We start from the raw sequence: 60,948 nt of genomic DNA, 5'->3' as shown, positions 1-60,948 counted from the left end.
TTTTTTTCTCTCTGTGACACAAGAACGATGTTGCATTACTGCCATCTTCTCGTTTCACTCTCCATCTTTATCCATGAAAGGCTGATACTGCAGCATGTCCCTAGATCCATCTGTCCAGTCCATCATTCTTTGACAACGGGAAATCCATTTCCTCCCCTGCTCATTGTCACCACGCTCTAATATATTTCTAATGTTGTCCTCCACCTGCCCTATTGTCCATCACTGTGTCATCATAACTCGTCTCTCGTGTGTAAATTTCCTGCATGACATGAAAATATGTTCTACAGTCTCAGCCTCATGACACTGATCGCAAAGGCCTGTTGGATTTTTTTCCCATGATGAAAGTGTGCTGTTAAGGTTGCTTTTGGCCAACTCTCAGTCTGCTTAGTGTGACTTGTTCCTTCCTCTTGTGTACTTCTTGTTATACTCACTCTGTTTTGTATTGCATGTAGATGTCTCCCTTTTGCTGCATTGTCTTGTTCTCTTGTTGAATCCTACTTTGTAACTGGGCACAGCAACCGCAGACCATGTTGCGTTTGTTTGAGGATCCTTTGATCCATCTGTAAAAATCTGAACCCATAATTTATATTTCTGGTCTGTGTAACTATAATATTCAACAATGAAATCGGATTACTGTGCTGAATCCTGAGCATTTCTAAGTCAACACAAGGGTTTTCTAATATCCAGACAGGTCTGACTGGCCACACAACAGTATCGTCAATCTTCTGATCATACACTCCTCCATCTCTTTTGACTTGATTTCCCATCTGGCTGAAACTTTCCTTGTATGTTGTGTCCTTCTCCAAACATATCTGCAGCATCCGTTTTGTAGGATGGCTCTCTCCATGTCCTCTCCCTCTGTCTCCCGTCCTGATTCTTGATTTCCATTGTGCTAAGGTGTGTTGCCCTCACTTGTCTCCATCCCTGCTCTGTCAGTCTGCATCCTTGGAAAGGATTAGATCTACAGTCGTCTGAATTACTCCTCGTCAAATCCTCCTCAAGCTTGGAAATTCATTGACTCAATCAGTTTGCTTCTGTTCTCAGTCACAATGAAAGACTTTAAACCTTTCTGATCTCATGATGGAAATATAAATGATACTGATGTATGTGGAAAATGAACATAGTGGGTTTTTGGTTGTAACAATGATTGTATTATAGTTTTTGAAATGGGGAAAAATGTATGAGTGTGAATGTGTAGTTTGTGCTTGGTGAGGTTACTGTCAGCTCTGTGTTCAGTGGTCTGTGTCAGAGTCTCTTCCTCTTCAGCAGCTGCAGTCGGTTCCTGCTGTAACAGCTCAGTGTCTCTGCAGTCTGACTGAGGGAGGTTTTTGTACAGCTACAAATCACTGTGTGAACACTCCACCACTGTGGTAACTCTGACAGTAATAAACTGCTGCATCTTCAGTCTGAAATCCACTGATGGTCAAAGTGAAGTCGGAGCTGCTTCCACTGCCACTAAACCGAGCTGGTGTTCCTGATTCTCGTGTGCTTGCAAATTTTATTAGGAGCTTTGGAGGCTGTCCAGATTTCTGTTGATACCAGTGCAAATAGTCTCCATAACTGCTGCTGCTAAAAACAGGTTTGCTGGTTTTACAGGTGACAGTGACAGTGGATCCTGCAGTCGATGTCACTACTGGAGGCTGAGTCACAGTCACCTGACCGCTGCATCCTGCAGACAAAAACAAATCATTCATTGATCAGCAGAAAGAAACGAGAGAAAAGGCAGCACATCATGTTTGAAATGTTGCTGAGAGAATGAACCTGTGAAACAGCAGCAGGCCAGCGTCCAGATGAGGATGGTGATGAGAGTCATGGTGCTCATGCTTTCTGCTGTGTTGACTGACAGATGTGAGTCCTGCAGTGTTGAACTCACAGGACTATAAACCTTCTCAGTTCACTGGAGGATCAGCTGACCATGCAAAGCCTCCTCTCTATGGAAATCATCTCTCTGCTCTCAACACACTCAAGGCAATGTGGATTTGAATTATTTGAATGGAGGTGTAAAAGCAGATTTTTATGCTACTTAATTTAAAACTGTTAGTATTGATACTGTTGAATGTTTGTGGAAATGAGTGATTATTTTCTAACAACTATTTTGTTGTTGAAATTTAATTATGCACATTCAACTTAAAGCAGCATCTTAGAAACTATCTGTATTTGTTTCAGTTTTATTTAGATTCATTGTGGTTCTGCTTGATGACTCTTGTGTTCACTGGACCAGTTATCCTCATCATCAGTCTCTTCATCAACCCTCTGCACCTGCAGCAGGCCGTTTTCACTTCACTCAAACTGAAGGAGGTTTTTGTACGGCTCTGAATCACTGTGTGAACGCTCCACCACCATGGTCGCCAAGACAGTAGTAATCTCCAGCATCTTCAGCCTGAACACCACTGATGGTCAGAGTGTAGTGAGAACCAGATCTACTGCCACTGAATCGAGACGGAGTTCCTGAGAAGCGAGTTGAGGTTGAGTATATAAGAAGTTTGGGAGTCTGTCCAGGTTTCTGAAGGTACCAACTGAGATCACCACCAATATTTGAACTCCCTGTGGCGCTGATGGTCACAGTCCCTCCAAGACTAACAGACTTGAATTTGTCAGTCTGAGTCAGAAACTTGTTTGCAGAAGACTCTGAAATGAGGAAAGAAAAACATGTTTAAAGTCATCTGAAGCAGCAGCTCAGGTTTTAAAAGAAGACAACAACAAACATGTTCAAAGCAAAAGTGAAGACAAGAGAAGCGACTGAATTTACTCTGAACATGTTGAAAATCTCTCACCCTGACTCAGAAAACCCAACATGACAATCAGAGTTATTGGCAACATCATCCTGATGCAGTTTTCAGTCTGAGTGCATGAAAACAGTTCAGACTCTCTGTGACACAAGAACTTAAAGTGTGAGGAGCAGTGATGCATCAAAGTCATGCAAATATAGTGAAGAAGGCAAACACACACCTGTTCATGTGAAACAGAAAGAGCAGAGTTGAGGTGGAGCCACACTTCATCATCTTGACCATCATTCAGCCTTTTATCCAGACAAGATCACCCCTAAAGTTTGGAATTCAGGACTTTTTAAGTTGTTTCTCTTCAGTGTTCCTGTTTTACATTTGTCCCACATGACTTTGGGTTCATTAACAGACGAATGGCGTCCCCTGCTGGCAAACTGCATCAGTTCATCATCTTGACCATCACTCAGACATTAAAGGTCTTGTCTCTTGCCTGTCTGTCCCTTGTCAGTCAAGTCTGCGTCTGTGTTGCTGCAGGGCGTGGCCGGCAGGTTGGGCTCGGCCTCTTGAACACACCTGTACACAATCATCAATCAAGACCCACCTGTTCACTCAGTATATAAGCACCTGGGTTCCAATCACTACTCTTCGTACCATCTGTCTTGCTGTGTGGTATCGATCGGACCTGATCATCATGTTCTGTACTCTTGTCAGTGTTTTGTCTTGCCTTCCTGACTGTTTGTTTCCTGTTTGTGCTCAGGTGCCTGGCCCTCACCTGTTACCACCCTTGGACCTGTTCACACTCAAGCTCAGGACAACAGACTCTGCCTCATCTGAACTCATTCATTGACCTGAGGTGTTAACAGAAATGCAAATATGCTCATTTTGAGCTCAGCAGTCTGATGACCTGGGGGGAAAAAGCTGTTGCAGAACCTGGTGGTCCTGCACTGAATACTGCAGAACAGACCATGGTGGGGGTGTTGGGAGTCACTGATGATGTTTCTGGCACGGGACATGCAGCATTTAGGTGTGATGTCCTGAATGTAGGGGAGAGAAGACCCAATGATTGTTTCATTCCACTGCTATGCCGATGACACACAGCTCTATGTAAATGCCACAGCTGCAACCCCACCTTCACAGTCATCCCCATCAAAACTCACCACCTGTCTGGAGGAGATAAAGGTATGGATGGAGCACAACTTCCTCCAACTCAACAGCTCCAAAGCCGAAGCCATTCTTGTTGGTACCCCTCACCAGACCACATCATCATCCATAACCAGCATCTTTCTGGATCCAACATCCCCCTCTCATCAACAGTCACAAATCTTGGTGTAAAAATGGACTCCCAACTCACCTTTGAAGCTCATATAAATCACCTCTGCAAGACCTCCTTCTACCATCTCCGCAACATTTCCAAACTCCGCCCCATTCTCTCCCTCTCAGACGCTGAAAAGCTGGTTCATGCCTTTTTCTCCTCCAGGCCGGACTACCGTAACGCACTTCTCATTGGGATCCCTACCAAGAGTCTCCAGAGGCTTCAGTATATGCAAAACTCTGCAGCTAGGATCCTGATGAGAGTGCAGAAACATGAGCACATTACCCCCATTCTCCACTCACTCCACTGGCTTTCCGACTCCACTAGGATTGAGTACAAGGTCTCCCTCCTCACGCACCAATGCATCCATGGACTTGCCCCCCCCACCCCCCCACCTCAAAGAACTTATCATCCCACAAAACACAAAACACTCCCTCCGCTCCACTCACTCAAACCTCCTCCACATACCCAGAACCAGACTCAAGACCATGGGGGATAGAGCCTTCTGTGCTGCTGCTCCACATCTGTGGAATGCCCTCCCTGACACCTTGAGGCACCACAACCCACTGACTGTTTTAAAAAAGGTCTGAAGACATATCTTTTTAGCAAAGCTTTTCGCCCCTTTAAGAAGTTTTTTTTTGTTTTTTAAGCAGCTCATCTTTTTTTCTTTTGTTTTTAATCTGTAGCACTTTGAGATCGATGATGAAAAGGGCATTACAAATAAAATGTATTATTATTATTATTATTATTGTCCCTGATGTTTCTTCCATGTTATATCCATTAAAGTGGAATGGGCTGACTTAGGACCCCAGACCATGCTGAGGAATCAGGTCATTTTTCAGTACAGCTTTGGCCTGTAGAGTTACCAGTCGATGAAGTATTAAGTGGAACAAGATTATTTCTATCATTACAATATTTTGGTGTTGTGCGTATGTACATGACAGTGTTTGGATACATTTGTGATTATCATAGATATTTTGTTTGTGAAACGATGAAATATAAAGAGCTTCAGAGCTGTTGTTGTGCTTATATTTTTACCTCTAGACAGGGTAGTTGTTTACCTCTGCTTCCAGTCCAAGAAGCCTGAATGCTAGGCTAAGCTAATGCCAAGCTAAGCTAACAGGCCACTGGCTGTAGCTTCATATTTAACAGACTGTGGTGATCCACAGTTTCCCCTCCTTTTCCCCTTACGTGTCTTGTGTTTGTCCTCTCCCTCTGTCTCCTGTCTGTCTGTCTGTCTGGTGTGAGTGTGTTTCCCTGCAGGGTGTGGCTGACAGGTTGGGCTCGGCCTCCTCCTCCCCTGAACGCAGCTGCACTCAATCATTCAATCAAGACTCACCTGCAGCCACAGTGAATAAACACCAGCTCTCCACTTATTGAATTGTCTGTTAATCCATGTGGTAATGACTGAGACTCCTGAAGAAATGCCAAAGTATATTTCAGCTTTCTTCCCTCGCTTGCTTATCTGCCATCCTGAATCTTGATTTTCCTATGTGCTCAGGTGCGTTGCCCTCACTTGTCTCTGTAATGGAAATGCAAGTGATACTGATGTACATGGGAAATGAACATCATGGGTTGGTGGTATATAACGATGACAGTTTCACAGTTTTTGACATCGGAAAAATATATGAGTGTGAATGTGTAGTTTGTGCTTGGTGAGGTTACTGTCAGCTCTGTGTTCAGTGGTCTGTGTCAGAGTCTCTTCCTCTTCAGCAGCTGCAGTCGGTTCCTGCTGTAACAGCTCAGTGTCTCTGCAGTCTGACTGAGGGAGGTTTTTGTACAGCTACAAATCACTGTGTGAACACTGGGCCACTGTGGAAACTCTGACAGTAATAAACTGCTGCATCTTCAGTCTGAACTCCACTGATGGTCAAAGTGAAGTCGGAGCTGCTTCCACTGCCACTAAACCGAGCTGGTGTTCCTGAAACTTGTGTGCTTGCAAATTTTATTAGGAGCTTTGGAGGCTGTCCAGATTTCTGTTGATACCAGTGCAAATAGTCTCCATAACTGCTGATGCTATAAACAGGTTTGCTGGTTTTACAGGTGACAGTGACAGTGGATCCTGCAGTCGATGTCACTACTGGAGGCTGAGTCACAGTCACCTGACCGCTGCATCCTGCAGACAAAAACAAATCATTCATTGATCAGCGGAAAGAAATGAGAGAAAAGGCAGCACATCATGTTTGAAATGTTGCTGAGAGAATGAACCTGTGAAACAGCAGCAGGCCAGCGTCCAGATGAGGATGGTGATGAGAGTCATGGTGCTCGTGCTTTCTGCTGTGTCGACTGACAGATGTGAGTCCTGCAGTGTTGAACTCACAGGACTATAAACCTTCTCAGTTCACTGGAGGATCAGCTGACCATGCAAAGCCTCCTCTCTATGGAAATCATCTCTCTGCTCTCAACACACTCAAGGCAACGTCGATTTGAATTATTTGAATATAGATGTAGAAGCAGGTTTTTATGCTTCGTAAAATAAAACTTTTAGTGTCAATACTGTTGAATGTTTGTGGCAATGAGTGATTATTTTTTAACAACTATTTTGTTGTTTAATTCTACGTATTCAACTTAAAGCAGCATTTTTGAAACTGTCTGTGAGTTTGTTTCAGTTTTATTAAGATTCATTGTGGTTCTGCTTGATGACTCTTGTGTTCACTGGACCAGTTATCCTCATCATCAGTCTCTTCATCAACCCTCTGCACCTCCAGCAGGCCGATTTCACTTCAGTCAAACTGAAGGAGGTTTTTGTACGGCTCTGAATCACTGTGTGAACGTTTCATCAGCATGATAGCAAAGACAGTAGTAATCTCCAGCATCTTCAGCCTGAACACCACTGATGGTCAGAGTGTAGTGAGAACCAGATTTACTGCCACTGAATCGAGACGGAGTCCCTGAGAAGCGAGTTGAGGCTTTGTATATAAGAAGTTTGGGAGTCTGTCCAGGTTTCTGAAGGTACCAACTGAGATCAGCACCAATATCTGAACTCCCTGTGGTGCTGATGGTCACAGTCCCTCCAAGACTAACAGAGTCTCCTGTATTCCCCTTCATCCTCCCCTTTCACACATGCCACAACTGCTGTATCATCAGAATATTTCTGAATGTGACACGATGCAGACTTGTAGGCAAAGTCAGCCCTGTGCAGGGCAAAGAGGAACGGGGATAACACCATTCCCTGCGGGGCCCCATTGTTGCTCACCAAAGTCCTGAAGACTCTATCACCCAGTCTAACATACTGTGGTCGCTCTGTCAAATAGTTGTGAATCCAGGTGATGAGAATAGGATCCACTCCCATCTTCTCAAGCTTGCCCCTCAGGATCAGAGGTTGGATGGTATGAAAAGTGCTTGAGAAGTCAAAAAACATCAGCCTCACATACCCACCAGGCCCATCCAAAAATGAAAGAGTCTGATGTAGCATGTGCAGGACTGCATCATCCACTCCCATGTTCTCCTGATAGGCGAACTGCAATGGGTCAAGTACCTGCTGTAACTGTGGTCTAAGCAGCTGGAGTAACAGCCTCTCAAAGGCCTTCATAATGACGGATGTGAGGGCCACTGGTCTGTAGTCCTTAACCCCTGCTGGCCTCCCTACTGTAGGAACTGGCACAAGGCAAGATGTTTTCCACCGGACAGGAACCTGCCCAGTTTGAAGACTCCAGTTAAAAATGTTACGCAGAGGCACAGCCAACTCAGATGCACACTCTTTGAGAAGCTTATATGTGAAATTCCATCAGGACCCACTGACTTAGCAGGACGCAGCCTCCTCAGCTCAGCACGCACCTCGTGCTGATTTTCTAACCTCTGGACAGAGCCAGACTAGTTGTTTACCTCTGCTTCCAGTCTTAAGACATTTTTAAATTAACATAATGGGTTGTTGGTAATAACAATGATTGTATCACAGGTCTTGAAATTGGAAAAATGTATGAGTGTGAATATGTGTAGTTTGTGCTTGGTGAGGTTACTGTCAGCTCTGTGTTCAGTGGTCTGTGTCAGAGTCTCTTCCTCTTCAGCAGCGGCAGTCGGTTCCTGCTGTAACAGCTCAGTGTCTCTGCAGTCTGACTGAGGGAGGTTTTTGTACAGCTACAAATCACTGTGTGAACACTCCACCACTGTGGTAACTCTGACAGTGATAAACTGCTGCATCTTCAGTCTGAACTCCACTGATGGTCAAAGTGAAGTCGGAGCTGCTTCCACTGCCACTAAACCGAGCTGGTGTTCCTGATTCTGGTGTGCTTACATATTTTATTAGGAGCTTTGGAGGCTGTCCAGATTTATGTTGATACCAGAACATACCCTCCTCTCCACCACTGTATCTATAAACTGGTTTGCTGGTTTTACAGGTGACAGTGACAGTGGATCCTGCAGTCGATGTCACTACTGGAGGCTGAGTCACAGTCACCTGACCGCTGCATCCTGCAGACAAAAACAAATCATTGATTGATCAGCGGAAAGAAATGAGAGAAAAGGCAGCACATCATGTTTGAAATGTTGCTGAGAGAATGAACCTGTGAAACAGCAGCAGGCCAGCGTCCAGACGAGGATGGTGATGAGAGTCATGGTGCTCGTGCTTTCTGCTGTGTTGACTGACAGATGTGAGTCCTGCAGTGTTGAACTCACAGGACTATAAACCTTCTCAGTTCACTGGAGGATCAGCTGACCATGCAAAGCCTCCTCTCTATGGAAATCATCTCTCTGCTCTCAGCACACTCAAGGCAACGTGGATTTGAATTATTTGAATGTAGGTGTAAAAGCAGATTTTATCCTCTTAATATAAAACTGTTAGTGTTAATACTGTTGAATGTTTGTGGCAATCAGTGATTACTTTCTTTTGTTGTTTAAATTTAATTCTACATTTTAACTTGAAGCTGCATCTGAGAAACTGTCTGTGAGTTTGTTTCATTTTATTTAGATTGATTGTGGTTCTGCTTGATACAAGAACTTAAAGTGTGAGGAGCAGTGATGCATCAAAGTCATGCAAATACAGTGAAGGAGGCAAACACACACCTGTTCATGTGAAACAGAGAGAGCAGAGGTGAGGTGGAGCCATACTTTATCATCTTGACCATCATTCAGACATTAAAGGTCTTGTCTCTTGTCTGTCTGTCCCTTGTCGGTCAAGTCTGTGTCTGGTCGTTTCTCAATACCAAGTACACCAAGTTCGGACTTACGAACTTGGCAGTTCGGACTTAGCAAGTTCGACCTGGGAGTACAGTCTCTCCAGGACAGGAGGACGCAGGATGGTCATTCTGCAATAGGGACGGCAGCGTACTTGATGACGTCACCATCGCAGCTCGTCTGCCGGTTATCTCCGAAAACTTTGGAGCAAATTTTAAACTACGCGCTATCGTGATGAATCGACCACAGATTTTAAGTTTTAACATCCACTTTCTCACATAAAATAATCTTAAAACCACATTCCGTACTACTAAAACAGTAGTATTTCGAAACTTGTAACTTTACAGTTGTGAGTCCTCTCCTCCGCAATCGTTGCTACGAAATGCATTCTGGGATACGTGGCTGCCCCAAGTCCACACAAGTCACCACCCGATGCATCCTCGATAAAATGGGAGGGGCAAGAACACATCCGGGTATTTGACTGTACTTGGTGAGATGCAGACTTTTTAATTGGAACAGTACTTGGGCTCAGACTGATGACGTTTCTCAAGTACACAAGAACGCAAGTACAGAGAAGAACGCATATTGAGAAAGGCCTTCTGTGTTGCTGCAGGGCGTGGCCAGCAGGTTGGGCTCGGCCTCCTGAACACACCTGTACGCAATCATCAATCAAGACCCACCTGCTCACTCAGTATATAAGCACCCGGGTTCCAATCACTAATCATCGTATCATCTGTCTTGCTGCGTGGTATCGACCAGACCTGAACATTGTGTTCTGTACTCTTGTCACTGTTCTTTCTTGCCTTCCTGACTGTTTGTTGTCTGTTTGTGCTCAGGTGCTTGGCCCTCATCTGTTACCACTCTTGGACCTGTCGGCACTCAAGCTCAGGACAACAGACTCTGCCTCGTCTGAACTCATTCTTTGCTCAAGTTGTTTACCTCTGCTTCTAGTCTTAAGGCCTTTTCAAGCACCAAGAAGCTTGAATGCTAAGCTAAGCTAATGCAAAGCTAAGCTAACAGGCCACAGGCTGTTGCTTCATGTTTAACAGACTGTGGTGATCCACAATTTTCCCTCCTTTTTCCCTTTTGTGTCTTGTGTTTGTCCTCTCCCTCTGTCTCCTGTCTGTCTGTCTGGTGTGAGTGTGTTTCCCTGCAGGGTGTGGCTGACAGGTTGGGCTCGGCCTCCTCCTCTCCTGAACGCAGCTGCACTCAAGCATTCAATCAAGACTCACCTGCAGCCACAGTGAATAAGCACCAGCTCTCCGCTTGCTGAATTGTCACAGTTTTTGCACACTGCTTGAACACTACTGACACATGCTTTGACCAAACAAACAAAACTTGAAGTTTTTCTTACTTTACTTTAAACACAGTGTGGCCATACCTTCAACAGAAGTGCCGCTTTGCACTTTAGTTGCAATTCTGCAACACACTTGTTCCTGCACACTACACACTATTTCATACAACAGACACTTCGTTCATCAATGAAATCTCAGGGAACCATTGGGAAAACACATCCATTCAAAATACAAAACACATTGGTTAATTGGAAATACTGTGACACACACCTGAATATACTTACTTACAAAACTGAACACCTATCAGCCACAAATAGGCCTCAGCTGAAGAATAGTTGGCTAACGCTCCATTTGCTACAAAAATTTTATATTTCTGTGAAATTTAGAGTACAGTATTGTACATAATACTGTACCATAGAGAAGTTACAGTACTGTGTAAGTATACAGTACAGTACTGTAAATACAATAAAGTTCTGTGAAACACGCAGTGATTACATTGAGATGTTTCAGTACTGTGTATGGTATATACAGTAAAGTACAGTATATACATTACTGTAAAAAATAACCAAACCAATAACAATTCATGGTTGCATTTTCCTACAGAATGGCGAGAAGACCTTGTGGGGGTGGACAGCAACGCCTGTTCACCCAACAGCAGAAACTTGCCACTGTAGAAATAGTCAGAGCAAACAATGCAATCCGTCTCCACCAGCTACGACCACAAATACTTGCAGAAAGGCAAGTGTTCATCAACATAAATCGAGCGAACGTTATTAGGGTAAGGGTTACTGTTTTATTTTTTCTTTACTGAATGTACTGCACTGTAAAGTATAGTACTGTAATGCACATTATTGAGTTGATGTATTTGTGTCCTGACAGTAATTCTATTACATTACTTTCATTGTTGGTTGTTGTGAAAACCTTTGTTGAGAAAAAACTTAAGAACTGTGTAACAAACAGTGTTGCATTGAGCTTCAAAGAATGCTCTGAGAAACTGAATAAAAACACTGACAATGAAACACTGCAGTGTTTTATATAAGGTACACTAGTGTGTTGCCTCTAATCTAAAAGTGTATTCGGATGATACAAGTATGTATCATTGTGTTATCAGAGTGACATTTTGACAAAGGATTGTTAGGTTTTGATAGCAGAGTGTCAGCTTGACATATATGTGAATGCTTTATTTCCCAGTGTTGTGTCTTATTTGCTTGTGTGTAGAGTTTTGACACAGTGAGCCAAGTTTGGCAAAAAGTGTTCAAGCGACGAGCAAAAACTGTAATCCACGTGGTAATGATTGAGTCTCCTGAAGAAACGCCAAAATATATTTCTGCTTTCTTCCCCTGTCTGCTTGCCTGACTCTTGATTTTCCTATGTGCTCAGGTTCGTTGCCCTCACCTGTGTCCACAATGGAAATGCAAGTGATACTGATTTATTTGGGAAATGAACATCATGGGTTGGTGGTTAAAACAATGATTGTATCACAGTTCTTGACATTGGAAAAATGTATGAGTGTGAATGTGTAGTTTGTGCTTGGTGAGGTTACTGTCAGCTCTGTGTTCAGTGGTCTGTGTCAGAGTCTCTTCCTCTTCAGCAGCTGCAGTCGGTTCCTGCTGTAACAGCTCAGTGTCTCTGCAGTCTGACTGAGGGAGGTTTTTGTACAGCTACAAATCACTGTGTGGACACCCAAGCACTGTTTATTAAATGGAGACTCTGACAGTAATAAACTGCTGCATCTTCAGTCTGAAATCCACTGATGGTCAAAGTGAAGTCGGAGCTGCTTCCACTGCCACTAAACCGAGCTGGTGTTCCTGAAACTTGTGTGCTTACAAGTTTTATTAGGAGCTTTGGAGTCTGTCCAGATTTCTGTTGATACCACGACATACAGTCATCACTACCCCATCTGTAAACAGGTTTGCTGGTTTTACAGGTGACAGTGACAGTGGATCCTGCAGTCGTTGTCACTACTGGAGGCTGAGTCACAGTCACCTGACCGCTGCATCCTGCAGACAAAAACAAATCATTCATTGATCAGCAGAAAGAAATGAGAGAAAAGGCAGCACATCATGTTTGAAATGTTGCTGAGAGAATGAACCTGTGAAACAGCAGCAGGCCAGCGTCCAGATGAGGATGGTGATGAGAGTCATGGTGCTCGTGCTTTCTGCTGTGTCGACTGACAGATGTGAGTCCTGCAGTGTTGAACTCACAGGACTATAAACCTTCTCAGTTCACTGGAGGATCAGCTGACCATGCAAAGCCTCCTCTCTATGGAAATCATCTCTCTGCTCTCAACACACTCAAGGCAACGTGGGACACAAAATCAGGAGAAATACTCTTTGGATTGACACCATCTATGATCTTAATGGAACACAAGGAAATATTTATATTACAAGTGCAGTTGAGGATTTAAGGAGAAGTTTGTGTCCACTGTGGTTGGTATGATGTGTCTGTTTGTCTGCCTTTCATTTACTGACAGGGTTCACTGCAGATAAATAATGTAATTCACTTCAGCTTATTATGAATTTGAAAATGATCATAATTAAAAAGCATCATGTTCATTAAACCAAGTATCACCTGATAGAAAACTGTGAAAAAAAATGACTTTATTACAAGAAGACTGTCGTCGTTTGTCTGTCTGGTGCAGAAAACTAAAGAAAAATGAAAGAAATAACCTTCATTTATACAATAATTTCAATCCAGATCACTTAAAATGCTTTGCAGATTCAGAAACATGTCATTTTATTTTCATCAGAGACTTTTTTCAGTGTATAGATGCTTGTTGACAGTGCAGGAGGTTTTTGTACGGCCACTTCATCAGTTTGTATCACTGTGGTGGACTTTTGGTGGAGGAACCAAACTCATCATTGACTGTAAGTATCACAGATTTATCATTTCTACAACATGAAAGATCAAACGTAATTTCGTAAAGTCAACTAATTTAATCAGAAATTATTGAAGGAGTTTGAAATGTGTATATTTATTGTTATTTATCAAACTTGTTTGAAATCGCAAGTTGGCTTTCATTGTGCAAAGATTCACTTTATTATTGAATTTCTGATAATATTAAGGTTAAATAAATGCCAAATAAGTTACATTTTGTCATATTTTATTTTCAATTGACTTTTTATTAGACAAAATGTACTTGTGGAATTGGTTTGAGGAAAATGTTAATGCTAAAAAATGACACCAAAATTCTTATTTTTTACATTCAAACTGTTATTAAAATGAAATCTGTTTATAAAACAAAAAAGTCAGTTTATATGTTCATGCAGTCCAGCTGTAGTTTGTGTTCACAGTTCGTTAGTTTAAAGTGGTGAAAAGGAAGTGAAACAGACAGATGACAAAGTCTTTAACTGGATACAGACATTACATTTTGAAAAACAAGAAAATCATTGAAGGCATGAATTATTTACTGTCACACATTATAAATTAGACATGAAGATTAAATTTCATGATCATTATTCTCAGTATTTCTTTATATTTACTCTTGTGTTGCATATGATTGTCTTATTCTGAGTGATTTGTGATGAGTGCCTCAGTCGAAGATTCATGAGTTTAAATGTCAAAATGAGATCAAGTTTGAGCATTTAGTTTTATTTATTAGCGCCTCATTTGGTCCCATCTGTCACCTCCTCTCCTCTGTCTGATCACAGTATGGTGCACACAGCTCGTCCACAGTCGTGTTAACCTCTGTCATGTGTGGTCAGTGTGTCGTGTTCAGCTGTGTGTCCTACAGTGGGAGTTAATCTGCTCCTGGTGTGTCTCTGCTCTCCCCTCCAGCTGGCTCCACGGTCAGGCCCTCGGTCTCTCTGCTTCCCCCCTCCTCTGAGCAGCTCTCCGGGGGCTCGGCCACGCTGGCCTGCCTGCTGAGCGGCTACTCTCCTGAGGGAGCCGTGGTGAGCTGGGAGGTGGACGGCACGCAGGTGACAGAGGGGGTCCTGAGCAGCTCCGAGGAGGAGAAGAGCGGACGCTACAGCAGCAGCAGCACCCTGAGCCTGAGCAAGGAGCGCTGGATGCAAGGAGAGCTGTACTCCTGCAAGGTCCTCCATAAGGGCCACAGCCAGACCCAGTCCCTCCACAGGAGCCAGTGTCAGGCCTAGAGGGGCTGGCTGGAGCCCACGACAGGAGCTCTGTGTGTGTGTGTTGGGGGGCAGCAGGAGGAACACACCTGCTGCTCTCATCAATATGACTTGTAATGTTTGCAGAGGAAACTAAAGCTTTGTGTGACAGAGAACAACACTGCTGTAAAGTGTTGGACAACAACAACTTAGAGAGAAATGTGTGTAGCTCAGCAGCTGGATGTGAGTGTGCTTCATAACTGTCATGTTGATGGTTGATGTTTGTGCTAATAAAGCTTGAAGTGATGAACAACTTGATGAAGTGTTTGGTCTTTTATCTCATGAAGAGCAGCAAGAAATTAAATGCTTTTAGAACTTCAGCTGATTCCCTCTTGGACCTGTCCCCCCTGGCCTGAACGTCTGCTCAAATGATTGGATCTCTCACATTTGTCTGTGTTACTCTGTTGCAACGATCATTAAACTCATTAAACTCTTCGTCATCTCCCACCTCTTCCTCTGAGTCACAGTGTTTGGGTCTGTTTCTTGACAAAAACCTCACAACTTCAGTGATTGTACAGGTTCAACAAATAAAATGCAACATGTGCGTCTCTGAGCTTTAGTGGTGATGTTCAGCTGATTTTTGTACCTTTGGATGGAGCCAGGCTCGATGGTTACCAAGACTCCAGTCATCAGATGTTGGTGATCATAACAATGTTAGTTTCACAGTTGCTGACATGAAATAACAATAAAACTATGGGAAAATATAAATCACACAAATGTATGAGTGTGAATGTGTAGTTTGTGCTTGGTGAGGTTACTGTCAGCTCTGTGTTCAGTGGTCTGTGTCAGAGTCTCTTCCTCTTCAGCAGCTGCAGTCGGTTCCTGCTGTAACAGCTCAGTGTCTCTGCAGTCTGACTGAGGGAGGTTTTTGTACAGCTACAAATCACTGTGTGAACACCCAAGCACTGTTTATGTTATGTCCACTCTGACAGTAATAAACTGCTGCATCTTCAGTCTGAACTCCACTGATGGTCAAAGTGAAGTCGGAGCTGCTTCCACTGCCACTAAACCGAGCTGGTGTTCCTGATTCTCGTGTGCTTGCAAATTTTATTAGGAGGGTTGGAGTCTGTCCAGATTTACGTTGATACCAGTACATACGGTCTCCATGACTGTCTCTGTAAACAGGTTGGCTGGTTTTACAGGCGACAGTGACAGTGGATCCTGCAGTCGATGTCACTACTGGAGGCTGAGTCACAGTCACCTGACCGCTGCATCCTGCAGACAAAAACAAATCATTGATTGATCAGCAGAAAGAAATGAGAGAAAAGGCAGCACATCATGTTTGAAATGTTGCTGAGAGAATGAACCTGTGAAACAGCAGCAGGCCAGCGTCCAGATGAGGATGGTGATGAGAGTCATGGTGCTCGTGCTTTCTGCTGTGTCGACTGACAGATGTGAGTCCTGCAGTGTTGAACTCACAGGACTATAAACCTTCTCAGTTCACTGGAGGATCAGCTGACCATGCAAAGCCTCCTCTCTATGGAAATCATCTCTCTGCTCTCAACACACTTTGAATGTTGGTGTTAGAGCAGATTTTTTATGCTTCTGAATGAAAAACTTTTCATGTTCATACTGTCGAATGTTGCTCTCAGTGGATATTTTCTGAAAGCAGTTCTTTTCTTGAAAAGATTAAATCTAATTCTGCATATTCAACTTAAGGCAGCATTTTGTAAAATGATGGTTTCAGAGGTGTTGTTATGCTTATTTTAGTTTTTTTTTTTTTTTTTTTCCGGGACAGAGCCAGACTAGTTGTTTACCTCTGCTTCCAGTCTAAAGGCATTTTTAAGCACCAAGAAGCTTGAATGCTAAGCTAATGCCAAGCTAAGCTAACAGGCCACGGGCTGTAGCTTCATATTTAACAGACTGTGGTGATCCACAGTTTTCCCTCCTTTTTCCCCTTCATGTTCTGTGTTTGTCCTCTCCCTCTGTCTCCTGTCTGTCTGTCTGGTGTGAGTGTGTTTCCCTGCAGGGTGTGGCTGACAGGTTGGGCTCGGCCTCCTCCTCCCCTGAACGCAGCTGCACTCAATCATTCAATCAAGACTCACCTGCAGCCACAGTGAATAAACACCAGCTCTCCACTTGCTGAATTGTCAGTTAATCCATGTGGTAATGACTGAGACTCCTGATGATACACCAAATTATATTTCTGTTTTCTTCCCCTGCCTGCTTGCCTGCCTTCCTGACTCTTGATTTTCCCATGTTCTCAGGTGTGTTGTCCTCACTTGTCTCCTTAATGGAAATGCAAGTGATACTGATGTACAGTCAAGCCCACAATTACTCATACCCTTCTCAATAATTAATGGAAAAGCCTTTATTGGCTATTCCAGAAATCAGACGCTGTGACGAAGGCCTCGTCACATGACAAAGGTGGCACATGGTGAAGCTAACACTCAGGCTTTCATACATCCCCGGTTCAGAAAACACATAGTTCCCCGCTGTTTCTGTGGTGAGTGCACGCACCACATTGGCCTAAAGGTATTAACATCATATACACATTTCCTACAAAAGTATAAAAGAATTACACTACACATCAGCGTAGTTATCTTCAGTTTCTTTATTCAATCATAGGTTACCAGTGCTGCTGCTGCCATGCTGGTGCTCTCTTCCTCTGTGCCTGGGGTTGGAACCAGAGCAGCTGAAGCAGCCGCCTTATGTGGTGGGGAAATGGTGCTGGCCATACCATGTTCCTCTGAGTGGAGGGGAGATTTGGGGTCAGAAGGAATATCAAGTTGTGTTGTGGTCAAATAGAGTCAGGGACAATGAGAATTTTTTTTGCTGTGATGATTTAGGTGTTGGTATTGTGTTAGTGAGGTTAAGGTGGAACTTGTTTATGAATGTGTGGTGGCCAGAAATAGCAGTTTTGGGTGCTAATTGGAAATTGTTTGGGCTTGGGGAGGGGCTTAGTCCTTTTAATGCTCTGACCAACAAAGCACTCGAGGGAGAGGTGATGGGATGCCACACAGTGAACTGTGAAGGGTGCTGCGGTGCCACACGGGTCACTTTTTCTTGTTTTTTTTTCCACTGTAAATAAAAGCACAGCTCTTCAGTCCTTGTAACTCCAGCCATCCTTTTTGTGTAATCTAAGAATCCCACATTATGTGACAGACACTTCCTATCATTGCTGACCAGCTTTTTGCATGTCTCCACTGGTATTTTTGCCCATTCATCTTTAGCGATGAGCTCCATCTCTTTCAGGTTGGAGGGTCTCCTTGCCATCACCCTGATCTTTAGCTCCCTGCACAGATTCTCAATTCAGGACTCTGGCTGGGCCACTGCAACACATTAATGTTTTTGTCAGCTAACCATTTCCTCAACACTTTTGCTGTGTGTTTTGGGTCGTTGTCGTGCTGAAATGTCCACAGGTGCCCAAGGCCAAGCTTCTCTGCAGACTGCCTGATGTTGTTGTTGAGAATCTTGATGTATTGCTCTTTTTTCATGGTGCCGTTTACTTTGATTAGTTTCCCTGGTCCATTGACTGAAAAACACCCCCAAAGCATTCAGTTCCCACCAATATGTTTGACAGTGGGGATGGTGTTCTTGGGGTTGAAGGCTTCTCCATTTTGACATCAAATGAAGGATACATCATTGTGGCCAAACAATTCAATTTTTGTTTCATCTGACCATAAAAGAGAAGACCAGAAGTCTTCTTCATTGTCCAGATGAGCATTTGCAAAGTCCAAGCGGCCTTTTGTGTGCCTTATCTGGAGGAGTGGCGTCCTCCTTGGTCTGCGTCCGTGGAACCCAGCAGTGTGCAGTGTCCGTTGGACTGTCTGCCTTGAGATGTTGCCACCAGCAGAGCCCATATTCACCAGGATGGCCTTGGTGGTGATCCTTGGATCCTTTTTCACCTCTATCACTATCCTCCTGGCCAGCACAGGTGTCACTTTGGGCTTCGAACCACATCCTCTGAGATTTTCCACAGTGTGGAACATCATGTATTCTTTAATAATACTTTGCACTGCAGCCACTGGAACCTGAAAACATTTAGAGATGGCCTTATAGCCCTTTCCTGACTTGTGAGCAGCCACACTGCGCAGCCGCAGGTCCTCAGTGAGCTCCATTGTCTCATCCATGACTGTCCACAAACCAACTACACAGAGCTGCTGTTTCTCACCTTTTGAATGTATTAAAACAGCTGGTCCCAATGAATCAGGGTAATTAGGATAGTTTAGAACAGCTTGGACTATGTGGAATGGTATAGAACTTTGGATTATCCCATAGACTGGGACAGTTTACAAAGGGTATGAAAAATTTGGAAATGCCACTTTTTGTTCAAATGTAAATAAAAGTTAAGAAATATTTTTTGCCACGATGATGCCTCTTGTACATCATCTTACTATCTTCGGGGAGACGCCTGTGTCATTTCAATCAAGAAAAACTTGCTGGTTGAATAAAAGTAACTTAACATACATGAGATGTTGGTTATAAAAACGATAGTATCACAATTATTAAAATAGGAAAAATATACGAGTGTGAATGTGTAGTTTGTGCTTGGTGAGGTTACTGTCAGCTCTGTGTTCAGTGGTCTGTGTCAGAGTCTCTTCCTCTTCAGCAGCTGCAGTCGGTTCCTGCTGTAACAGCTCAGTGTCTCTGCAGTCTGACTGAGGGAGGTTTTTGTACAGCTACAAATCACTGTGTGAACACTCGAGCACTGTTTATAACGTGGAAACTCTGACAGTAATAAACTGCTGCATCTTCAGTCTGAACTCCACTGATGGTCAAAGTGAAGTCGGACCTGCTTCCACTGCCACTAAACCGAGCTGGTGTTCCTGATTCTCGTGTGCTTGCATATCTTATTAGGAGCTTTGGAAGCTGTCCAGATTTCTGTTGATACCAGTGCATCCAGTCATCTCCATCACTGTCTCTGTAAACAGGTGTGCTGGTTTTACAGGTGACAGTGACAGTGGATCCCGCAGTCGATGTCACTACTGGAGGCTGAGTCACAGTCACCTGACCGCTGCATCCTGCAGACAAAAACAAATCATTCATTGATCAGCAGAAAGAAATGAGAGAAAAGGCAGCACATCATGTTTGAAATGTTGCTGAGAGAATGAACCTGTGAAACAGCAGCAGGCCAGCGTCCAGATGAGGATGGTGATGAGAGTCATGGTGCTCGTGCTTTCTGCTGTGTTGACTGACAGATGTGAGTCCTGCAGTGTTGAACTCACAGGACTATAAACCTTCTCAGTTCACTGGAGGATCAGCTGACCATGCAAAGCCTCCTCTCTATGGAAATCATCTCTCTGCTCTCAACACACTCAAGGCAACGTGGGACACAAAATCAGGAGAAATACTGTTTGGATTGACACCATCTATGATCTTAATGGAACACAAGGAAATATTTATATTACAAGTGCAGTTGAGGATTTAAGGAGAAGTTTGTGTCCACTGTGGTTGGTATGATGTGTCTGTTTGTCTGCCTTTCATTTACTGACAGGGTTCACTGCAGATAAATAATGGAATTCACTTCTGCTTATTGTGAGTTTGGAAATTATTATTTTTAAAAAGCATCATGTTCATTCAAACAAGTATCACCTGATAGAAAACTGTGAGAAAAATGACTTTATTACAAGAAGACTGTCGTCGTTTGTCTGTCAGGTGCAGAAAACTAAAGAAAAATGAAAGAAATAACCTTCATTTATACAATAATTTCAATCCATATCACTTAAAATGCTTTGCAGATTCAGAAACATGTCATTTTATTTTCATCAGAGACTTTTTTCAGTGTATAGATGCTTGTTGACAGTGCAGGAGGTTTTTGTACGGCCACTTCATCAGTTTGTATCACTGTGGTGGACTTTTGGTGGAGGAACCAAACTCATCATTGACTGTAAGTATCACAGATTTATCATTTCTACAACATGAAAGATCAAACTTAATTGTGGAAAATGAGCTAATTATATAAGAAATTACTGAAAGAGTTTGAAATGTGTATATTTATTGTTATTTATCAAACTTGTTTGAAATCGCAATTTGGCTTTCATTGTGCAAAGATTCACTTTATTATTGAATTTTTGATAATATTAAGGTTAAATAAATGCCAAATAAGTTACATTTTCTCATATTTTATTTTCAATGTAGTTTTTATTAGACAAAATGTGCTTGTGGAATTGGTCTGAGGAAAAGTTTAATGCTAAAAAATGACACCAAATTTCCTATTTTTTACATTCAAACTGTTATTAAAATGAAATGAAATCTGTTTATAAAACAAAAAAGTCAGTTTATATGTTCATGCAGTCCAGCTGTAGTTTGTGTTCACAGTTTGTTAGTTTAAAGTGGTGAAAAGGAAGTGAAACAGACAGATGACAAAGTCTTTAACTGGATACAGACATTACATTTTGAAAAACAAGAAAATCATTGAAGGCATGAATTATTTACTGTCAAACATTATAAATTAGACATGAAGATTAAATTTCATGATCATGATTCTCAATATTTCTTTATATTTGCACTCACAGCTCATCCACAGTCGTGTTAACCTCTGTCATGTGTGGTCAGTGTGTCGTGTTCAGCTGTGTGTCCTACAGTGGGAGTTAATCTGCTCCTGGTGTGTCTCTGCTCTCCCCTCCAGCTGGCTCCACGGTCAGGCCCTCGGTCTCTCTGCTTCCCCCCTCCTCTGAGCAGCTCTCCGGGGGCTCGGCCACGCTGGCCTGCCTGCTGAGCGGCTACTCTCCTGAGGGAGCCGTGGTGAGCTGGGAGGTGGACGGCACGCAGGTGACAGAGGGGGTCCTGAGCAGCTCCGAGGAGGAGAAGAGCGGACGCTACAGCAGCAGCAGCACCCTGAGCCTGAGCAAGGAGCGCTGGATGCAAGGAGAGCTGTACTCCTGCAAGGTCCTCCATAAGGGCCACAGCCAGACCCAGTCCCTCCACAGGAGCCAGTGTCAGGCCTAGAGGGGCTGGCCCAAGCCCACGACAGGAGCTCTGTGTGTGTGTGTTGGGGGGCAGCAGGAGGAACACACCTGCTGCTCTCATCAATATGACTTTTAATGTTTGCAGAGGAAACTAAAGCTTTGTGTGACAGAGAACAACACTGCTGTAAAGTGTTGGACAACAACAACTTAGAGAGAAATGTGTGTCGCTCAGCAGCTGGATGTGAGTGTGCTTCATAACTGTCATGTTGATGGTTGATGTTTGTGCTAATAAAGCTTGAAGTGATGAACAACTTGATGAAGTGTTTGGTCTTTTATCTCATGAAGAGCAGCAAGAAATTAAATGCTTTTAGAACTTCAGCTGATTCCCTCTTGGACCTGTCCCCCCTGGCCTGACCGTCTGCTCAAATGATTGGATCTCTCACATTTGTCTGTGATACTCTGTTGGAAAGATCATTAATCTGATTAAACTCTTCATCACCTCCCACGTCTTTCTCTGAGTCACAGTGTTTGGGTCTGTTTCTTGACAAAAACCTCATAAATTCAGTGATTGTACAGGTTCAACAAACAAAATGCAACATGTGCGTCTCTGAGCTTTAGTGGTGATGTTCAGCTAATTTTTGTACCTTTGATGAAGTGTTTGGTCTTTTATCTCATGAAGAGCAGCAAGAAATTAAATGCTTTTATAACTTCAGCTGATTCTCCTCTCTGTGGAGAATGAAAAGTTTTGGACTGATCTTGTAAATATTCGTCTCTCTAATGTCATTTCTTTTAAATCATAATGAACTCTATACAGTGATAGAAAAATATCAAAAATGCTTGTTTTCATCTTGACAATAAACCCATGAACAACCGATTTTGTGAAAGTATGTTTGTGAAGATCGGTTCGATCTGTCTGCCCCTAGTGTTCTCTGTGTCCCTTTACCCCAGTGTTATGTGTCTGTCTGTCTCAGCTGGGTGTTTCCCTGCACCCAGCTGACTCCGCCTCTCAGGCAGCGCACCTGGAGCACATGAACCTGATTCGAGTTCAGGTACTAATGGAAGAGACGGAGCTAGAGTGGTTGCCAGATTATCCTGATCTCTCCCATGAGTCATCCAGAACCGAGCTCAGTGAGTACTTCCAGTCTGTGCCCAGTTGCGATCTCTGTCTTTTGCCGGTGGTTTTTCTTGTGTTTCACCTGTGCTTTGTCTGTTCGCAGTGCCTACCAGCCACGTTCAGCCGTTGCCAGGCCTCAGCTTCCCACGTGGAGAAATTGTTCGTTCCTCTCATCGAGTGCACCTTTTGTTTGTTCTCTCCGCTCCTTATGAGTGTGTTTTCTGTTATGCATATTGTTAATAAATTTGGTTTGGTTTTTTTACTCTTGTCTCCTGGTCTGTACTTTGAGTCCCGTAATTGATAATATGGGCCAGGCCTACCAATGTTGAGGCAACACTTGTCTGCTTTGTAGACAACAAAGCGATTTAAAATACTTTTAAGAGAAAACAATTAATTTATGAGTGTGAATGTGTAGTTTGTGCTTGGTGAGGTTACTGTCAGCTCTGTGTTCAGTGGTCTGTGTCAGAGTCTCTTCCTCTTCAGCAGCTGCAATCAGTTCCTGTTGTAACAGCTCAGTGTCTCTGCAGTCTGACTGAGGGAGGTTTTTGTACAGCTACAAATCACTGTGTGAACACCCAAGCACTGTTTATAATGTGTGCACTCTGACAGTAATAAACTGCTGCATCTTCAGTCTGAAATCCACTGATGGTCAAAGTGAAGTCGGAGCTGCTTCCACTGCCACTAAACCGAGCTGGTGTTCCTGAAAGTTGTGTGCTTACAAATCTTATTAGAAGCTTTGGAGGCTGTCCAGATTTCTGTTGATACCAGTGCATACCCTCATCACCATCAGACCATCTGTAAACAGGTTTGCTGACTTTACAGGTGACAGTGACAGTGGATCCTGCAGTCGATGTCACTACTGGAGGCTGAGTCACAGTCACCTGACCGCTGCATCCTGCAGACAAAAACAAATCATTCATTGATCAGCAGAAAGAAATGAGAGAAAAGGCAGCACATCATGTTTGAAATGTTGCTGAGAGAATGAACCTGTGAAACAGCAGCAGGCCAGCGTCCAGATGAGGATGGTGATGAGAGTCATGGTGCTCGTGCTTTCTGCTGTGTTGACTGACAGATGTGAGTCCTGCAGTGTTGAACTCACAGGACTATAAACCTTCTCAGTTCACTGGAGGATCAGCTGACCATGCAAAGCCTCCTCTCTATGGAAATCATCTCTCTGCTCTCAACACACTCAAGGCAACGTGGATTTGAATTATTTGAATGTAGATGTAAAAGCAGGTTTTTATGCTTCGTAAAATAAAACTTTTAGTGTCAATAGTGTTGAATGTTTGTGGCATTGAGTGATTATTTTCTAACAACTATTTTGTTGTTGAAATTTAATTCTACATATTTACTTAAAGCAGCATTTTAGAAACTGTCTGTGAGTTTGTTTCAGTTTTATTTAGATTCATTGTGGTTCTGCTTGATGACTTTTGTGTTGTGTTCACTGGACCAGTTATCCTCATCATCAGTCTCTTCATCAACCCTCTGCACCTGCAGCAGGCCGTTTCACTTCAGTCAAACTGAAGGAGGTTTTTGTACGGCTCTGAATCACTGTGTGAACGCTCCACTACCATGGTTGCCGAAACAGTAGTAATCTCCAACATCTTCAGCCTGAACACCACTGATGGTCAGAGTGTAGTCAGAACCAGATTTACTGCCACTGAATCGAGACGGAGTTCCTGAGAAGCGAGTTGAGGCTCTGTATATAAGAAGTTTGGGAGTCTGTCCAGGTTTCTGAAGGTACCAACTGAGATCAGCACCAATATTTGAACTCCCTGTGGCGCTGATGGTCACAGTCCCTCCAAGACTAACAGACTTGAATTTGTCAGTCTGAGTCAGAAAATTGTTGGCAGAAGACTCTGAAATGAGGAAAGAAGAACATGTTTAAAGTCATCTGAAGCAGCAGCTCAGGTTTTAAAAGAAGACAACAACAAACATGTTCAAAGCAAAAGTAAAGACGAGAGAAGCGACTGAATTTACTCTGAACATGTGGAAAATCTCTCACCCTGACTCAGAAAACCCAACATGACAATCAGAGTTATTGGCAACATCATCCTGATGCAGTTTTCAGTGTGAGTGCATGAAAACAGTTCAGACTCTCTGTGACACAAGAACTTAAAGCGTGAGGAGCAGTGATGTATCAAAGTCATGCAAATAAAGTGAAGAAGGCAAACACACATCTGTTCATGTGAAACAGAAAGAGCAGAGGTGAGGTGGAGCCACACTTCATCATCTTGACCATCATTCAGACATTTAAGGTCCATCTAGAAAATGTCGACTTTATTCTTTCCTTTATGTTTCCTCTCTTCATTGTTAACAATCTCGTTGTCACTTCTTTAACATATCTATAGCACCCCCTGTTGGCAAACTGGATCAACACTAAACTCAATGTGAGATTTGCAGTGATGATTTTAAATCTTCACTCAGTCAGTTTTTCTACTTCAGTAATCTCCCACTTCATATCAGGCTGAATGCTGTCTTTCGAGATTTGATTTTCTGCCTCGACTGCAATGATCATCTACCACAAATCAGGATTGACCAAAGAGCCAAAAGGCTAAACACCCCGTTTAAGGGATGGCGACCAATGTTAACTGGTCCTCACAAAGCAAACCTTACCTTTATTTCTCAAATACACTGAAGTGTGTAGAAGTAACTGCATTTCATTTGCACCTGTTTAAAAAAGGGTTTGATGCTGCATTAAGCACCTCAGCAACTCATCACAGCCTACATCTCTTCCTGCACTGATGTGAAACACACTGGTCCATACAGACCTGCTGTTGTGAATCAATTCATCCTGCAAGATGTGGAAGAAACCAATACTATCACAAAGTGGGGGTGTGACTTTTTGAGAAATGACCTATAAGATCAAAAGATATGATCATAACTACAAGCCCCACCCATTTGGATGGCCATGATATGCCTGATCATCTCATGTTTGTATAGTAAATACACTGAACAAAAATCTAAATGCAACACGTTTGTTTTTACTCCAATTTTTCACGAGCTGAACTCAAAGATCTAAAACATTTTCTATATACACAAAAAAAAACATTCCTCTCAAATATTGTTCACAAATCTGTCTCAATCTGTGTTTGTGAGCACTTCTCCTTTGCCAAGATGATCCATCCCACCTCACAGTGTGGCGTATCAAGATGCTGATTAGGCAGCATGATTATTATACAGGGGTGCCTTAGGCTGGCCTCAATAAAAGGCCACTCTGAAATGTTCAGTTTTGCTTTATTGGGGGGTCTGGGGGGTCAGAAAACCAGTCAGTATCTGGTGTGACCACCATTTGCCTCACGCAGTGCGACACATCTCCTTTGCATTGAGTTGATCAGGTTGTTGATTGTGGCCTGTTGAATGTTGGTCCACTCCTCTTCAATGGCTGTGCCAAGTTGCTGGATTTTGGCAGGAACTGGAACACGCTGTCGTCGTCGATACGCCGATCCAGAGCATCCCAAACATGCTCAATGGGTGACACGTCCGATGAGTATGCTGGCCATGCAAGAACTGGGATGTTTTCAGCTTCCAGGAATTGTGTACAGATCCTTGCAACAGCATTATCGTGCTGCAACATGAGGTGATGGTCATGGATGAATGGCACAACAATGGGCCTCAGGATCTCATCACGGTATCACTGTGCATTCAAAATGCCATCAATAAAATATACCTGTGTTCGTTGTCCATAACGTACGCCTGCCCATACCATAACCCCACCGCCATCATGGGCCACTCCATCCACAACGTTGACATCAGCAAACCGCTCACCCACAAGACGCCACACACGCTGTCTGCCATCTGCTCTGAACAGTGAAAGCCTGGATTCATCCGTGAAGAGAACACCTCTCCAACGTGCCAGACGACATCGAATGTGACCATTCGCCCACTCAAGTCGGTGATGACAACGAACTGCAGTCGGGTCGAGACCATGATGAGGACGACAAAAATGCAGACGAGCTTCCCTGAGACGGTTTCTGACAGTTTGTGCAGAAATTCTTTGGTTATGCAAACTGATTGTTGCAGCAGCTGTTCGGGTGGCTGGTCTCAGATGATCTTGGAGGTGAACACGCTGGATCTGAAGGTCTGGGCTGGTGTGGTTACACGTGGTCTGCGGTTGTGAGGCCGGTTGGATGTACTGCCAAATTGTCTGAAACGCCTTTGGAGACGGCTTATGGTAGAGAAATGAACATTCAATTCACGGGCAACAGCTCTGGTGGACATTCCTGCAGTCAGCATGACAATTGCACGCTCCCTCAGCATGGTGTGTGATAAAACTGAACATTCTAGAGGGGCCTTTTATTGAGGCCAGCCTAAGGCACACCTGTGCAATATTCATGCTGTCTAACCAGCATCTTGATATGCCACACCTGTGAGGTGGGATGGATTATCCCGGCAAAGTAAAAGTGCTCACTAACACAGATTGGCACTACGTTTACACGTAGCCGGCTATTTTCAGAAACGGACATTTCACCCTCTCCGTTTTCAGAATAACCACGTGCACACGTGTCCGTTTTCAGAAAACTTTTCGTTTACACTAACCCGTGTATGCATGCCGTCGACGCGGGCGGTGACGCGGACTGGCTCTTCATGTTGGTGGGGGGAGAAGTTGTTGCGAAATTGCTGACCTCCGAGCACTCATTCATCTCTGCTCCTTGATATAATAGAGCAGCTGTATTTACAAATGCAAACATACGAAAAGGGTTTGCACCAACATAAATGCGACTGCTACTCTGAATGCATCCATGATCACCACGGCCAAATGAAAATGTAAACATAAGTCGACCTTTTGGCACAGGTGCAAGTTCTGTCGTTTAATGTGACGTCGGCTACCTAAAACTCTGTTTTTCTCTGTTTTTCTCCGTTTACATGCAAACGTGCAACCGAAGTTTTCCAAAATCTCCACTCTGGCCAGAGTTTTGACAAGGCATCATTTTCATTGATTGCGTGTAAACAAAGGGCACAAAGGAAGGGAAACGTCTCCATTTTTCAAAATAACCGTGTGCATGTAAACAGGGCTTCAATAAGCACCAGCTCTCCACTTGCTGAAACGCCAAAGTATATTTCTGCTGCCTTCACTTGTCTGCCTTCCTGAATCTTGATTTTCCTATGAAAATGAACATAACGGGTTGTTGGTTATAACAATGATTGTATCACAGTTCTTGACATTGGAAAAATGCATGAGTGTGAATGTGTAGTTTGTGCTTGGTGAGGTTACTGTCAGCTCTGTGTTCAGTGGTCTGTGTCAGAGTCTCTTCCTCTTCAGCAGCTGCAGTCGGTTCCTGCTGTAACAGCTCAGTGTCTCTGCAGTCTGACTGAGGGAGGTTTTTGTACAGCTACAAATCACTGTGTGAACACATAAGTACTGTGGTAACTCTGACAGTAATAAACTGCTGCATCTTCAGTCTGAACTCCACTGATGGTCAAAGTGAAATCAGAGCTGCTTCCACTGCCACTAAACCGAGCTGGTGTTCCTGAAACTCGTGTGCTTGCATGTCTTATTAGGAGCTTTGGAGGCTGTCCAGATTTCTGTTGATACCAGAACATGTAGTTATTACTGTAAACAGGTGTGCTGGTTTTACAGGTGACAGTGACAGTGGATCCTGCAGTCGATGTCACTACTGGAGGCTGAGTCACAGTCACCTGACCGCTGCATCCTGCAGACAAAAACAAATCATTCATTGATCAGCAGAAAGAAATGAGAGAAAAGGCAGCACATCATGTTTGAAATGTTGCTGAGAGAATGAACCTGTGAAACAGCAGCAGGCCAGCGTCCAGATGAGGATGGTGATGAGAGTCATGGTGCTCGTGCTTTCTGCTGTGTTGACTGACAGATGTGAGTCCTGCAGTGTTGAACTCACAGGACTATAAACCTTCTCAGTTCACTGGAGGATCAGCTGACCATGCAAAGCCTCCTCTCTATGGAAATCATCTCTCTGCCCTCAACACACTCAAGACAACATGGATTTGAATTATTTGAATGTAGCTGTAAAAGCAGATTTTTATGCTTCTTAATATCAATATGTTAGTCTTACAGTTTTTCTTTATTGCTAAGACACATTTCTCGAAAGCTGCTCTCCTTTTCTCTAAACTGTGTAAGGGAAATTCTCCTTGTTGCTTGTTGAGAGTTGCTAATTCTCAGAAGAATTACAGACTCGGTGTGATGAATCAGGTCTCTTGAATACATGCAGCATGGAGGGAAGACTCATGCAGAGTGTTCTCTCTAGATCTCCACAATGTCTTGGCATTTACACTGTTCAACAAAAAGACAAATGGTTGTCACATGCACCTGGTAATGATAAAATCTTTCCTTCAAGAACAATGGCAATTTGGGGGAGTTTACTCATCCTGTTCCCTGAGGTTAATACTATACCATAAACTTCTCAGTTGCAATGGATCGCACCCTAAAAACTTCCCCCTTCATCCTGTTCCCCTATTGAATGCTCATCTCACCTTAGTGATCAAAGGCCACAAAGACTTTTACAATTCACAGACTGATTCCCGAGATTAGCAAGTCATCTAATTCCTACAACTGTGAACACAAAACCCAACTTTCAAGCTACATTCACAAAACCTCAGACTCCTCTTGCAAGACCAAACTTTCACCTCAAAACAGTTTAATCCATGTTCAAAACTGCAAAACAAAACAAAAAACCTGTGCATTCAGCACTTTTACATATTTTAAAAAAAAAAAAAAAAAAAAAGGTACAAAAAACAGAAATCTTGTACATTTAGCACTTGTATACAGTAAGCCTATGTAAAAATAAAGTACAAAAATATAGAAATGAGAAGTGCATTACTCAGCCACAGCATCATTTCTCCGTACTGGGTCAGGCCACAGGACTTCATCCACATCACAGGCCACATTTTGTCAACAGGGGAAACAAAGCCCCTGGCATGCCGTATCCAGGCTTGGCATGCCTCCACACCTGTGTCACCTCAGGCTCGTTCCATGGCTTGCAGGAGATTCACCCTGGTGTAAGGTTGGCGTTTATATACCTTCCACCGCCAGGGGGAGAAGAATACTTCAATGGGGTTCAGGAAAGGGGAGTACGGTGGAAGGAAAAGATTGATAAAACCTTGGTTCATATTGAACCACTCTCTAACCTGGAGGGCTCTGTGAAAACTCACATTGTCCCAAACAACAACATAGATGGGATCCTGCTGCCCTAACAGAGCATCTCGCATGTGATTGAGGAAAATAGGGAGCTGGTGAGTGTTGTAGGGCCCCAGGTTGGCATGATGGTGGACAACCCCATGATTGCTGATGGCAGCACACAATGTGACATTACCAACATGCTGCCCAGGGACACCAACAATGGCCCGCTGGCCAATCACGCTATGGCGTCTCCTTCTCCTACTGGTGAGATTAAACCCAGCTTCATCCGTGTAGATGTATTCATGGAGTCTTTCCATTGCATCCAGTTGAAAAACTCTCTGTACAAATAGATACAGTTTTGTAAGTGATACAGAAAAAGTGATTTAGGCCGCTACAGTAAATCACTACTTACAGCAATCAACATTGAATGTGTCTGGATATATACCAACCTGTACATACTGGAATCTTTGACTCTGAGTCGCGATCAAAGGGCTCTCTGTACAGCTGTTTCATGCGCAGTCTGTTGCGTTTGAGGACACGATCAACAGTAGAGAGGCTGACACTGCTGATACCCTCAAAATTTACATGGTCCTCAATGATCTTCTGCTGAATTTCACGCAGTTTAATGGTGTTGTTCTCACGGACCATATCGACAATTCGGGTCTCTTTGTGTGGGGAGAACATACCTGTCCTCCCACCCCCATGTGACAGTCTTTCAATTCTACAAAAAGAGAACATGCACCTACAAAAATATACATGGAATACTAGGCCTACAAACAGTTCGCCTAACCCTCCATTACAATACTACAGTACATTGGCACAGTGATGTACTGAAACATATATTTACTTACAGCATACTGTGGTACAGTATATAGTATAGTCATACAGTAATTGCTGTCAACATTTACATACCATAATGTCAAAAAAGGTAATTACCTGTTCTCTTCTCTAAATCTTGGGATTACGGTGGACACAGTGAATCTACTGATGTTTGGTTGTACCCTTTGTCCGGCCTCCCTCATGCTGATACCATGGACAAGAACATGGTCAATCACAGTTGCTCTGATTTCATCAGATATTACTGTTCTTCGTCTTCACTGACCACCTCGACCTCCTCGACCACCTCTCACACAAACTCCTCCTCTCAGATTTCTATCCATTGTTTTGCCTCACAAATCAGTGCTCTCTGAACTGCCTTATATATGTTCCCTCACATTGTTAGCCACAAGTGTGATCAATGTTGAGTTGTTGTGTTCAACCAGTGACACCTGTGCTTTACTTGCGTTTGACTTTTGCCACCTGTGCTCACCATTATGCAACACAGGTGCATCACAAAAATGAAAATGTGTTGACAAGTTGTGTCTAAACAGGTGAAAAGTGCTTATGGTTTTGCCAAAAGAGTGACTGATTCAATCAGTGGGTTCAGGCAATGGAGCGTTTGGTTCAGACAATAGGGTTTAGTGTTTTAGCAATGGAGAAAAACTGTAAGTGGAACGAGATTATTTCTATCATTAGAATATTTTGGTGGTGTGTGCATGTACATGACAGTGTTTGGATACATTTGTGATTATCATAGATATTTTGTTTGTGAAACGATGAAATATAATGAGCTTCAGAGCTGTTGTTGTGCTTATATTTTTACCTCTGCTTCCAGTCCAAGAAGCCTGAATGCTAGGCTAAGCTAATGCCAAGCTAAGCTAACAGGCCACTGGCTGTAGCTTCATGTTTAACAGACTGTGGTGATCCACAGATTCCCCTACTTTTTCCTTTTTGTGTCTTGTGTTTGTCCTCTCCCTCTGTCTCCTGTCTGTCTGTCTGGTGTGAGTGTGTTTCCCTGCAGGGTGTGGCTGACAGGTTGGGCTCGGCCTCCTCCTCCCATGAACGCAGCTGCACTCAATCATTCAATCAAGACTCACCTGCAGCCACAGCACCAGCTCTCCACTTGCTGAAATGTCTGTTAATCCATGTGGCAATGACTGAGACTCCTGATGAAAGGCCAAAGTATATTTCTACTTTCGTCCCTTGCTTGCTTGCCATCCTGACTCTTGATGTTCCTCCGTTCTCATGTGCATTGCCTTCAACTGTCTCTGTAATGGAAATGCAAGTGATACTGATGTATATGGGAAATTAACAGCATGGGTTGGTGGTAAATTGGAAAAATATATGAGTTGAGTGTGAATATGTGTATTTTGTGCTTGGTGAGGTTACTGTCAGCTCTGTGTTCAGTGGTCTGTGTCAGAGTCTCTTCCTCTTCAGCAGCTGCAGTCGGTTCCTGCTGTAACAGCTCAGTGTCTCTGCAGTCTGACTGAGGGAGGTTTTTGTACAGCTACAAATCACTGTGTGAACACAGGAGCACTGTTTATGTAGTGGTAACTCTGACAGTAATAAACTGCTGCATCTTCAGTCTGAACTCCACTGATGGTCAAAGTGAAGTCGGAGCTGCTTCCACTGCCACTAAACCGAGCTGGTGTTCCTGAAACTCGTGTGCTTGCATATCTTATTAGGAGCTTTGGAGGCTGTCCAGATTTCTGTTGATACCAGAACATACCCTCATCACCATCAGACCATCTGTAAACAGGTTTGCTGACTTTACAGGTGACAGTGACAGTGGATCCTGCAGTCGTTGTCACTACTGGAGGCTGAGTCACAGTCACCTGACCGCTGCATCCTGCAGACAAAAACAAATCATTCATTGATCAGCAGAAAGAAATGAGAGAAAAGGCAGCACATCATGTTTGAAATGTTGCTGAGAGAATGAACCTGTGAAACAGCAGCAGGCCAGCGTCCAGATGAGGATGGTGATGAGAGTCATGGTGCTCGTGCTTTCTGCTGTGTTGACTGACACATGTGAGTCCTGCAGTGTTGAACTCACAGGATTATAAACCTTCTCAGTTCACTGGAGGATCAGCTGACCATGCAAAGCCTCCTCTCTATGGAAATCACCTCTCTGCTCTCAGCACACTCAAGGCAACGTGGGACCCAAAATAAGGAGAAATACTGTTTGGATTGACACCATCTATGATCTTAATGGAACACAAGGAAATATTTATATCACAAGTGCAGTTGAGGATTTAAGGAGAAGTTTGTGTCCACTGTGGTTGGTATGATGTGTCTGTTTGTCTGCCTTTCATTTACTGAGAGGGTTCACTGCAGATAAATAATGTAATTCACTTTTGCTTATTGTGAGTTTGGAAATTATTATTATTAAAAAGCATCATGTTCATTCAACCAAGTGTCAATTGATAGAAAACAGTCAAAGAAATGACTTTATTACAAGAAGACTGTCATCGTTTGTCTGTCAGGTGCAGAAAACTAAAGAAAAATGAAAGAAATAACCTTCATTTATACAATAATTTCAATCCATATCACTTAAAATGCTTTGCAGATTCAGAAACATGTCATTTTATTTTCGTCAGAGTCTTTTTTCAGTGTATAGATGTTTGTTGACAGTGCAGGAGGTTTTTGTACGGCCACTTCATCAGTTTGTATCACTGTGGTACACTTTCGGTGGAGGAACCAAACTCATCATTGACTGTAAGTATCACAGATTTATCATTTCTACAACATGAAAGATCAAACTTCATTGTGCAAAATGAGCTAATTTCATCAGAAATTATTGAAGGAGTTTGAAATGTGTATATTTATTGTTATTTATCAAAATTAGCTGAAATCGCAATTTGGCTTTCATTGTGAAAAGATTCACTTTATTATCGTGTTTCTGATCATATTAAGGTTAAATAAATGCCAAATAAGTTACATTTTCTCATATTTTATTTTCAAGTGACATTTTATTAGACAAAATGTACTTGTGGAATTGGTCTGAGGAAAAGTTTAACGCTAAAAAATGACACCAAATTTCTTATTTTTTACATTCAAACTGTTATTAAAATGAAATGAAATCTGTTTATAAAACAAATAAGTCAGTTTATATGTTCATGCAGTCCAGCTGTAGTTTGTGTTCACAGTTCGTTAGTTTAAAGTGGTGAAAAGGAAGTGAAACAGACAGATGACAAAGTCTTTAACTGGATACAGACATTACATTTTGAAAAACAAGAAAATCACTGAAGGCATGAATTATTTACTGTCAAACATTATAAATTAGACATGAGGTTAAATTTCATGATCATTATTCTGAATATTTCTTTATATTTACACTTGTGCTGCATATGATTTTCTAATTCTAAGTGATTTGTGATGAGTGCCTCAGTCGAAGACTCATTCGTTTAAATGTCAAAATGAGATTAAGTTTGAGCATTTAGTTTTATTTGTTAGCGCCTCATTTGGTCCCATCTGTCACCTCCTCTCCTCTGTCTGATCACAGTATGGTGCACACAGCTCGTCCACAGTCGTGTTAACCTCTGTCATGTGTGGTCAGTGTGTCGTGTTCAGCTGTGTGTCCTACAGTGGGAGTTAATCTGCTCCTGGTGTGTCTCTGCTCTCCCCTCCAGCTGGCTCCACGGTCAGGCCCTCGGTCTCTCTGCTTCCCCCCTCCTCTGAGCAGCTCTCCGGGGGCTCGGCCACGCTGGCCTGCCTGCTGAGCGGCTACTCTCCTGAGGGAGCCGTGGTGAGCTGGGAGGTGGACGGCACGCAGGTGACAGAGGGGGTCCTGAGCAGCTCCGAGGAGGAGAAGAGCGGACGCTACAGCAGCAGCAGCACCCTGAGCCTGAGCAAGGAGCGCTGGATGCAAGGAGAGCTGTACTCCTGCAAGGTCCTCCATAAGGGCCACAGCCAGACCCAGTCCCTCCACAGGAGCCAGTGTCAGGCCTAGAGGGGCTGGCTGGAGCCCACGACAGGAGCTCTGTGTGTGTGTGTTGGGGTCGGGAGCAGGAGGAACACACCTGCTGCTCTCATCAATATGACTTTTAATGTTTGCAGAGGAAACTAAAGCTTTGTGTGACAGAGAACAACACTGCTGTAAAGTGTTGGACAACGACAACTTAGAGAGAAATGTGTGTAGCTCAGCAGCTGGATGTGAGTGTGCTTCATAACTGTCATGTTGATGGTTGATGTTTGTGCTAATAAAGCTTGAAGTGATGAACAACTTGATGAAGTGTTTGGTCTTTTATCTCTTGAAGAGCAGCAAGAAATTAAATGCTTTTAGAACTTCAGCTGATTCCCTCTTGGACCTGTCCCCCCTGGCCTGACCGTCTGCTCAAATGATTGGATCTCTGACATTTGTCTGTGTTACTCTGTTGGAAAGATCGTTAATCTGATGAAACTCTTCATCATCTCCCACCTCTTTCTGTGAGTCACAGTGTTTGGGTCTGTTTCTTGACACAAAAGTAATAAATTCAGTGATTGTACAGGTTCAACAAACAAAATGCAACATGTGCGTCTCTGAGCTTTAGTGGTGATGTTCAGCTGATTTTTGTACCTTTGGATGGAGCCAGGCTCGATGGTTACCAAGACTCCAGTCATCACACAAAGCGAAGCTAAGCGGCCACTGGCTGTCGTCTCATGTTCAATGGTCAGAGATGAGAGTGGCATCAGTCAGTAAAATATGAACCTCTGACAAAGATAAATGTGTTTGTTCAAAGGAATAAATGACATGTTCAGAGTTTTGTGGATTACGGTGTCAGTGGAAAGTGATGGAAAAGCAAATGATGCTAATGTGTGGAAAATGAACATGAAATGTTGGTAATTATAACAATGTTAGTTTCACAGTTTTTCATATGGAATTAAAATAAAACTATGGAAAAATATAAATCACACAAATATATGAGTGTGAATGTGTAGTTTGTGCTTGGTGAGGTTACTGTCAGCTCTGTGTTCAGTGGTCTGTGTCAGAGTCTCTTCCTCTTCAGCAGCTGCAGTCGGTTCCTGCTGTAACAGCTCAGTGTCTCTGCAGTCTGACTGAGGGAGGTTTTTGTACAGCTACAAATCACTGTGTGAACACTCCACCACTGTGGTAACTCTGACAGTAATAAACTGCTGCATCGTCAGTCTGAACTCCACTGATGGTCAAAGTGAAGTCAGAGCTGCTTCCACTGCCACTAAACCGAGCTGGTGTTCCTGAATGTTGTGTGCTTGCAAATTTTATTAGGAGCTTTGGAGGCTGTCCAGGTTTCTGTTGATACCAGGACATATAGTCTCCATCACTGTCACTGTAAACAGGTTTGCTGGTTTTACAGGTGACAGTGACAGTGGATCCTGCAGTCGATGTCACTACTGGAGGCTGAGTCACAGTCACCTGACCGCTGCATCCTGCAGACAAAAACAAATCATTCATTGATCAGCAGAAAGAAATGAGAGAAAAGGCAGCACATCATGTTTGAAATGTTGCTGAGAGAATGAACCTGTGAAACAGCAGCAGGCCAGCGTCCAGATGAGGATGGTGATGAGAGTCATGGTGCTCGTGCTTTCTGCTGTGTTGACTGACAGATGTGAGTCCTGCAGTGTTGAACTCACAGGACTATAAACCTTCTCAGTTCACTGGAGGATCAGCTGACCATGCAAAGCCTCCTCTCTATGGAAATCATCTCTCTGCTCTCAACACACTCAAGGCAACGTGGATTTGAATCTTTTCAATGGAGGTGTAAAAGCTAAATTTTTATGCTGCTAAATGTAAAACTATTAGTGTTAATACTGTTGAACATTTGTTGCAATCACTGTTTACTTTCTAACATATATTTCTGCATATTAATTTTCAGCTGCACTTCAGCAACTGGGAATTTGTTGGAGTTTATTAAGATTCATTGTGGTTCTGCTTGATGACTCTTGTGTTCACTGGACCAGTTATCCTCATCATCAGTCTCTTCATCAACCTTTTGCACCTGCAGCAGGCCGTTTTCACTTCAGTCAAACTGAAGGAGGTTTTTGTACGGCTCTGAATCACTGTGTGAACGTTCCATCAGTATGGTAGCCAGCACAGTAATAATCTCCAGCATCTTCAGCCTGAACACCACTGATGGTCAGAGTGTAGTGAGAACCAGATTTACTGCCACTGAATCGAGACGGAGTCCCTGAGAAGCGAGTTGAGGCTAAGTATATAAGAAGTTTGGGAGCCTGTCCAGGTTTCTGAAGGTACCAACTGAGATAAGCACCAATATTTGAACTCCCTGTGGCGCTGATGGTCACAGTCCCTCCAAGACTAACAGACTTGAATTTGTCAGTCTGAGTCAGAAATTTGTTGGCAGAAGATTCTGAAATGAGGAAAGAAAAACATGTTTAAAGTCATCTGAAGCAGCAGCTCAGGTTTTAAAAGAAGACAACAACAAACATGTTCAAAGCAAAAGTAAAGACGAGGGAAGCGACTGAATTTACTCTGAACATGTGGAAAATCTCTCACCCTGACTCAGAAAACCCAACATGACAATCAGAGTTATTGGCAACATCATCCTGATGCAGTTTTCAGTGTGAGTGCACGAAAACAGTTCAGACTCTCTGTGACACAAGAACTTAAAGTGTGAGGAGCAGTGATGCATCAAAGTCATGCAAATATAGTGAAGAAGGCAAACACACACCTGTTCATGTGAAACAGAAAGAGCAGAGGTGAGGTGGAGCCACACTTCATCATCTTGACCATCATTCAGACATTAAAGGTCCATCTAGAAAATGTCGACTTTATTCTTTTCTTTATGTTTCGTCTCTTCATTGTGAACAATCTCGTTGTCACTTCTTATGATCTCCTCATTAACATATCTATAGCACCCCCTGCTGGCAGACTGGATTAACACTTAACTCAATGTGAGCTGACTGGAGATTTGTGGTGATGATTTTAAAACTTCACTCAATCAGTTTTTCTACCTCAGTCATCTCCCACTTTATATTCGGATGAACACTTTATTCAGAGATGTTGTTGTTAAGTATTTGTGCAGTTGTGAGTATTGAAAATGACCCAACTGTAATGACTGTATTGTCAAACACAGCAGGGAGCAGCAAAAGAGACCGAGCTGACCTCACACAGCAGTGTCTCCTTGTCAATAAACACTCAAACTGGGCAGCAGACCTGACTTGTTTTCCAAACTGCTCAGGCTCCTTGAAAGATACATCACCACCAGCCCAAGTACATAAAACCTTTCACCACTCATATAACCAGAGAGAGCAGTAATAGTCAAGGTCAAGATTTTTAATTCCACCTCAACATCTGTCTTCAAGACCACAAAAGGAATCCATGACTCTCCTCCAGTTCTCCTCCAGAGTCCTTTCTGCCTCGACTGCAATGATCATCTACCACAAATCAGGATTATTTAAGGAGCCAAAAGGCTAAACACCTGGTTTGAGGGATGGTGACCAACTTTAACTGGTCCTCACAAAACAAACATACCTTTATTTCTCAAATACACTGAAGTGTGTAGAAGTAACTGCATTTCATTTGCACCTGTTTAAAAAAAGGGTTTGATGCTGCATTAAGCACCTCAGCAACTCATCACAGCCTACATCTCTTCCTGCACTGATGTGAAACACACTGGTCCATACAGACCTGCTGTTGTGAATCATTTCATCCTGCAAGATGTAGAAGAAACCAATACTATCACAAAGTGGGGGTGTGACTTTTTGAGAAATGACCTATAAGATCAAAAGATATGATCATAACTCCAAGCCCCACCAGCTTGGATGGCCATGATATGTCTGATCATCTCATGTTTGTATAGTAAATACACTGAACAAAAATTTAAATGCAACACATTTGTTCTTACTCCAATTTTTCATGAGCTGAACTAAAGATCTAAAACATTTTCTATATACACAAAAAAAAACATTCCTCTCAAATATTGTTCACAAATCTGTCTAAATGTGTGTTCGTGAGCACTTCTCCTTTGCCGAGATGATCCATCCCACCTCACAGTGTGGCGTATCAAGATGCTGATTAGGCAGCATGATTATTACACAGGTGTGCCTTAGGCTGGCCTCAATAAAAGGCCACTCTGAAATGTTCAGTTTTGCTTTATTGGGGGGTCTGGGGGAGTCAGAGAACCAGTCAGTATCTGGTGTGACCACCATTTGCCTCATGCAGTGCAACACATCTCCTTTGCATAGAGTTGATCAGGTTGTTGATTGTGGCCTGTTGAATGTTGGTCCACTCCTCTTCAATGGCTGTGCCAGGTTGCTGGATTTTGGCAGGAACTGGAACACGCTGTCGTATGCGCCCATCCAGAACATCCCAAACATGCTCAATGGGTGATGCGTCCGATGAGTATGCTGGCAATACAAGAACTGGGATGTTTTCAGCTTCCAGGAATTGTGTACAGATCCTTGCAACAGCATTATCGTGCTGCAACATGAGGTGATGGTCATGGATGAATGGCACAACAATGGGCCTCAGGATCTCGTCACGGTGTCTCTGCATTCAAAATGTCATTAATAAAATACACCTGTGTTCGTTGTCCATAACATACACCTGCCCATATCAAAACCCCACCGCCACCATGGGCCACTCCATCCACAGCATTGACATCAGCAAACCGCTCACCCACAAGACGCCACACGCTGTCTGCCATCTGCCCTGAACAGTGAAAACCTGGATTCATCCGTGAAGAGAACACCTCTCCAACGTGCCAGACGACATCGAATGTGAGCATTCGCCCACTCAAGTCAGTTACGACGACGAACTGCAGTCGGGTCGAGACCCCGATGAGGACAACAAACATGCAGACGAGCTTCCCTGAGACGGTTTCTGACAGTTTGTGCAGAAATTCTTTGGTTATGCAAACTGATTGTTGCAGCAGCTGTCCAGGTGGCTGGTCTCAGACGATCTTGGAGGTGAACACGCTGGATCTGAAGGTCTGGGCTGGTGTGGTTACACGTGGTCTGCGGTTGTGAGGCCGGTTGGATGTACTGCCAAATTGTCTGAAACGCCTTTGGAGACGGCTTATGGTAGAGAAATGAACATTCAATTCACGGGCAACAGCTGGTGGACATTCCTGCAGTCAGCATGACAATTGCACGCTCCCTCAGCATGGTGTGTGATAAAACTGAACATTCTAGAGTGGCCTTTTATTGAGGCCAGCCTAAGGCACACCTGTGCAAAAATCATGCTGTCTAACCAGCATCTTGATATGCCACACCTGTGAGGTGGGATGGATTGTCCCAGCAAAGTAAAAGTGCTCACTAACACAGATTGGCACTACGTTTACACGTAGCCGGCTATTTTCAGAAACGGACATTTCACCCTCTCCGTTTTCAGAATAACCACGTGCACACGTGTCCGTTTTCAGAAAACTTTTCTTTTACACTAACCCGTGTATGCATGCCGTCGACGCTGGCTGTGACGCGGACTGGCTCTTCATGTTGGTGGGGGGAGAAGTTGTTGCAAAATTGCTGACCTCCGAGCACTCATTCGTCTCTGCTCCTCGATATAATAGAGCAGCTGTATTTACAAATGCAAACATACAAAAAGGGTTTGCACCAACATAAATGCGACTGCTACTCTGAATGCATCCATGATCACCACGGCCAAATGAAAATGTAAACATGGGTCAACCGTTTGGCACAGGTGCAAGTTCTGGCGTTTAATGTGACGTCGGCTACCTAAAACTCTGTTTTTCTCTGTTTTTCTCCGTTTACATGCAAACGTGCAACCGAAGTTTTCCAAAATCTCAACTCTGGCCAGAGTTTTGACAAGGCATCATTTTCATTGATTGCGTGTAAACAAAGGGCACAAAGGAAGGGAAACGTCTCCATTTTTCAAAATAACCGTGTGCATGTAAACAGGGCTTCAATAAGCACCAGCTCTCCACTTGCTGAAACGCCAAAGTATATTTCTGCTGCCTTCACTTGTCTGCCTTCCTGAATCTTGATTTTCCTATGAAAATGAACATAACGGGTTGTTGGTTATAACAATGATTGTATCACAGTTCTTGACATTGGAAAAATGCATGAGTGTGAATGTGTAGTTTGTGCTTGGTGAGGTTACTGTCAGCTCTGTGTTCAGTGGTCTGTGTCAGAGTCTCTTCCTCTTCAGCAGCTGCAGTCGGTTCCTGCTGTAACAGCTCAGTGTCTCTGCAGTCTGACTGAGGGAGGTTTTTGTACAGCTACAAATCACTGTGTGAACACTGGGCCACTGTGGTAACTCTGACAGTAATAAACTGCTGCGTCTTCAGTCTGAACTCCACTGATGGTCAAAGTGAAGTCGGAGCTGCTTCCACTGCCACTAAACCGAGCTGGTGTTCCTGAATTTCGTGTGCTTACAAGTTGTATTAGGAGCTTTGGAGGCTGTCCAGATTTCTGTTGATACCAGTACATATCCTCAGCTCCACTACTGTATCTGTAAACAGGCTTGCTGGTTTTACAGGTGACAGTGACAGTGGATCCTGCGGTCGATGTCACTACTGGAGGCTGAGTCACAGTCACCTGACCGCTGCATCCTGCAGACAAAAACAAATCATTCATTGATCAGCAGAAAGAAATGAGAGAAAAGGCAGCACATCATGTTTGAAATGTTGCTGAGAGAATGAACCTGTGAAACAGCAGCAGGCCAGCGTCCAGATGAGGATGGTGATGAGAGTCATGGTGCTCGTGCTTTCTGCTGTGTTGACTGACAGATGTGAGTCCTGCAGTGTTGAACTCACAGGACTATAAACCTTCTCAGTTCACTGGAGGATCAGCTGACCATGCAAAGCCTCCTCTCTATGGAAATCATCTCTCTGCTCTCAACACGCTCAAGGCAACGTGGGACACAAAATCAGGAGAAATACTGTTTGGATTGACACCATCTATGATCTTAATGGAACACAAGGAAATATTTATATTACAAGTGCAGTTGAGGATTTAAGGAGAAGTTTGTGTCCACTGTGGTTGGTATGATGTGTCTGTTTGTCTGCCTTTCATTTACTGACAGGGTTCACTGCAGATAAATAATGGAACTGACTTCTGTTAATCAAGATTTTGTAAAAAATCATAATTAAACAGCATCATGTTCATTAAACCAAGTATCACCTGATAGAAAACTGTGAAAAAAAATGACTTTATTACAAGAAGACTGTCGTCGTTTGTCTGTCTGGTGCAGAAAACTAAAGAAAAATGAAAGAAATAACCTTCATTTATACAATAATTTCAATCCATACCATTTGAAGTGCTTTGCAGATTCAGAAACATGTCATTTTATTTTCATCAGAGACTTTTTTCAGTGTATAGATGCTTGTTGACAGTGCAGGAGGTTTTTGTACGGCCACTTCATCAGTTTGTATCACTGTGGTGGACTTTTGGTGGAGGAACCAAACTCATCATTGACTGTAAGTATCACAGATTTATCATTTCTACAACATGAAAGATCAAAAGTAATTGTATAAATTGAGCTAATTATATAAGAAATTATTTAAGGAGTTTGAAATGTGTATATTTATTGTTATTTATCAAACTTGGTTGAAATCGCAATTTGGCTTTCATTGTGCAAAGATTCACTTTATTATTGTGTTTCTGATAATATTAAGGTTAAATAAATGCCAAATAAGTTACATTTTGTCATTTTATTTTCAGTTGGCTTTTTCTTAGACAAAATGTGCTTGTGGAATTGGTCTGAGGAAAAGTTTAACGCTAAAAAATGACACCAAATTTCTTATTTTTTACATTCAAACTGTTATTAAAATGAAATGAAATCTGTTTATAAAACAAATAAGTCAGTTTATATGTTCATGCAGTCCAGCTGTAGTTTGTGTTCACAGTTCGTTAGTTTAAAGTGGTGAAAAGGAAGTGAAACAGACAGATGACAAAGTCTGTAACTGGATACAGACATTACATTTTGAAAAACAAGAAAATCATTGAAGGCATGAATTATTTACTGTCAAACATTATAAATTAGACATGAGGTTAAATTTCATGATCATTATTCTGAATATTTCTTTATATTTACACTTGTGCTGCATATGATTTTCTAATTCTAAGTGATTTGTGATGAGTGCCTCAGTCGAAGACTCATTAGTTTAAATGTCAAAATGAGATTAAGTTTGAGCATTTAGTTTTATTTGTTAGCGCCTCATTTGGTCCCATCTGTCACCTCCTCTCCTCTGTCTGATCACAGTATGGTGCACACAGCTCATCCACAGTCGTGTTAACCTCTGTCATGTGTGGTCAGTGTGTCGTGTTCAGCTGTGTGTCCTACAGTGGGAGTTAATCTGCTCCTGGTGTGTCTCTGCTCTCCCCTCCAGCTGGCTCCACGGTCAGGCCCTCGGTCTCTCTGCTTCCCCCCTCCTCTGAGCAGCTCTCCGGGGGCTCGGCCACGCTGGCCTGCCTGCTGAGCGGCTACTCTCCTGAGGGAGCCGTGGTGAGCTGGGAGGTGGACGGCACGCAGGTGACAGAGGGGGTCCTGAGCAGCTCCGAGGAGGAGAAGAGCGGACGCTACAGCAGCAGCAGCACCCTGAGCCTGAGCAAGGAGCGCTGGATGGAAGGAGAGCTGTACTCCTGCAAGGTCCTCCATAAGGGCCACAGCCAGACCCAGTCCCTCCACAGGAGCCAGTGTCAGGCCTAGAGGGGCTGGCTGGAGCCCACGACAGGAGCTCTGTGTGTGTGTGTGTGTTGGGGTCGGGAGCAGGAGGAACACACCTGCTGCTCTCATCAATGTGACTTTTAATGTTTGCAGAGGAAACTAAAGCTTTGTGTGACAGAGAACAACACTGCTGTAAAGTGTTGGACAACAACAACTTAGAGAGAAATGTGTGTAGCTCAGCAGCTGGATGTGAGTGTGCTTCATAACTGTCATGTTGATGGTTGATGTTTGTGCTAATAAAGCTTGAAGTGATGAACAACTTGATGAAGTGTTTGGTCTTTTATCTCATGAAGAGCAGCAAGAAATTAAATGCTTTTATAACTTCAGCTAATTCCCTCTTGGACCTGTCCCCCCTGGTCTGACCGTCTGCTCAAATGATTGGATCTCTCTCATTTGTCTGTGTTACTCTGTTGGAAAGATCATTAATCTCATGAAACTCTTCATCATCTCCCACCTCTTTCTCTGAGTCACAGTGTTTGGGTCTGTTTCTTGACAAAAACCTCATAAATTCAGTGATTGTACAGGTTCAACAAACAAAATGCAACATGTGCGTCTCTGAGCTTTAGTGGTGATGTTCAGCTGATTTTTGTACCTTTGGATGGAGCCAGGCTCGATGGTTACCAAGACTCCAGTCATCAGATGTTGATGATCATACCAATGTTAGTTTCACAGTTTTTGACATGGTATAAAAATGAAACTATGGAAAAATATAAAACACACAAATGTATGAGTGTGAATGTGTAGTTTGTGCTTGGTGAGGTTACTGTCAGCTCTGTGTTCAGTGGTCTGTGTCAGAGTCTCTTCCTCTTCAGCAGCTGCAGTCGGTTCCTGCTGTAACAGCTCAGTGTCTCTGCAGTCTGACTGAGGGAGGTTTTTGTACAGCTACAAATCACTGTGTGAACACTCTACCACTGTGGTAACTCTGACAGTAATAAACTGCTGCATCTTCAGTCTGAAATCCACTGATGGTCAAAGTGAAGTCGGAGCTGCTTCCACTGCCACTAAACCGAGCTGGTGTTCCTGATTCTCGTGTGCTTACATATTTTATTAGGAGCTTTGGAGGCTGTCCAGGTTTCTGTTGATACCAGAACATAGCCTCATCTCCATCACCGTATGTGTAAACAGGTTTGCTGGTTTTACAGGTGACAGTGACAGTGGATCCTGCAGTCGATGTCACTACTCGAGGCTGAGTCACAGTCACCTGACCGCTGCATCCTGCAGACAAAAACAAATCATTCATTGATCAGCAGAAAGAAATGAGAGAAAAGGCAGCACATCATGTTTGAAATGTTGCTGAGAGAATGAACCTGTGAAACAGCAGCAGGCCAGCGTCCAGATGAGGATGGTGATGAGAGTCATGGTGCTCGTGCTTTCTGCTGTGTCGACTGACAGATGTGAGTCCTGCAGTGTTGAACTCACAGGACTATAAACCTTCTCAGTTCACTGGAGGATCAGCTGACCATGCAAAGCCTCCTCTCTATGGAAATCATCTCTCTGCCCTCAACACACTCAAGACAACGTGGATTTGAATTATTTGAATGTAGCTGTAAAAGCAGATTTTTATGCTTCTTAATATCAATATGTTAGTCTTACAGTTTTTCTTGATTGCTAAGACACATTTCTCGAAAGCTGCTCTCCTTTTCTCTAAACTGTGTAAGGGAAATTCTCCTTGTTGCTTGTTGAGAGTTGCTAATTCTCAGAAGAATTACAGACTCGGTGTGATGAATCAGGTCTCTTGAATACATGCAGCATGGAGGGAAGACTCATGCAGAGTGTTCTCTCTAGATCTCCACAATGTCTTGGCATTTATACTGTTCAACAAAAAGACAAATGGTTGTCACATGCACGTGGTAATGATAAAATCTTTCCTTCAAGAACAATGACAATTTGGGGGAGTTCACTCATCCTGTTCCCTGAGGTTAATACTATACCATAAACTTCTCAGTTGCAATGGATCGCACCCTAAAAACTTCCCCCTTCATCCTGTTCCCCTATTGAATGCTCATCTCACCTTAGTGATCAAAGGCCACAAAGACTTTTACAATTCACAGACTGATTCCCGAGATTAGCAAGTCATCTAATTCCTACAACTGTGAACACAAAACCCAACTTTCAAGCTACATTCACAAAACCTCAGACTCCTCTTGCAAGACCAAACTTTCACCTCAAAACAGTTTAATCCATGTTCAAAACTGCAAAACAAAACAAAAAACCTGTGCATTCAGCACTTTTACATATTTTTAAAAAAAAAAAAAAAAAAAAAAGGTACAAAAAACAGAAATCTTGTACATTTAGCACTTGTATACAGTAAGCCTATGTAAAAAAAAAAAGCACAAAAATATAGAAATGAGAAGTGCATTACTCAGCCACAGCATCATTTCTCCGTACTGGGTCAGGCCACAGGACTTCATCCACATCACAGGCCACATTTTGTCAACAGGGGAAACAAAGCCCCTGTCATGCCGTATCCAGGCTTGGCATGCCTCCACACCTGTGTCACCTCAGGCTCGTTCCATGGCTTGCACGAGATTTACCCTGGTGTAAGGTTGGCGTTTATATACCTTCCACCGCCATGAGGAGAAGAATTCTTCAATGGGGTTCAGGAAAGGGGAGTACGGTGGAAGGAAAAGATTGATAAAACCTTGGTTCATATTGAACCACTCTCTAACCTGGAGGGCTCTGTGAAAACTCACATTGTCCCAAACAACAACATAGATGGGATCCTGCTGCCCTAACAGAGCATCTCGCATGTGATTGAGGAAAATAGGGAGCTGGTGAGTGTTGTAGGGGCCCAGGTTGGCATGATGGTGGAAAACCCCATGATTGCTGATGGCAGCACACAATGTGACATTACCAACATGCTGCCCAGGGACACCAACAATGGCCCGCTGGCCAATCACGCTACGGCGTCTCCTTCTCCTACTGGTGAGATTAAACCCAGCTTCATCCGTGTAGATGTATTCATGGAGTCTTTCCATTGCATCCAGTTGAAAAACTCTCTGTACAAATAGATACAGTTTTGTAAGTGATACAGAAAAAGTGATTTAGGCCGCTACAGTAAATCACTACTTACAGCAATCAACATTGAATGTGTCTGGATATATACCAACCTGTACATACTGGAATCTTTGACTCTGAGTCGCGATCAAAGGGCTCTCTGTACAGCTGTTTCGCAGTCTGTTGCGTTTGAGGACACGATCAACAGTAGAGAGGCTGACACTGCTGATACCCTCAAAATTTACATGGTCCTCAATGATCTTCTGCTGAATTTCACGCAGTTTAATGGTGTTGTTCTCACGGACCATATCGACAATTAGGGTCTCTTTGTGTGGGGAGAACATACCTGTCCTCCCACCCCCATGTGACAGTCTTTCAATTCTACAAAAAGAGACCATGTAGTTACAAAAATATACATGGAATACTAGGCCTACAAACAGTTAGCCTAACCCTCCATTACAATACTACAGTACATTGGCACAGTGATGTACTGAAACATATATTGACTTACAGTATACTGTGGTACAGTATATAGTATAGTCATACAGTAATTGCTGTCAACATTTACATACTATAATGTCAAAAAAGGTAATTACCTGTTCTCTTCTCTAAATCTTGGGATTACAGTGGACACAGTGAATCTACTGATGTTTGGTTGTACCCTTTGTCCAGCCTCCCTCATGCTGATACCATGGACAAGAACATGGTCAATCACAGTTGCTCTGATTTCATCAGATATTACTGTTCTTTGTCTTCGCTGACCACCTCGACCACCTCGACCTCCTCAACCTCCTCGACCTCCTCTGACACGAACTCCTCCTCTCAGATTTCTATCCATTGTAGTGCCTCACAAACCAGTTCTCTCTGAACTGCCTTATATATGTTCCCTCACATCGTTAGCCACAAGTGTGATCAATGTTGAGTTGTTGTGTTCAACCAGTGACACCTGTGCTTTACTTGCGTTTGACTTTTGCCACCTGTGCTCACCATTATGCAACACAGGTGCATCACAAAAATGAAAATGTGTCGACAAGTTGTGTCTAAACAGGTGAAAAGTGCTTATGGTTTTGCCAAAAGAGTGACTGATTCAATCAGTGGGTTCAGGCAATGGAGCGTTTGGTTCAGACGATAGGGTTTAGTGTTTTAGCAATGGAGAAAAACTGTAAGTGGAACAAGATTATTTCTATCATTAGAATATTTTGGTGGTGTGTGCATGTACATGACAGTGTTTGGATACATTTGTGATTATCATGGATATTTTGTTTGTGAAACAATGGAATATAATGAGCTTCAAAGGTGTTGTTGTGCTTATATTTTTACCTCTGGACAAGATGGTTGTTTACCTCAGCTAAACTAATGCCAAGCTAAACAAACAGGCCAGTGGCTGTAGCTTCATATTTAACAGACTGTGGTGATCCACAGTTTCCCCTCCTTTTTCCCTTTAGTGTCTTGTGTGAGTGTGTTTCCCTGCAGGGTGTGGCTGACAGGTTGGGCTCGGCCTCCTCCTCACCTGAACGCAGCTGCACTCAATCATTCAATCAAGACTCACCTGCAGCCACAGTAAATGAGCACCAGCTCTCCACTTGCTGAAATGTCTGTTAATCCATGTGGTAATGACTGAGACTCCTGATGAAACGCCAAAGTATATTTCAGCTTTCTTCCCTTACCTGCTTCTCTGCCATCCTGACTCCTGATTTTCCTATGTGCTCAGGTGCATTGCTCTCACCTGTCTCCACAATGGAAATGCAAGTGATACTGATGTACATGGGAAATGAACATCATGGGTTGGTGGTTATAACGATGATAGTTTCCCAGTTTTTGAAATTGGAAAAATATATGAGTGTGAATGTGTAGTTTGTGCTTGGTGAGGTTACTGTCAGCTCTGTGTTCAGTGGTCTGTGTCAGAGTCTCTTCCTCTTCAGCAGCTGCAGTCGGTTCCTGCTGTAACAGCTCAGTGTCTCTGCAGTCTGACTGAGGGAGGTTTTTGTACAGCTACAAATCACTGTGTGAACACTCCACCACTGTGGTAACTCTGACAGTAATAAACTGCTGCATCTTCAGTCTGAACTCCACTGATGGTCAAAGTGAAGTCGGACCTGCTTCCACTGCCACTAAACCGAGCTGGTGTTCCTGATTCTCGTGTGCTTACATATTTTATTAGGAGCTTTGGAGTCTGTCCAGATTTCTGTTGATACCAATGCAAACAGTCTCCATAACTGCTGCTGCTATAAACAGGTTTGCTGGTTTTACAGGTGACAGTGACAGTGGATCCTGCAGTCGATGTCACTACTGGAGGCTGAGTCACAGTCACCTGACCGCTGCATCCTGCAGACAAAAACAAATCATTCATTGATCAGCAGAAAGAAATGAGAGAAAAGGCAGCACATCATGTTTGAAATGTTGCTGAGAGAATGAACCTGTGAAACAGCAGCAGGCCAGCGTCCAGATGAGGATGGTGATGAGAGTCATGGTGCTCGTGCTTTCTGCTGTGTCGACTGACAGATGTGAGTCCTGCAGTGTTGAACTCACAGGACTATAAACCTTCTCAGTTCACTGGAGGATCAGCTGACCATGCAAAGCCTCCTCTCTATGGAAATCATCTCTCTGCTCTCAACACACTCAAGGCAACGTGGATTTGAATCTTTTCAATGGAGGTGTAAAAGCTAAATTTTTATGCTGCTAAATGTAAAACTATTAGTGTCAATACTGTTGAACATTTGTTGCAATCACTGTTTACTTTCTAACATATATTTCTGCATATTAATTTTCAGCTGCACTTCAGCAACTGGGAATTTGTTGGAGTTTATTAAGATTCATTGTGGTTCTGCTTGATGACTCTTGTGTTCACTGGACCAGTTATCCTCATCATCAGTCTCTTCATCAACCCTCTGCACCTGCAGCAGGCCGTTTTCACTTCAGTCAAACTGAAGGAGGTTTTTGTACGGCTCTGAATCACTGTGTGAACGTTCCATCAGTATGGTAGCCAGCACAGTAATAATCTCCAGCATCTTCAGCCTGAACACCACTGATGGTCAGAGTGTAGTGAGAACCAGATTTACTGCCACTGAATCGAGACGGAGTCCCTGAGAAGCGATTTGAGGTTGTGTATATAAGAAGTTTGGGAGCCTGTCCAGGTTTCTGAAGGTACCAACTGAGATAAGCACCAATATTTGAACTCCCTGTGGCGCTGATGGTCACAGTCCCTCCAAGACTAACAGACTTGAATTTGTCAGTCTGAGTCAGAAATTTGTTGGCAGAAGACTCTGAAATGAGGAAAGAAGAACATGTTTAAAGTCATCTGAAGCAGCAGCTCAGGTTTTAAAAGAAGACAACAACAAACATGTTCAAAGCAAAAGTAAAGACGAGGGAAGCGACTGAATTTACTCTGAACATGTGTAAAATCTCTCACCCTGACTCAGAAAACCCAACATGACAATCAGAGTTATTGGCAACATCATCCTGATGCAGTTTTCAATGTGAGTGCACGAAAACAGTTCAGACTCTCTGTGACACAAGAACTTAAAGTGTGAGGAGCAGTGATGCATCAAAGTCATGCAAATATAGTGAAGAAGGCAAACACACACCTGTTCATGTGAAACAGAAAGAGCAGAGTTGAGGTGGAGCCACACTTCATCATCTTGACCATCATTCAGACATTAAAGGTCCATCTAGAAAATGTCGACTTTATTCTTTTCTTTATGTTTCTTCATTGTTAACAATCTCATTGTCACTTCTTTAACATATCTATAGCACCCCCTGTTGGCAAACTGGATCAATACTAAACTCAATGTGAGATTTGTGGTGATGATTTTAAATCTTCACTCAGTCAGTTTTTCTACTTCAGTAATCTCCCACTTCATATCAGGCTGAATGCTGTCTTTCGAGATTTGATTTTCTGCCTCGACTGCAATGATCATCTACCACAAATCAGGATTAACCAAAGAGCCAAAAGGCTAAACACCGCGTTTAAGGGATGGCGACCAATGTTAACTGGTCCTCACAAAACAAACCATACCTTTATTTCTCAAATACACTGAGGTGTGTAGAAGTAACTGCATTTCATTTGCACCTATTTGAAAAAGGGTTTGATGTTGCATTAACCACCTCAGCAACTCATCACAGCCTACATCTCTTCCTGCACTGATATGAAACACACTGGTCCATACAGACCTGCTGTTGTGAATCATTTCATCCTGCAAGATGTGGAAGAAACCAATACTATCACAAAGTGGGGGTGTGACTTTTTGAGAAATGACCTATAAGATCAAAAGATATGATCATAACTACAAGCCCCACCAGCTTGGATGGCCATGATCTGTCTGATCATCTCATGTTTGTATAGTAAATACACTGAACAAAAATTTAAATGCAACACGTTTGTTCTTACTCCAATTTTTCATGAGCTGAACTCAAAGATCTAAAACATTTTCTATATACACAAAAAAAAAAAAAAAAACATTCCTCTCAAATATTGTTAACAAATCTGTCTCAATCTGTGTTTGTGAGCACTTCTCCTTTGCCGAGATGATCCATCCCACCTCACAGTGTGGCGTATCAAGATGCTGATTAGGCGGCATGATTATTACACAGGTGTGCCTTAGGCTGGCCTCAATAAAAGGCCACTCTGAAATGTTCAGTTTTGCTTTCTTGGGGGGGTCTGGGGGGTCAGAAAACCAGTCAGTATCTGGTGTGACCACCATTTGCCTCATGCAGTGCGACACATCTCCTTTGCATAGAGTTGATCAGGTTGTTGATTGTGGCCTGTTGAATGTTGGTCCACTCCTCTTCAATGGCTGTGCCAAGTTGCTGGATTTTGGCAGGAACTGGAACACGCTGTCGTATGCGCCCATCCAGAACATCCCAAACATGCTCAATGGGTGACACGTCCGATGAGTATGCTGGCCATGCAAGAACTGGGATGTTTTCAGCTTCCAGGAATTGTGTACAGATCCTTGCAACAGCATTATCGTGCTGCAACATGAGGTGATGGTCATGGATGAATGGCACAACAATGGGCCTCAGGATCTCGTCACGGTATCTCTGCGCATTCAAAATGCCATCAATAAAATACACCTGTGTTCGTTGTCCATAACATACGCCTGCCCATACCATAACCCCACCGCCACCATGGGCCACTCGATCCACAACGTTGACATCAGCAAACCGCTCACCCACAAGACGCCACACACGCTGCCATCTGCCCTGAACAGTGAAAACCTGGATTCATCCGTGAAGAGAACACCTCTCCAACGTGCCAGACGACATTGAATGTGAGCATTCGCCCACTCAAGTCAGTTACGACGACGAACTGCAGTCGGGTCGAGACCCCGATGAGGACGACAAACATGCAGACGAGCTTCCCTGAGACGGTTTCTGACAGTTTGTGCAGAAATTCTTTAGTTATGCAAACCGACTGTTGCAGCAGCTGTCCGGGTGGCTGGTCTCAGACGATGTTGGAGGTGAACACGCTGGATCTGAAGGTCTGGGCTGGTGTGGTTACACGTGGTCTGCGGTTGTGAGGCCGGTTCGGATGTACTGCCAAATTGTCTGAAACGCCTTTGGAGACGGCTTATGGTAGAGAAATGAACATTCAATTCACGGGCAACAGCTGGTGGACATTCCTGCAGTCAGCATGACAATTGCACGCTCCCTCAGCATGGTGTGTGATAAAACTGAACATTCTAGAGTGGCCTTTTATTGAGGCCAGCCTAAGGCACACCTGTGCAATGTTCATGCTGTCTAACCAGCATCTTGATATGCCACACCTGTGAGGTGGGATGGATTATCCCGGCAAAGTAAAAGTGCTCACTAACACAGATTGGCACTACGTTTACACGTAGCCGGCTATTTTCAGAAACGGACATTTCACCCTCTCCGTTTTCAGAATAACCACGTGCACACGTGTCCGTTTTCAGAAAACTTTTCGTTTACACTAACCCGTGTATGCATGCCGTCGACGCTGGCGGTGACGCGGACTGGCTCTTCGTGTTGGTGGGGGGAGAAGTTGTTGCGAAATTGCTGACCTCCGAGCACTCATTCGTCTCTGCTCCTCGATATAATAGAGCAGCTGTATTTACAAATGCAAACATACAAAAAGGGTTTGCACCAACATAAATGCGGCTGCTACTCTGAATGCATCCATGATCATCACGGCCAAATGAAAATGTAAACATAGGTCGACCTTTTGGCACAGGTGCAAGTTCTGGCGTTTAATGTGACGTCGGCTACCTAAAACTCTGTTTTTCTCTGTTTTTCTCCGTTTACATGCAAACGTGCAACCGAAGTTTTCCAAAATCTCCACTCTGGCCAGAGTTTTGACAAGGCATCATTTTCATTGATTGCGTGTAAACAAAGGGCACAAAGGAAGGGAAACGTCTAAATTTTTCAAAATAACCGTGTACATGTAAACAGGGCTTCAATAAGCACCAGCTCTCCACTTGCTGAAACACCAAAGTATATTTCTGCTGCCTTCACTTGTCTGCCTTCCTGAATCTTGATTTTCCTATGAAAATGAACATAACGGGTTGTTGGTTATAACAATGACTGTATCACAGTTCTTGACATTGGAAAAATGCATGAGTGTGAATGTGAAGATTGTGCTTGGTGAGGTTACTGTCAGCTCTGTGTTCAGTGGTCTGTGTCAGAGTCTCTTCCTCTTCAGCAGCTGCAGTCGGTTCCTGCTGTAACAGCTCAGTGTCTCTGCAGTCTGACTGAGGGAGGTTTTTGTACAGCTACAAATCACTGTGTGAACACATAAGTACTGTGGTAACTCTGACAGTAATAAACTGCTGCATCTTCAGTCTGAACTCCACTGATGGTCAAAGTGAAATCAGAGCTGCTTCCACTGCCACTAAACCGAGCTGGTGTTCCTGAAACTCGTGTGCTTGCATGTCTTATTAGGAGCTTTGGAGGCTGTCCAGATTTCTGTTGATACCAGAACATGTAGTTATTACTGTAAACAGGTTTGCTGGTTTTACAGGTGACAGTGACAGTGGATCCTGCAGTCGATGTCACTACTGGAGGCTGAGTCACAGTCACCTGACCGCTGCATCCTGCAGACAAAAACAAATCATTCATTGATCAGCAGAAAGAAATGAGAGAAAAGGCAGCACATCATGTTTGAAATGTTGCTGAGAGAATGAACCTGTGAAACAGCAGCAGGCCAGCGTCCAGATGAGGATGGTGATGAGAGTCATGGTGCTCGTGCTTTCTGCTGTGTCGACTGACAGATGTGAGTCCTGCAGTGTTGAACTCACAGGACTATAAACCTTCTCAGTTCACTGGAGGATCAGCTGACCATGCAAAGCCTCCTCTCTATGGAAATCATCTCTCTGCTCTCAACACACTCAAGGCAACGTGGATTTGAATTATTTGAATGTAGATGTAGAAGCAGGTTTTTATGCTTCGTAAAATAAAACTTTTAGTGTCAATACTGTTGAATGTTTGTGGCAATGAGTGATTATTTTTTAACAACTATTTTGTTGTTGAAATTTAATTCTACGTATTCAACTTAAAGCTGCATTTTTGAAACTGTCTGTGAGTTTGTTTCAGTTTTATTAAGATTCATTGTGGTTCTGCTTGATGACTCTTGTGTTCACTGGACCAGTTATCCTCATCATCAGTCTCTTCATCAACCCTCTGCACCTCCAGCAGGCCGATTTCATTTCAGTCAAACTGAAGGAGGTTTTTGTACGGCTCTGAATCACTGTGTGAACGTTTCATCAGCATGATAGCAAAGACAGTAGTAATCTCCAGCATCTTCAGCCTGAACACCACTGATGGTCAGAGTGTAGTGAGAACCAGAACTACTGCCACTGAATCGAGACGGAGTTCCTGAGATGCGATTTGAGGTTGTGTATATAAGAAGTTTCGTAGCCTGTCCAGGTTTCTGAAGGTACCAACTGAGATCAGCACCAATATCTGAACTCCCTGTGGCGCTGATGGTCACAGTCCCTCCAAGACTAACAGAGTCTCCTGTATTCCACTTCATCCTCCCCTTTCACACATGCCACAACTGCTGTATCATCAAAATATTTCTGAATGTGACACGATGCAGACTTGTAGGCAAAGTCAGCCCTGTGCAGGGTAAAGAGGAATGGGGATAACACCGTTCCCTGCGGGGCCCCAGTGTTGCTCACCAAAGTCCTGAAGACACTATCACCCAGTCAAACATACTGTGGTCGCTCTGTCAAATAGTTGTGAATCCAGGTGATGAGAATAGGATCCACTCCCATCTTCTCAAGCTTGCCCTTCAGGATCAGAGGTTGGATGGTATGAAAAGTGCTTGAGAAGTCAAAAAACATCAGCCTCACATACCCACCAGGCCCATCCAAAAATGAAAGAGTCTGATGTAGCATGTACAGGACTGCATCATCCACTCCCATGTTCTCCTGATAGGCGAACTGCAATGGGTCAAGTACCTGCTGTAACTGTGGTCTAAGCAGCTGGAGTAACAGCCTCTCAAAGGTCTTCATAATGACGGATGTGAGGGCCACTGGTCTGTAGTCCTTAACCCCTGCTGGCCTCCCTACTGTAGGAACTGGCACAAGGCAAGATGTTTTCCACCGGACAGGAACCTGCCCAGTTTGAAGACTCCAGTTAAAAATGTTACGCAGAGGCACAGCCAACTCAGATGGACACTCTTTGAGAAGGTTATAGGTGACACTGACTTAGCAGGACGCAGCCTCCTCAGCTCAGCACGCACTTCGTGATGATTTTATAAGCTCTGGACAGAGCCAGACTAGTTGTTTACCTCTGCTTCCAGTCTTAAGACATTTTTAAATTAACATAATGGGTTGTTGGTAATAACAATGATTGTATCACAGGTCTTGAAATTGGAAAAATGTATGTGTGAATGTGTAGTTTGTGCTTGGTGAGGTTACTGTCAGCTCTGTGTTCAGTGGTCTGTGTCAGAATCTCTTCCTCTTCGGCAGCTGCAGTCGGTTCCTACTCTAACAGCTCAGTGTCTCTGCAGTCTGACTGAGGGAGGTTTTTGTACAGCTACAAATCACTGTGTGAACAGATAAGCACTGTTTATAGAGTGGAAACTCTGACAGTAATAAACTGCTGCATCTTCAGTCTGAAATCCACTGATGGTCAAAGTGAAGTCGGAGCTGCTTCCACTGCCACTAAACCGAGCTGGTGTTCCTGATTCTCGTGTGCTTGCAAGTTTTATTAGGAGCTTTGGAGGCTGTCCAGATTTCTGTTGATACCAGGACAAATAGTCTCCAAAACTGCTGCTATACACAGGTTTGCTGGTTTTACAGGTGACAGTGACAGTGGATCCTGCAGTCGTTGTCACTACTGGAGGCTGTCACAGTCACCTGACCGCTGCATCCTGCAGACAAAAACAAATCATTCATTGATCAGCAGAAAGAAATGAGAGAAAAGGCAGCACATCATGTTTGAAATGTTGCTGAGAGAATCAACCTGTGAAACAGCAGCAGGCCAGCGTCCAGATGAGGATGGTGATGAGAGTCATGGTGCTCGTGCTTTCTGCTGTGTCGACTGACAGATGTGAGTCCTGCAGTGTTGAACTCACAGGACTATAAACCTTCTCAGTTCACTGGAGGATCAGCTGACCATGCAAAGCCTCCTCTCTATGGAAATCATCTCTCTGCTCTCAACACACTCAAGGTAACGTGGATTTGAATTATTTGAATGTAGCTGTAAAAGCAGATTTTTCTGCTTCTTAATATAAATCTGTTAGTATTACAGTTTTTCTTGATTGCTAAGACACATTTCTTGAAAGCTGCTCTGCTTTTCTCTAAACTGTGAACACAAAACCCAATTTTCAAGCTACATTCACAAAACCTCAGACTCCTCTTGCAAGACCAAACTTTCACCTCAAAACAGTTTAATCTGTGCTCAAAACCATAACAAAGACAGACAGTTTCTAAAATGCTGCTACTGGGGCCTCATTTATAAAACATTGCGTAGAATCCATACTAAAAGTGTGCGTACGCCCAAAAGCTGAAAATGGCGTACGCCAAAAAATATTCGGATTTATAAAACCGTACGTACTCACACCTGCACGCAATTTTTCCTTTATAAATCACACTCCACCTGGAAGATTGCGCAGGTGGATTCACCTCACATCCCGCCTCCGACACACCCACATTTTACCATGAATGGTCAATGCAAAGTACCTCATGAATGACTTTGCATATAAATATGCCTGCTGATCAATGACATTTTACGTTCGATCATGGCAGAGAAAAGAAAAAGAAATTTTACGGAGACTGAAATCGAGGTGCTTGTGGGTGAGGTGGAGGCCAGAAAGGATATTTTGTTTGGTGGTCACCGTAGTGGCGTCACGAATAAAATAATAATAATTAAAAAAAATGAGTGGCGGCACGTCGTCACCGCAGTGAATAGTTCCAGTGCCACAGCGCGATCTGTGGCAGAAACTACAGATCCCTACACTACTGTGCGTCAGGATGAATGAGTCATGTGCTGACTCAGGCCACCGTGCCACTACATTCGTCAAGATCATGTCCGAGGTACAAATAATTTGTACATTGAGTGAATGCACATTTTTTCGATTCACATAAGCAAATTCATTTTCACTCTGAGCCCTTATAGCAATGTGAGTGCAGTCAATTGCGCCGATTACATTTGGGAAACCGGACATTGCTGCAAATTGCCTTTTAATGTTGGCCTGTTCACCCACAGTGTAAGGAAACCTGATGTATCGACTGGTCATTTTTATAGTGCCATCCAAAACGGCTGGCATTATTGCGCTGAGGGATGGCTGCGATATCCCAGACCTAAGGACATAATTTAACTGAATTATACCCAAAAGGGGCTTTAGACAGACAATGTAACATTATATAATATTAATCATATCAAACACTTACCTGTCGGCTAATTCCCGCTGAAAGGAGCCAGTCGCCAGAAACCCCAGAGTAGTCAGCACCTGGATATGCACCGGGGTGGCGCGGTTCCGGCGAGTGGGTCTATCTAACACTGGGCCCAGTTCAGCACATAGATCCAAGAGCACCGCTCTAGGGAATCTAAATCGGTTTATTAGCCAGTCATCATCATGGGCCAGGGAATCTCCGTGGTCCCGAAAACTTCTCTCCATCCTGATCCTACCATTTGCGTGATCTTCCAGCAGTGCCAGCGCATCCATTGTGCAGCATTACGCACGAGTGTCACCGCACTATTTATATGCTTACTCAGCAAATTGAATGATTGTTACACACCTTGTCACAATTAATACTAATCCATCAGTGCCATCCACCGCTCTGTATCATTTGAAGATGGAAGTATGATATATGAACATTGTGCATACAGCAGTAGGCCTAACGGCTCACTAAAGGAACACATCTATAACACTGCACACTTGGGTGTTTATGATTACGCGGGTCTATAAGTCTGATATGTGATGACATTAAATGTATGAGATCAATCTGGCTTCAATTCACCACCTCACCATCTGCACCGCCAGTTTCCCCGTCTCCAAAATGTTCGTACGCAAGCATCAAAGTTGGCGTAGCGGTGCGCACATTCCCACGCTAAGTTTATTTTTATAAATCACAACCTTTGCGTAGGAAGTTGCGTACGCAACTTTCAAGCCCCTTTTTGTGCGTAAGCAAGTTTTATAAATTAGGCCCCTGAGCAGTCACTAAACACTACATAGAAAACTCAATGCTCAGGACATGAAACTGTAGAAATAAATGTTTCTTGTTCACTGTAGGCTAAATGTATGTTGCAAAACAAAAAACCTGTGCATTTAGCACTTATACATAGTAAAAAAAAAAAAAAAAAAAAAAAAAAGTGCAAAAAACAGAAATCTTGAAATCAGAAAAAAATAAAGTACAAAAATATACAAATGAGAAGTGCATTACTCAGCCACAGCATCATTTCTCCGTACTGGGTCAGGCCACAGGACTTCATCCACATCACAGGCCACATTTTGTCTGGCCAGGCAACGGGGGAAAAGTCCCTGGCATGCCGTATCCAGGCTTGGCATGCCTCCACACCTGTGTCACCACAGGCTCGTTCCATGGCTTGCAGGAGATTTACCCTCGTGTAAGGTTGGCGTTCATATACCTTCCGCCGCCATGAGGAGAAGAATTCTTCATTGGGGTTCAGGAAAGGGGAGTACGGTGGAAGGAAAAGATTGATAAAACCTTGGTTCATATTGAACCACTCTCTAACCTGGAGGGCTCTGTGAAAACTCACATTGTCCCAAACAACAACATAGATGGGATCCTGCTGCCCTAACAGAGCATCTCGCATGTGATTGAGGAAAATAAAGAGCTGGTGAGTGTTGTAGGGCCCCAGGTTGGCATGATGGTGGACAACCCCATGATTGCTGATGGCAGCACACAATGTGACATTACCACCACGCTGCCCAGGGACACCAACAATGGCCCATTGGCCAATCACGCTACGGCCTCTCCCTCTCCTATTGGTGCGATTAAACCCAGCTTCATCCGTGTAGATGTATTCATGGAGTCTTTCCATTGCATCCAGTTGAAAAACTCTCTGTACAAATAGATACAGTTTTGTAAGTGATACAGAAAAAGTGATTTAGGCCGCTACAGTAAATCACTACTTACAGCAATCAACATTGAATGTGTCTGGATATATACCAACCTGTACATACTGGAATCTTTGACTCTGAGTTGCGATCAAAGGGCTCTCTGTACAGCTGTTTCATGCGCAGTCTGTTGCGTTTGAGGACACGATCAACAGTAGAGAGGCTGACACTGCTGATACCCTCAAAATTTACATGGTCCTCAATGATCTTCTGCTGAATTTCACGCAGTTTAATGGTGTTGTTCTCACGGACCATATCGACAATTAGGGTCTCTTTGTGTGGGGAGAACATACCTGTCCTCCCACCCCCATGTGGCAGTCTTTTAATTCTCCAAAAAGAGAACATGCACCTACAAAAATATACATGGAATACTAGGCCTACAAACAGTTCGCCTAACCCTCCATTACAATACTACAGTACATTGGCACAGTGATGTACTGAAACATATATTTACTTACAGTATACTGTGGTACAGTATATAGTATAGTCATACAGTAATTGCTGTCAACATTTACATACTATAATGTCAAAAAAGGTAATTACCTGTTCTCTTCTCTAAATCTTGGGATTACGGTGGACACAGTGAATCTACTGATGTTTGGTTGTACCCTTTGTCCAGCCTCCCTCATGCTGATACCATGGACAAGAACATGGTCAATCACAGTTGCTCTGATTTCATCAGATATTACTGTTCTTTGTCTTCGCTGACCACCTCGACCACCTCGACCTCCTCAACCTCCTCGACCTCCTCTCACACGAACTCCTCCTCTCAGATTTCTATCCATTGTAGTGCCTCACAAATCAGTGCTCTCTGAACTGCCTTATATATGTTCCCTCACATCGTTAGCCACAAGTGTGATCAATGTTGAGTTGTTGTGTTGAACCAGTGACACCTGTGCTTTACTTGCGTTTGACTTTTGCCACCTGTGCTCACCATTATGCAACACAGGTGCATCACAAAAATGAAAATGTGTCGACAAGTTGTGTCTAAACAGGTGAAAAGTGCTTATGGTTTTGCCAAAAGAGTGACTGATTCAATCAGTGGGTTCAGGCAATGGAGCGTTTGGTTCAGACAATAGGGTTTAGTGTTTTTAGCAATGGAGAAAAACTGTAAGTGGAACGAGATTATTTCTATCATTAGAATATTTTGGTGTTGTGTGCATGTACATGACAGTGTTTGGATACATTTGTGATTATCATAGATATTCATTCATTCATTCATTCATCTTCTATACCCACGTATCCCTTTCGGGGTTGTGGGGGGCTGGAGCCTATCCCAGCTGGCAATGGGCAAGAGGCGGGGTACACCCTGAACCGGTCGCCATCCGATTGCAGGGCAGCATAGACAGACATACAACCATTCACACTCACACTCACACCTATGGACAATTTAGAGTCACCAATTAACCTAATGAGCGTGTTTTTGGTCTGTTGGAGGAAGCTGGAGTGCCCGGAGAGAATCGACACATGCACAGGATGAACATGCAAACTTCACAAAGACAGAAAGGCCCGACCCGGGGATCGAACCAGCGACCTCCTTGCTGTGAGGCACGCGCGCTACCTGCTGTGCCACCGTGCCGCCCCTATCATAGATACTTTGTTCGTGAAACGATGGAAATAATGAGATTCAGAGCTGTTGTTGTGCTTATATTTTTACCTCTGGACAGGGTAGTTGTTTACCTCTGCTTCCAGTCCAAGAAGCCTGAATGCTAGGCTAAGCTAATGCTAAGCTAAGCTAACAGGCCACTGGCTGTAGCTTCATATTCAACAGACTGTGGTGATCCACAGATTCCCCTACTTTTTCTATTTTGTGTCTTGTGTTTGTCCTCTCCCTCTGTCTCCTGTCTGTCTGTCTGGTGTGAGTGTGTTTCCCTGCAGGGTGTGGCTGACAGGTTGGGCTCGGCCTCCTCCTCCCCTGAACGCAGCTGCACTCAATCATTCAATCAAGACTCACCTGCTGCCACAGTAAATGAGCACCAGCTCTGCACTTGCTGAATTGTCTGTTAATCCATGTGGTAATGACTGAGACTCCTGAAGAAACACCAAAGTATATTTCAGCTTTCTTCCCTCGCTTGCTTGTCTGCCATCCTGAATCTTGATTTTCCTATGTGCTCACGTGCATTGCCCTCACCTGTCTCTGTAATGGAAATGCAAGTGATACTGATGTACATGGGAAATGAACATCATGGGTTGGTGGTTATAACGATGATAGTTTCACAGTTTTTGAAATTGGAAAAATGTATGATGTGAATGTGTAGTTTGTGCTTGGTGAGGTTACTGTCAGCTCTGTGTTCAGTGGTCTGTGTCAGAGTCTCTTCCTCTTCAGCAGCTGCAGTCGGTTCCTGCTGTAACAGCTCAGT

The 60,948-nt window shown here is 43.4% G+C and overlaps 1 protein-coding gene and 3 pseudogenes across 1 annotated transcript; all 4 read left to right on the top strand.

Annotated features, from left to right (window-relative positions):
* The first annotated feature begins 4,057 nt into the window (after positions 1-4,057).
* Positions 4,058-14,539, top strand: LOC143331893 (immunoglobulin lambda-like polypeptide 1). Its single transcript, XM_076749063.1, has 3 exons — positions 4,058-4,375; positions 13,258-13,309; positions 14,220-14,539. Exons 1-3 carry the CDS (start codon positions 4,058-4,060, stop codon positions 14,537-14,539), a joined length of 690 nt encoding a protein of 229 aa, XP_076605178.1.
* Positions 14,540-18,742: 4,203 nt separating this feature from the next.
* On the top strand, positions 18,743-21,448 carry LOC143331892 (Ig lambda-2 chain C region pseudogene; annotated as a pseudogene).
* An 8,313-nt stretch (positions 21,449-29,761) lies between these two features.
* Positions 29,762-34,386, top strand: LOC143331891 (Ig lambda-2 chain C region pseudogene; annotated as a pseudogene).
* Positions 34,387-38,986: 4,600 nt separating this feature from the next.
* Positions 38,987-43,023, top strand: LOC143331890 (Ig lambda-2 chain C region pseudogene; annotated as a pseudogene).
* The last annotated feature ends 17,925 nt before the right edge of the window (positions 43,024-60,948 follow it).

The sequence above is a fragment of the Chaetodon auriga genome, chromosome 14, assembly GCF_051107435.1.
Source record: "Chaetodon auriga isolate fChaAug3 chromosome 14, fChaAug3.hap1, whole genome shotgun sequence".
Taxonomy (NCBI): Eukaryota; Metazoa; Chordata; class Actinopteri; order Chaetodontiformes; family Chaetodontidae; genus Chaetodon; species Chaetodon auriga.
Note: the sequence above shows the minus strand (reverse complement) of the source record. Positions and strands in the feature narration are given on the sequence as shown.

Excerpts from the sequence above, each read along its gene's own strand:
- LOC143331893 (XM_076749063.1), top strand. The coding sequence starts at position 4,058 with ATGGACTCCCAACTCACCTTTGAAGCTCATATAAATCACCTCTGCAAG. Across the intron at positions 4,376-13,257 it reads CCACTAGGATTGAGTACAAG|TTTGTATCACTGTGGTGGAC; the intron begins GTCTCCCTCCTC and ends CCACTTCATCAG. Across the intron at positions 13,310-14,219 it reads AACCAAACTCATCATTGACT|CTGGCTCCACGGTCAGGCCC; the intron begins GTAAGTATCACA and ends TCTCCCCTCCAG.